Source organism: Solanum stenotomum, chromosome 2 (genome assembly GCF_019186545.1).
Source record: "Solanum stenotomum isolate F172 chromosome 2, ASM1918654v1, whole genome shotgun sequence".
Lineage (NCBI taxonomy): Eukaryota > Viridiplantae > Streptophyta > Magnoliopsida > Solanales > Solanaceae > Solanum > Solanum stenotomum.
Window position 1 is genome coordinate 18,247,426 of NC_064283.1, and position 71,482 is coordinate 18,318,907.

At 34.6% G+C, this 71,482-nt stretch overlaps 5 protein-coding genes and 1 long non-coding RNA gene across 11 annotated transcripts in view; 4 read left to right on the forward strand and 2 right to left on the reverse strand.

Annotated features, from left to right (window-relative positions):
* Positions 1-315, reverse strand: part of LOC125855242 (uncharacterized) — a 10,080-nt gene extending 9,765 nt beyond the window's left edge. The window contains exon 1 of the mRNA XM_049534946.1: positions 1-315. This exon is cut by the window's left edge and continues 56 nt beyond it. Within this exon, the coding sequence (XP_049390903.1) occupies positions 1-160 (160 nt within the window). The 5' untranslated portion in view covers positions 161-315.
* Positions 316-1,636: 1,321 nt separating this feature from the next.
* LOC125855234 (uncharacterized) lies at positions 1,637-5,896 on the forward strand. Of its 4 annotated transcripts, none has more exons than XM_049534937.1 (9): positions 1,637-1,774; positions 1,856-1,943; positions 3,400-3,579; positions 3,663-3,839; positions 4,017-4,190; positions 4,561-4,715; positions 4,892-5,018; positions 5,447-5,517; positions 5,625-5,896. In XM_049534937.1, the coding sequence occupies exons 1-8, from the start codon at positions 1,740-1,742 to the stop codon at positions 5,456-5,458; spliced, it is 948 nt and encodes a 315-aa protein (XP_049390894.1). In that variant the 5' UTR covers positions 1,637-1,739; the 3' UTR covers positions 5,459-5,517; positions 5,625-5,896. The 4 variants fall into 4 exon arrangements, with proteins under 4 accessions (XP_049390894.1, XP_049390893.1, XP_049390891.1 ...); XM_049534936.1 differs by having other exon boundaries at positions 5,628-5,896; XM_049534934.1 differs by having other exon boundaries at positions 5,447-5,508.
* A 7,066-nt stretch (positions 5,897-12,962) lies between these two features.
* LOC125855253 (uncharacterized) lies at positions 12,963-15,132 on the reverse strand. The gene is made up of 2 exons (XR_007445463.1): positions 14,955-15,132; positions 12,963-13,183 (listed from the first exon to the last, which is right to left on the reverse strand). It is a non-coding gene; the product is annotated as an uncharacterized LOC125855253 (long non-coding RNA).
* Positions 15,133-16,476: 1,344 nt separating this feature from the next.
* On the forward strand, positions 16,477-35,950 carry LOC125855216 (MICOS complex subunit MIC60). 2 transcript variants are annotated; one of them, XM_049534909.1, is made up of 12 exons: positions 16,477-16,654; positions 16,994-17,057; positions 18,185-18,904; positions 18,986-19,087; positions 19,227-19,367; positions 19,546-19,623; positions 19,833-19,925; positions 20,003-20,122; positions 29,044-29,121; positions 32,466-32,645; positions 34,927-35,028; positions 35,137-35,950. In XM_049534909.1, the coding sequence occupies exons 1-12, from the start codon at positions 16,644-16,646 to the stop codon at positions 35,365-35,367; spliced, it is 1,920 nt and encodes a 639-aa protein (XP_049390866.1). In that variant the 5' UTR covers positions 16,477-16,643; the 3' UTR covers positions 35,368-35,950. The 2 variants fall into 2 exon arrangements, with proteins under 2 accessions (XP_049390866.1, XP_049390867.1); XM_049534910.1 differs by having other exon boundaries at positions 18,998-19,087.
* Positions 35,951-44,290: 8,340 nt separating this feature from the next.
* LOC125855211 (protein CELLULOSE SYNTHASE INTERACTIVE 1) lies at positions 44,291-54,634 on the forward strand. The gene is made up of 8 exons (XM_049534904.1): positions 44,291-44,441; positions 45,023-45,157; positions 45,799-45,872; positions 46,804-49,852; positions 49,975-52,519; positions 52,985-53,439; positions 53,939-54,055; positions 54,186-54,634. Exons 3-8 carry the CDS (start codon positions 45,829-45,831, stop codon positions 54,336-54,338), a joined length of 6,363 nt encoding a protein of 2,120 aa, XP_049390861.1. The 5' UTR covers positions 44,291-44,441; positions 45,023-45,157; positions 45,799-45,828; the 3' UTR covers positions 54,339-54,634.
* Positions 54,635-63,983: 9,349 nt separating this feature from the next.
* LOC125855221 (aspartic proteinase-like protein 1) overlaps positions 63,984-71,482 on the forward strand; it is a 10,340-nt gene continuing 2,841 nt past the window's right edge. Inside the window, exons 1-5 of one of the 2 annotated variants that reach the window (XM_049534914.1) lie at positions 63,984-64,571; positions 65,741-65,879; positions 70,507-70,748; positions 70,865-71,092; positions 71,273-71,411. In XM_049534914.1, coding sequence (XP_049390871.1) covers positions 64,267-64,571; positions 65,741-65,879; positions 70,507-70,748; positions 70,865-71,092; positions 71,273-71,411 — 1,053 coding nt within the window. In that variant the 5' untranslated portion in view covers positions 63,984-64,266. Of the gene's footprint in view, positions 64,572-65,740; positions 65,880-66,122; positions 66,249-70,472; positions 70,749-70,864; positions 71,093-71,272; positions 71,412-71,482 lie in introns of those variants that run through there. The other variant, XM_049534915.1, reaches the window with a different exon arrangement.

Below are 71,482 nucleotides of genomic sequence, written 5' to 3' on the forward strand. Positions count from 1 at the left end.
ACTGCTGCTGCTGTCTGGATACACCTACTTTTGCATTTTTCGGGAGTTTTATACCCACAAAAGTTGAAGATAATGTTGTCAGTTTTAAAATCCTTTTGGGAGCAGTAAGTGATGGAAATGAAGAATTGAAATTGCAGGCGTTTATGGTAGCGCAACTCATCTCCTCGCCGGCAGTAGTTTCAGCAAGCTATCGGAAAAAAGAGGGGCGGCTCAGCCCTAAAACTGGCGTTGGCCGAGGAACTGATCGGAAAAGAAAAAGAGGATTTAGCCGTAAGATAAAATGCCGTGGTTTTAGGTCCGAAAAAATAAAAGCTCAAATTATTCAATGTTATTTTTTTTATACATATAAATATAAAAAATATTTATTTATTATTGTAAATGTAATAATTGAAATTTTCTTAATAATTTATCATTAATTGTTATACATGAACTTATAAAATTTTCATAATTTTCTAAAAATATATTAAATAAATACTTTTTTCCTATAATCAATTTGATAAGATGAATTAGTAAAAAAAAAATTAATTCAGTACTTTTTTATTGGCAGGTGATCGATAAAATTAAATTTATATAATTAGGAGGTATGTATATACATATATATTGTTGACACTCAATTTTGACCGATTTATTTGATTAAATACGTATTTTTTAAAACATATTACGAGTTTTAAAATCTTAATCGATTTTGTCTAAAGTTATATATTATAGTATCGCTAATTTACAAAATTATCAATTATTATTATTATTATTAAATTATTATATTTATCGATAGTTAAACTCGAAATAACTATTTTATTTAAATGTTTTTAAATTTAGGTGTGTTTAATTTATATGAAAATACTTTAATATATGTAGTATTTTATTAATTGAATAACATTTCCTTGATCTCCCCTTAAATCATTTAAATCATAACCTCTTTGTTCAGTTTGTTTAATTGATAGCCCTCTTCCTATCCAATTCTATTTCATATTCAATTTCATGCCAATTATGGCCATTGCTTACTTCAATTATAGCCTTACACACTTTCCAATTATAGCCTATCTGATTCAATTCAATTCTCAAAAGCCCCGTCCTTTAATCTCAGCCATTCGTTCATCCAAATTAACTAAAAGATCAAATCTTGATCGTCCATATCATTCAAACCAAAGGCTGAGATCAAATTTTCATTCTTTTCTATTTTAAACCAAAAGAACCAAAACCCTAAGCCATCCTTCTTTCTTCATCTTCCTCTCATCTCCTCTATTCTCCTAGCAGCTCAGGCGAAGCAGCGAACGGCGCCGGCCAGCGAGCAGCCGCGAAAACCAGACGGCAACTACTCTATATGTCTATCTCTTTGTTACTTGAAAGGAGTTCAAAATTTGAATAAATAGACACATAAATTAATCAAAGAATTCGACATCTACTCTATATATCTATCTCTTTATATATATATATATATATATTATTTTATTTTTTAATCATATATATAAGTACTATATAATTTTTTGTCAAAAAGATTCGAATAAACCGAACCACATGATAGCTCTCCCTTGCTCTCAAGGTTCAAAGATGGACCTTTGCATATAAGCCCATATAAAACCCAAATCATAACCCGCTCCCCCCTTTTCTATCCTTCTATTTTCTTGCAAAATAAATAAATCAAACCTCCTACAGCTTCTGCCTCAAAGCAGACAGGGAGGAAGCCGCCATTGACAACAACGGAGTATCTTCTTCACTCTCAGCGATATCAGTAGTAAAATATGGCATCACTCGAAACGAGTCAAAGAATAAGCAGGCAAGTTCTTTGCTTTTTTTGGTCTTTTAAGGTTCTGGAACATATTATTATTGATATTTTTGGATGTGAATGAATATGCAGGCAAGCTGCTCAACTAGTTACGGTATTGAAGGAGATGAAAGCAGGATTGGATACAGTGAGCTTTAAAGTACAAGCTTTAACTGCAAAGGTCAGTTTTTTATTTTTTTTAATTCTATGATTGTTCATGGATATAGTTGATTATTAAATATTGATACTCGGTTAATTAGAAGAATAACAATTTATATAGTTTCGAAAGAAATTGTAAGGATACACGTTGTGTTTTTGGGATGTGGTGAAACCTTTCCCATCAATTATTGGTTACCCAATGCCTGTGCTGGTGGAAAATACTTGGTGCAGCACTGGAGGTGCTGGAAAGTTGGCCGGACACCATTATTAGCCGCCCCACAGAAAAAAAAAACCTATATTGGATACCAAATAGTCATGTTTAATTAGCTATTGCCAATTAATACTGGAACATTCTTTTAGCAAAAGGTAAGTTTTATTGATGAAACCAGCAGTAAATTGGTGCTGTAATCCAAAAAGTGCAGGGAACCAATTAAGTCTTCCAATGTCTCAACATCATTTACTAGCTCTAAATTGCACCAAAAGATAATCTGTTGTAGACTATCAGCTTTTATCTGCAAAATATGATTCCATTTGTATTTGAAACACCTTCTTACTACTATCTTTAAAATCAACTGATACACTTTCATTTGGTTTAGTGTTTATCTAGATTCTTTTTATTCTTGATAAGTGTGAAATCAGAAATCTTTTAGTTAGTTTACCTTATTTATTATTTGATTTAAATGGACTTAAAGCATGGAATGGATGCAGAGGATTCATTTAACTGACTATAACTAGCTTAGGATTAAGGCATAGTTAGTTGATTGATCGGTCACTTTCTTCTATCAAAATCTTAACATGTTTTCCTACTAACAAAATAAAGAAGATAAACTTTAATATATATTTGCTACCCATAATCACCCCGGGTTGTCAGTCCCATGCCTCTACCCATCACCTCTATGAGGTTCAAGTTCTTTCTTTGAGAAATTATGAGGTTACATTTTACCATATGTACAATCGAACATTGAAGAAATATTTAGTAAATGGTTTCATTTTTTAAAACAATAGTCTTTTGGGTGCCTGTAATCCAATATTCTCCCATTTAAGCAATTATCTTTGAACTAATATGTTAGATCCTCCAACTATTTTGGTTTTCCACGTGACACATGTTAGGATCAATAATACATGATCTTCTCACTTGGTATCCATGTTGGGTTCATGCTACTTTTCGTTGATATCTAATCATCCCAAACGGCCAGTATGAGAAAGTCCAAGTCTATGCTATATTGAAATACATGCTTGTCTTTAAAGGATATATATCAATGTATGTGTGACCCCCTCACCCCCATGTTAGTAATCCATAAAATTAATGCCTTTAGCCAGGCACTCCGTCACAGAAAATAGTGAGCTGCTGGATCCATTTCAGTTGAATGTGCCTTGGATTTTTTACGTGTCATCTGTGTAGGAAAGAATGAAAATAGCACTATATCAACTTGACATGCCTGTTTCTGCTTCCAAATTCCCATGCAATTTGTCTGCAGGTGAAAGCGGATTACTTTTCAACAGCAGATGGAATAAGTTACCTTGAAACGAAGCATCTGCTACTTCTGAATTATTGTCAATCACTTGTCTATTATTTGCTCCGCAAGGCAAAAGGACTCTCAATTGAAGGGCATCCAGTAGTTCGGAGTTTGGTGGAGATGAGATTGTTTTTGGAGAAGGTATGTTAAAGCTGTCTCTCCAGCTCCTCTTGGGTGATTTTCTGCCCTTAATTGCAGTATCCTTACTGTCATGCTCTGTGCAGATTCGCCCCATTGACAAGAAACTACAGTATCAAATTCAGAAGCTCACAAGAGATAGCGACACAGCTTCTGAGAAGTCAGTTATAAGTGAGAAAGGAACAGATACTCAGAAGGAGGACCTATTGAAGTATCGTCCAAAACCTGATATGCTTGTTCGTAAAACAAGTAACACTGCAGAGGTTGGTGTTTGGTACATGACAATGAAATGACCATTTTAGTTCCTTTCTCCTGTTCAAAAAGTGTTGGCTCGATCTTTAGCAATTTTAAAAGTTGAAGTTATGATTTAACTCACTCAGTCTTCCATATGATTTCTTGAAGTAAAGAGATAGTTGAATGTTTTTTGTCTTGACCTACAGGATGGTGCTAATGTATATCGACCCCCCAAATTTGCACCTGCTTCTATGGGCGAGGAGAAGATGTCGAAGCAGGAGAGAAATGAATTGAGGAGGGAAAAAGAGAGATTGCGAAATGCTAAACAAAGCCCCTATATGATAGATTTGTTGAATGATCTTGAAGGAAGACCCGAAGAGGTAGTTCTCTATCTNGCAATTTTAAAAGTTGAAGTTATGATTTAACTCACTCAGTCTTCCATATGATTTCTTGAAGTAAAGAGATAGTTGAATGTTTTTTGTCTTGACCTACAGGATGGTGCTAATGTATATCGACCCCCCAAATTTGCACCTGCTTCTATGGGCGAGGAGAAGATGTCGAAGCAGGAGAGAAATGAATTGAGGAGGGAAAAAGAGAGATTGCGAAATGCTAAACAAAGCCCCTATATGATAGATTTGTTGAATGATCTTGAAGGAAGACCCGAAGAGGTAGTTCTCTATCTGACTATTTATACTAACTTACTTCACTGAGCCATCCTGTATTGACTATTGATCACGGTGAAAAATACAGGTAAGAGAAGTTGTTGGATCTGAAAGTAGAGAACTGACAAACTACATGGCTAAAGTGGAAGAACGTGCAAAACGAGAAGAGGAGGCGTTTGATCGTGCCCCACTTACAAAATTGGAGAAAAAGAAAATAAAACATCTGAAGAAGTCAAGAAATGGGTAAGTTCAGTAGGAACTGTGTGGTTGATCTTACTTACTATAAAAAGAGTCAATTTATGGTCAGTCTTTTGATCATTTCAGATATGAACTTAATCTATAGTTTGGAAAGTACTGGATTGATTTCTTTTTTAAAATGGACTAACTGGAGGCTAATCTCCTTTCTTTTATTATGCTAGGTTGCTTGGGCTGACAGATAGTTTTTATGATGAGATAAAAAGTTTGCCTTTAGGGGAACCTGTTTCTGAACAATCAGAAAACTTTGAGAATGGCGGCACTGGAATCAAACAACAGAAGAAGCGTAAGGTAATTGTTTAGGGAGATTGCGTTACTCCTCGGTTTGTTTTCTTTCAAAATCGGAAGTGTGGTTCTGCTTTAGAGTATTATATATGAAATCTTGCATTAGCTATGATGTAGTAATTGTCCTAGACATATATATATCTTGTGCATTCCCGTTTAGGTGATAAGCAATCTAGTTTGTTACTGAGCTCAATGATTTAATTGGAAGGAAATTGTTGGCTTATGAGTTATGTGGTTATTTCCAATGCTTCACAACCCTCTGCTTCTTCTGAGTATAGCGTGTATAATGAACACAATCTTAGTCACAATTAGAATGGAGCTTATTCGTAGTAGTGGTTTATCTTTTGATCTATATCCCTTTGTACTTGGACATGAGTTTTATTTTGTGTGGGGAAACTTGCTGAAAATAACTGTTAATGTATGTGGTATTGCAGAGGAGGAATTGATATGACTGCTGGTGTGAGTACATCAAATCCATCAATTTAGAGGCTTTAAGGTTGGAATGGTTAGATGTTCCTTGGTCTCATGTAACATGTACAACTTTGTCATGATATTAATTTTTGGGGCTTTTATCGCTCTCAAATCTTGCATCGTATTCATTATTGTTGTCAGCAGTGATGACTGAACCCTAGATGGATAATTGAAAGTTACTTGCTGCAAGGCTGAAGTGCTATGGTGGCTGTGGTTTGGTTCATATCTTATTTCTTGAAAAGTAAGGGTCAGCTGATATGTAAAATGAAGCCTCTTGTGGTAGTTGTATTATCATCTTCGCAAATCAAAAGGAAATTGTACTTCTTTCTAAACAATTCTTGTCGATAGGGTAACCAGCTCTTTTTGGACGGTCTGAGCATATATTCAGGGTGAGCACCAATTTTGGGCTTCAACTGTGGTGTACGCTGTTAATGATGTGGAAAACTCAGTTTAGTGATGGATGTCATGTCATGTCATGAATTTCTTTCTTTTACAAAAGTGAGATTTAGCTCCATTACAATGAGATTCAATATCTTAGTTCTGTGCATTATCAAGGTCTGAATCATTTTCTTCCCGCGATTATTCTTAGTGGTAATTTGAAGATACTAGTATTTTCTGTGCACGTACAATTACAGGTAAAAGGTTTACTGAAAACATTATAAAAGAAAAGAAAATCCGATGCTGCTTAAATTCAAGAACCAGTTTCCCACAGTAATTTGGTTGGTTTTTAAAAAAATGCTTGGAGATGCAGAAATACGAAAGCTAAGGCATGAACGAATATCAGTATGTCCAGATGGATGTTATTAAGGTTCTATATCTTTGGTCATAATCATTAATCATGTTGGCATTCGAAGTTTTTAATGGCAATCTGTAATCTATGTTCTTTCACAAAACGACTCAAACCTATAGACTAAACTTAACAAGATGCATCAGGTATTCCCTTGTTTGATTGTGTTTTCAATCAATGCATAATTAATACATGTATTAGCTATGCACTTTAACAAGATGCATTGTTTGGTAGGAGCTATTCCCTTGTTTGATCATGTTTTTAGACAATGAATAATTAATGGCCAAAGTCATCTGTAGCCACTCAAAGTTGTCCTCATTATTCATTTAGACACCTCAACTACACCTAGTACCTATTGAACACCTCTACCACCCCAGATTTGAACCATCTAAGCATTTTTTGCCTACATGGCAAATCGTTTGTGATTCACGCAAATCAGGCACGTGAATTGTTTTTTCTCCCATTTTTTACCTTGCATTTAAGACATCCAACGTTAACTTGGATGTTTTAACATTAAAATCTTCTTCTTCCCCCAAATACATTTTAGAACCCTAATCCCCAATTCTCTCTTCTTCCTCTAAATATCTAACGTTTCTCTCTTCTAAATCAATTGTGTTTTATCAAATGTCACAAAGTTCAGTGAATATTGAGGAAGTCGATGTATGTAAGTGTGGTTATTATTGTCGACTGAAAACTTCGAGGACTCCATTGAACCCAGGTCGTCGATTTTTTGGATGCAAAGCATCAAAGGTTTGTAGTTATGTGAACAAAGACTACTGTTATTGTATTATTTGAAAAATCAACATTTTTGTATATTTATTACTGTTATGTGGTTTGTAGGAAAATGATGGATGTGGCTATTTTAGATGGATTGATCCGTCACTTGAAAATGTTGATGAATCATCCTTAATGAATAGATTCATAGATGGTCATAATCCGATTGATCGACTAAAGAGAAAAGTGAAAGAGCTTGAAGAAGAAAGAGATTCTTTGAAATTTCAATTGAATGAAAATGAAGAGAAGATGATGGTATTGAACAAGAAGCTTAAGGAAGTTAAACTCCAAAGGGATTGGGAAAATGTCAAATTTAACCGAGTTGTGATTGTTTTTCTTTGTCTGCTAACTATAAAACGGTTCTTTAATATTGTGTAGTTCAAAATTGTAGTACTTAATTGTTTAGTTTTGCAGTAGTTAGGAGGCTATTTCACGTAATTAGTGTTGTACTTAATTGGTCTGTTAAGTTCATATTTTATATCAAATTGGAAGTTTGAATGTGAATTGATCAGTGTCTCTTTTGTAACTTCTAGTGTGAATTGATCAGTTTCTCTTTTATAACTTGCCTCTGTTTTATAACTTGCCTATAACTTGCCTCTGTTTGTTAACTTGCCCTGTGTTCTAACTTGCCCTGTGTTCTGAAATTAGTTTTGGGATCGACTTGCCCTGTGTAATTGTTGTTCAAAAACTGAGCTAATAACACAAATGCATGGCTGGAAAATACATAACACAAAGTCATGGTTGAAAAATACATAACACAAGTGCATTGAGAGGTAATAAACAACCATTGTCTTGCATGGTTCAAAAATACATAGTCTTGCTAACACAAAGGCATGGTTCAAAAATACATCACACGTGTTCAAAATAAACTAAAGAGTAGCTTGTTGAAGACCCTTTTAACATGGGCCAAAATCATAACAACTTTTCAAATGAACTACTTTTAGTTTTTCCTGTTTGCTTTCATTTGTTGCAACTGTGAGGTGCTGACTGCATCTTTTTCCTTCCATTTTAGGCCACGAGGTTTAAAGCCAATGTCTATATTGGTTGGAGAAGCACTCTTCAATTTTGTTGGCCCATGTAGAATCTTCTCACTTGATGTACCAGGCTGTAATATAAGAAAAAAAGTGTAAGATAAGGTAAGATCATAATATAGCTATCAGAATATACACCAAAACAGAGTAAACATACATTAAATACTTGGGCTCCAGTTGTAGGATTAGAGTAAACACCAAAACCAGTTGCAGGCCTTCTGTTACCTCCAGTAGCAGCAGCAAATGAGGCAGAATTGTACGGTCTTTTCTGACCTGATAAAGGTGGCAGTTGACTAGAAGAACTATCACTTTCAGTAACAATTGGGGTCCCTCTTGCATTAGCTTTTTTTCTTCCCAATCCTCTTCCAGTCCCAACTTGAACCCTATTTTGAGGACATCTTGGCACAGATTCTGTGTCAGCACAAATAGAACTTGGTTGACTTGATTGTGTAGTTGCATATGTGGTTCTGAAAGTAGAATGCGATGGACCTCCCATTGTAGACTATATAGCATAAATAAGGATATATGAATAACTTGTAGATCAATCAGAAAATGTAAATGAATTATTAAATCTAATCTTACTGTTGTTTGAGTAGTTCTTGGCACAGCAGTGGTATCAGCACAAACAGAACTTTGTTGACTTGATTGTGTTCTAACCTATTGAACAAAAATAAGGAGATATGAATAACTTATACAATGAAAATTAATGCAAATGAATATGTAAATCAAATCTTACTCCTGTTTGAGAATAACTTTGTTGGCTTGAATTTCCTTGACTTGTAGGTTGAGAAGTGCTCCCCCTCGTATACTATGTCACCACAAAATAAAATATATGATTATAATATATATAAACTTTTAAGCAATTTACAAATGTGAATATGAAGTATTACTTACTCTTGCACACACAACTTTGTTATGACCAGTTTTCTTGCATATGGTACATGTCATCTTTACTCCTTTTCTTGAAAGTTTCCCCCATTTTTTTGGCTCATCCTTACTCTTTCTTCTCTTCTTGCCAGGTCTGCCTGGCATTTTTCTTGGTTTTGGAGGCTCTATTGATGGATTTGTAGTTTCAGGCCACATCCTCATATTGGGAATAGGTTGGATAAAATGGATGTAAGCCTTGAGAAATGTTTCCTTCTTATACCAGTGCTCTACATGTTGATCAGGATCTTGATTCAAGTAATAATAAGCACAAATAGCATGAGGGCAAGGAATACCTCTCAACATCCACAACCTACAGTCACAATGTTTCTTCTCCAAGTCAACAACAAATGAATATTCCCCCTCACTAATCTCAAAACCATTCAACCCATTCCATTGAACATTACAATTATTTGAATACTCCTTGTTTCTTTCTAGTATTGCCCTTGCCATAGGTGCAATGTCTGATATCCATGTTTCAGCAAATTTGATCATGTCTATATGTCTGTTCATCATTTTATGCCTAATATCCTCTAACATGGTAATAATTGATTTATGTCTAGCAGCTAAGATCCAAGAATTGAAAGTCTCACACATGTTATTTTCTACAACATCACACTTGGAGTGAGTTTGGAAAAAGGCCCTAGACCAATTTCTGGGATCATAATGTAGCAAGTCCTCTGTTATTTCCTTCTTACCTAGCTTGGACATTGCATGAACTTCTTCTCCAAACTTGACTTCAAAGGAGGCCTTTGAGCATCTCCAAAACTGTTTCCTTCTTTCTTCTCCTTTCCAGTTCACATGCCAGTTACTCCATATGTGTCTAGCACACATCCTTTTCTCAGCATTTGGTAACAACTCTGACAAGACAGGAATAAGTCCCTAACAAAAAATATGTACAAAATAAGTAATTGAAGAAGTAAAGATCAAATTAAAACTAAAATATAAAAAATTGTATAATCAATACCTTTTGCATATCTGACATTACAGTCAAACCTTCACCAGTTCCCAAGTTTAGATCAGCAATTAAATACCTTATGAACCAGCTCCAACTATGTTTTGTTTTTGTATCCACAACTGCCCAGGCAATGGGATACATTTGATTGTTCCCATTCTTTCCAACAGCAACTAATAGCTCACCTTTACAAGCTCCCTTAAGAAAACAACCATCAAATCCAATTATATTCCTACACCCCTTCAACCATCCTTGCTTAAATGCATGAAAGCACACATAAAAATACACAAAAAGGTTCTTTCCTGGTTCAGTTTCCTTAACAATTTTTACCCAACAAGAGCTTCCAGGATTGGTTTGTTTGATCATATCTGCATAGTCACATAATCTGGCAAATTCCACTTTCCAATCACCCATGTTTTCCTTCATAATCCTCTGTTTAGCCCTGCAACAAAGAGTATTACCAACATAAAGACCCAATGTCTTTCTAACCAAATCTTGAATTTCCCAAATCCTTATGTATGGTTGAGATACAATTCTGTCCTTAAACTTTCTAACAATTAACTTTGAATTACACAACTTGTTCCTGTTTAATGGAATACACTTGTGAACAGGATGATAGTTCTTCACAATGAAATCACCTGAGTCCCTGTGAATGGAAGCATATAACAACCACTTACAGTTAGCATTTTTGCACTTCACCCTTACTCTATGTTTTTCATTAGGTCTTAACTTTATCTGCCTCCTGTACTCTACAGCATAATCTGCCACTGCTTTCCTGAACTGATTTGCACCCTCAAAGACCATTCCAAGCTCAAATATTGAAACTTCACAATCTTCATCATACCTAACTTTTTTGCTTCTCCTTCTAGTAGATATATCTACTCCCCTAACATCATCCACATCTAGTTGTTCATCACTATCATCACTCCAACAGTCTGAGCTATCAATATAATCCTCATCTCCACCTAATTTTCCTGCATATTTGTCAGTTTTATTTTTTCCAAAATCTTCAAAGCCTCTATCTATACCACCAGCCTCTCCAACTGGTATTTCTTCAAATTCAGTAGCCTTTTTTCTCTGTTTTTTGTTTCTTCTTTCTTGTCTAAAAGCTCTCAACTCCTCATCAATATCTGAACCATCTTCTGAAGGTATATCTAGATCTGAATCACTACTCAAGAAATCAGATTCACTTTCTCCACCTAGGTTATCATCCACACCATCTTTACCTAGGTTATCATCTACACCCTCTTCACCAATGTTAACATCAACACCCTCACCACCAAGGTTAATAGCCTCACCTTCTCCACTTAGGTCAACAGCCTCACCTTCTCCACCTAAGTTAACAGCCTCACCCTCTTCACCAAGGTCAACATCAACACCTTCACCACCAACATTAGTTAGATAGCCTCTAGGTCCCTCAGTGTCAAGTAAGGGTTCATCTAATACATGACAGACAAATACTTCAAAAGTGTCCTCATGTTTTAAGTCTTTAATTAGGTGTAGGAGATGTTGGTTAGTTGTAATTAGGACCCATTTTTTATTCAATAAATCCTTCACATAAAAACCTCCAACAGTTTCATACCCTAATTCTTTAGTATAATACAGTAGTTCCAAAATGGAAAAGTGGTCCTTAATAATATACCTGAGTGCAGACACACAGTTTCCAACATAAGTAGGGACAGATATCTCGGATAAGATTCCACCGTGGTAAATCTTTGTAAATATAAGGCTCTCCTCCATGGTCAATTGTTAGCCCTACAAAATATCAAACAAACCCTTGCTTAAGATAACGGCATATACTCATATAACCCATACAACAACTAAAAAACAAAGTTTTAAAGCATATTTTCTGGGTAATAGTAAAGAAGGGACATAATATTCGCAAAAATCACAAACCCTATATTTTTACAAAACCCTAGCTTTTTGGAATTCATTTAACAAAGCATGTAAAAATCATTAACAATTCTAACTTACACAAGGAAATCTTCAAGATTGTAACACGAACAAGACGAATCCAACTTCAATCTGGAGGAAATCGCGAAGATGGAGAGCTTCAATTTGGAAAAAATCGCGAAGAGAGAGAGAAGTGTTCTGTCAATTTTAACGATTTAGGAATCTTCCCCAATTAAGACATTTACAGTACACGTTAGATACACGTGGTAGTTGTTAAATGGTTATTCTATACACGTCGGATATACGTGGGAGCTTAAATACACGCGCCTTGGCCGTTTATGAAAAGTGATAAAAAAATGCTTAGATGGTTCAAATCTGGGGTGGTAGAGGTGTTCAATAGGTACTAGGTGTAGTTGAGGTGTCTAAATGAATAATGAGGACAACTTTGAGTGGCTACAGATGACTTTGGCCATAATTAATACATGTATTAGCTATGGACTTCAACTCTCTTTTTTAGGTTTTGATTTGGCACGAAGTTTAAGAAAAATTAGGGAAGATTTTTGAATATTGTGATTTTGAAGTAAATGTACTTATCAAAATATTTTTTTAATCTTATGATCTTAAACATGTTACATGAAAAATTAGAATTAAAGAGTTATTGGAAAAAGAGATAGACATTTTTTAACGGACTAAAAAAAAACAAGACAAACAAAATGAAATAAAGTGAGTACTATACCGATTGTATACCACCACTGATAAACACCATTTTTATGCATAACAAACCATAACATTAACAATGTAGGGTACTATTCTTATTCTAGCATACCCTATTAATTCAATACAACAAATTAAACATGATAAAGAAATAAATTCAACATAACTAATCCCAACATTACTAACGCATATCGCCGGATTATCCATGAATCAAGAAAAGAGAATTGAGGATTCTTTTCCTAGCCTATATTAATTTGGTGTAAAGCCAAAAGTTTCTAATTGTTATTGTTCACACTTAAGTTAAAATGCTAAGTGAACTGTTAAATGTTCATCGCGTGGGTGGAGCTATAATAGTATTTACGGTTTCAACCAAACCCAAAAGGTTTTGCTTAAACAAAAAATTCAATAAAATGTACAAGTATTTAGTTGCAAATTCTGTAACTACAACCAACTATGAGTCAAGTGGCAAATTTAGAACCCATAAATTTTGGGTGCTTGAAATATGATATTATGAAAAATCGACTTTCTTACCATTCCGTAGAAAATTAGAATTGTTCAATGTTTACCATGCAGGATGCAGATGTTTGCTTTACATAACTTGCTTCGTCTGGTGAAACATCCACTAAAAGAATATAATAGAACTGTAATTACATAAACTTATTTCACTATTTCATAAGCCTAAAGGCTTTTTTGCAATCAAAATATGACTATATGAAAGTTTAATTACTGAATCTTTTGTCTACCAAAAAAATCGACCAACTGTTTTTGTGCATGCAAACCTCAGAAACATATACACCAAAATTTAATTTTTTTTAACCCATCTAAGACCTGTCATAGCAAATGCCATTCGGTATTGTAAAATCCACTTGTTAAGCTAAGACAATCTTAACATTGCAAGTACCTCTGGAAATCGCGTTGGTCTATGATGACAACCTGTGGAAGGATTAGTCAAGTTACCATGATACTGTCAGATCTATTTAGCGGAAGGCCATACTATATGACCAGGGAAGAATGAATCTTTGTAATGGAGATTATACTCTTCTGGATCCCATGCCTTTCTGAGATCATGACTAACATATATCCAGAATTTTCATAGAAGAACATCAATTGCAATGATTCAAATGAGTCACAATTTTGTGTCTTTCTTCTGAGTCCGTGAAATGTTATACAGGATAAGACCAATGAGAAGGGCAACACTGTCGAGAAGGAAGAAAGGGCTCAAACTTGAATCTTGTGGGAGATATGGCAATGGCATGGAGAGAAGATACATTGACAAAGACACTACATAAGAAAAGAGGAAAAAGAATTTGGTTGGTCATAGGACTACATAAAATTCAAATGTAATCGATACCTCTAATCATTGTGTGCAGAGTGCCTGCAAAAGTGCGAGAAAGAACCTGATGACATCACAATAAGGGATGAAATTACAGCAAATGAAATCTTCATAAGATTGAGAGCTGATATGTTGAAAGCAATATTTGTAAATATGTAAAGAAGGAGTAGCATCGATGCTCCATCACAACCTGACCAATAAAAGGTGCCATAAGGACATGCAGACCCATCAATACATTACCTCAGGAAAAATACTTCTAACTTGATAATCATTTATTGACAAAAAATAAAATAATCATGTCCTTCACATCTATTATGGGAAAAGACAACTAAAATTTTGTTTGGATACTTAACTTCTGTGATGAATATGATGATTACATCTTAACTGTTGAGACTAATATTTGCTTGTGAAATGAACATTATACCAGTAGTATATGGCCCCATTGGAAAAATTGTCAGAAAATTGTGATTTCGTTCTTGTTGAGATTTCCACTTATAAAGTACAACTATGGACCAAATCCTCATAGACACTTACTAATTGAGTTGCAACCAACAGTAAGTTTTTAAAACCAGTTTCTATGCTTGGTTTTTATTATTCTAGTACCCCAAGTTCTATGGACAATATAATACGTAAGTAGAGCAACCTACTTACAATTAACGAGTACATATATTCATACTATCCAAAATATCTCCACCCTTTTTTTCGATGGGCGCAAATATATCCTTGAAACTTTTATGTGAATGACTGAGGAAAGCAGAAACATATTGTAACTTCTAATTTCCTGCCAAAATATTCTAGGTTTAAGTCTTTTCTCCCACCAGTTCCTCCCCAAAAAAATCAAGGTCCTCATCAAACTCGACCTCAACAAGATTGTAGAAGACATATTTGGAAAGAAATGGGGAGCTTCTTATAATTGTGAATAAAAGATGCAGAATTTAAAAGAAAATATGTCAATTCTAGAAGATCATGACCTTCACCAACTCACTTTACAAATGTTGAAATGATGCACATTGACCTTTTATGCAAGCCACACACAAGTCCAAGAGAATAGAAATTGCACCTGAAACATTGTTTCCTATGTTGAAGAAGCAACCAGTACCGCTCTTAAGAAATGAAGGGAGCTCAGAAAATGGTATGCCCTTCAAGTTCGAAAGAAAAGGCAGAAAAAGGAGAACAAACAGAGCCTACAAATAAAACAGACATTACAAATGCAACATTCAGAATACAGTGTTGCTGAACGGTAAACAAGTCAATTCACTTTCTGAAAATGCAATTCCCTATTTTTTTTTATTATACTCCCTTCTGTTTCAATTTATTTGTTCTAATTGTACTTTCCTTTTTTGGTTTGTTCCAAAAAGAATGTCTCTTTTCTAATTTGACAACTTTTTAATTTCAACATTCCACTTGACATGTTTAAAAACATAATATTAAAAGGTATTTTGGTAAACTATACATATTTGAAGTTTAAGACCACAAAATTCAAAAGTTTATTTACCTTCTTAAATTTAATGTCAAATAAAAACTAAGACAAACAAATTGAAACGGAGAAAATATACACATATATGCAGTATAAATGTATATAAATAGCAATTCTCGACTAAACACCCATTGTCTATACGGTGCATATATTGGCTCACTTTGAATTTTCAAACCAATTCAAATTTGGATGATACAGTTTGAATTATACCATTCGAATTTGGTTTGCAAATTCAATTATTAAAATTATTATGATTTTCTTATTTTAATATGGTTGGATATATTTACAAAATTGAATCCATTCAAAATACAAATTGTTTAAATATCACTAACAATAATTCTCTTTGTCTTCCATCATATTGATTTGAAAAAAAATTGCAATTGAATGTCTAAATTTTGTTTTAGATATCGAATTAATATAATCTAATTTAGCTTTTAAAATTAGTCTAATCAATTCTCGAAAAGTAATGGATTATTGGGGGTTGAATGTAGGATTTGTATGTTTGCACCAGTTGTCAAGCTCTCTTGTTTTGCCATTTATATTTTATTACGCTTGCTAGTTTATGATTTCTTTTGGTTAATGTCATGCAATTTTAAGATTTTTGTTAGGTGTACTCTAGAAATTGAAATATAAATAGTTGCTTGTTTTAAGGTAATGAAAAATATTTGTGATAGTCTCAAATTAATAAGAGAAAAAGAATAAATATACTCCTGAACTATCGTAAATAGTATGTAGATATCCCCGTCATACTTTTGGGACATTGGTACCCCTACCGTCCAAAAATTAAAACATATATGCCCTTTATTCTAACGGAAGACTAAATAGGGACACGTGGCGCAATCTTATCCGTCGATCCGATATTTAATAAATGTCGGGTTGGTAGATAAAATTATGACACGTATATGTCCGTTAGTATTAAGGGTATATTTGCTCTATTTTTTAGACGGCAGAGACACCAATGTCCCTAAAGTATGACGAAGGGTACCATTTACGATAGTTCGGGGTATATTTATCCTTTTTCCCAATTAATAATGCAGTAAAAATCGAAATACAAAAGGTCAAATTAGTAATAATTTAATTTAAGAAAAATAAAAGGAAAAAAATAAGAAGTTTGGGATGCAGAAATAAAGAAAATCGGAGTGTAAAGAGAAGCAAATGAAATCGCCGTGCTGAAAGAACAAAAACTCTCCGCCATTGGCGCGAGCTTCATCTCAGACAAGCTACAAATCAACTCAATATCAGTTTTTTTTGGCGGCAACCAATCCTCTCACCATGTTGCGAAGGTAACCCTAAACCAAAATCTCAATTTCTGCAGTTTATCGATATATAAATACTCTCATATTCCGTAGCTTTTGTTCATTCATTAAGTTGTGATACATTGGATAGGTAGTTTGTCAATGTCGATTTTATTGTTGAAGACTTCAAAATAGACGTGACTAATGAAATAAGTAGACTTGAATTAGCTCTTTTAGCTATAGAAGTTCTTGGTGGAATCTCCTTTGATTTTACTCTCTAGTATTAATTTCAATGAAAAGAATTAGGGTTGAAATGAATTTTGTTGAATGAAAATTGGGTGTTTGAACTAATTTGAGATCTTCTACTATATTTTTTTTTCTTTGCAGGTCCATCCTGCGACTTTCGGCTGGTCAATCAATGAAAAGAATTCCAGTAGAGGTCACAACACAGGTACTTTTTAGAATATCGTCAAAATAGATAAACAAAAAACAGTAGGTGGGGAATCTTAGTAGCTTAGTTGGCTACCTAAACTCCCATGGGTGAGGGTTCGATTCCCCATATTGTAATCCCCTCCCCTATTTCCCCTTCCCCAACCTCCAATTTTGAAAAAACAAAATACAAAAAAAGCATTATGTGATTCTTCCCATGTCGTAGTCGTGGGGGACATTTGTTTATTGTGCCTTTTATGACAAGAAGAAGAAAGAACCATTTTTATTAGCTATGACATGGACAAACTTGAATTTCTTGGGGGCGTCATGGTGGAGAAGTAAAAAGTGGAACTTTTCAGAAGTTTGGATGCTTTCGTGATTTTTGTGCTTCTGTTACATCAGTATCTTCATAAAGAAAGAGTAAATATGATTGTTGAAGAGATTAAAACAAGATCGTTTAACCATGAGGTTGTATGTTGCTCAGACTCTTCAAAAATGTCAACGGGTGCTTGTCGGATTCGCCAAAAGTAGTGTCCCGTTTGGAGAATCCAACACGGGTCCAACATCAAAAGTGAAGAATCTGCGCAACTAAGATGAGGTTATGGGTTTTGTCATCAAAAAAAGATGAGGTTATGGGTTTGAGTCCCTAAGGAAGCAAAAGTGGGGAGGGCAGCTGTTTTTTAACAAGGAGATTGTTGTTGCTGCAAGTTTCAACACTCTGAGCGATGTGTTATCTTGGATCACTCGTGGGAAAGGGTTGTGGTAAAGTAGGTTTAGCTTACCATATCAAAAAAGAAAAGAAAGGAAGAGCAAGGATTGGAGAAACTCTTTTGATAAGTGTGATCAAAATGAGTTGGAGCATCGTTGTAAATTATGATGCATCAATGGAGGTAGAACAAATCTAATGCCATTGAACTGGAGAGAAATACGATGACTGGCATAACTGGACCCTTCCTGGCAATGCTCAGAATCTTTATTTTAAATCTTGACTATCATCTGCTTGTTTTTTCCCTTTTTACTTTTACCACAAGAAAAATAAAGGAAAAAAAAAAACTTTCCTCGCATTTTCTTTGAATACTAGTGTTATGTCTTACAGTAACTAGCATTGAATTCTTGTTTACCGATTTGTTTTCCGGTATATGGTTTCAGGTACCTTCCTATCTTTTTTCCAGAAGAGAGTTCTCAGTCTCACCCAAACAAAATGGGCCACCACGGGGGCCAGGTTCAACTGGGAAGCCCGAAGAAACAGTGAGTCTCTTGCCGAGATTCATTATTGGATCTGTTACTTTAAGTGCTGGATTTTTTGCTGCTTATCAAACTGGATATTTAGATAAGTATCTCATTAAAGAGCCCCATTCTAGCCCTGAATTAGCCAGGGAAGGAACTGAAATTCAAGGTGTGAAGGAGCTAAAGGAAAGTAGTGAAGTTTCACAAGATAGTGAAACTTTAGGAAGACCAGATGCTGAGTCTAAATTTGTAGAGTCTGATAGTCTTGAGCAAACTGACGAGAGCATTGGAACTCGACAAGATCTCTCTGGATCAGAAGAGCCAAGAGCAACTGGAACAGAAAGTCAATTTCAGGTAAACGATTCATCAGAGATTACTGGTGGAGAAGCCAACTATACTGAAGTAAAAGAATTATCACCCAGCTCCCATCGGGAAAATGTTTCACCTGATGAAACAAGACTTACTTCTACTCAATCACCTGAGGACACTTTGGACATGAAGAGCCCAGAGGTATCTACTGATGCAGTGCAGTCTAAGGCAATTGAAATCACTCCAACTCCCACACAGGCTGATACCCTTCAGAAGGAAAATGAGGCTAGTGCCATGTCTCCAGAGCATGTAACCAGTCGAGCCAAGATGGAGGTATAAACCAATTTGTGCTGACAACTTTATCTTGCGAGTTACAAATTTTGTCATGGTTCTCTGAACAGCTACTTTTTGAAGGATGCTCCTCAGCATGAGGAAAAACCTAGTTCCCTCCTTGATGAATACTATATAAGAAATGGAGGTGGAGCTACTCCTACAACCTCATCTGACAAGCAAATGGTATGTTCTCCTTCCTTATCCCACCCCCCACCCCCTAAAAAAATGAAAGAATGAAAAGACAGAAGTATATGAGAGAGGGAAGGAAAGAGAGAGAATCTCCTAGTTGGTTTTCCTTAATCTTTGCATTATGAAACTGTAGGTTGTCGAAGATCTGGGTGATTCCTACATATCAAAGGATGGAAAATTGGTGCTTGATGTCTTACAGGTTATTCATGAAGCTGAGAGTAGACAAGCAGAGCTAGATGCTCGCTTATTTGCTGAAGAAAAGAAATATATGAAGGTGTGAGACCTGTAACAATTCTTTACAATTTTGAAAAGAAGATGTTATAGCATTATTGTGATACTTCACTCTTTAAGATTTGTGGTATTTCTTCCACATGATTTGATTTTAATTGTGTTGCTGCTTCTTGTTGTCGTTATTATTATTATTTTAAGATTTTTCTGCTCTCATGATTTAGGAGAGATATGAAAAGGAGCTGAAGGATGCCAGGGCCAGGGAACTTATGTATGCTGAACAAGAGGCCTTACTGGATAAGGTTGTAGCATGTTTGTTATTGGTTGCCTATTTTACCCTCATATAGGCTGCTGCAGTGTGTGATAACTCCAGTTCTTAAACTATTCTTGCCACATTTCACTTCTTTCTTAGGATCACATGCGTGGAGGGTCATCTTAGTTGATGATTTAACGTTGTCTTTCATTATCCTAATCTCTTTGTTGGACTGAATAATGATGAAAATTTCATTAGGAACTGAAAAAAGAAAGAGCAAAAGCCATCGCAGCTTTGAAATCACTTAAAGAAAAATTAGAAGAAGAACACAAGACAGAGCTTGAGGAAAAGGTACTATACTCTCTTAAGACCATAAAAAATATGCTATATTTTCCGTCCAGCAGACTTATGCCGATTCGTAATTGTAGGAAGCTGAAGCAGAACTGAAGTTGAAGAAAGCCCAAGAGTTGGGTAAAGCACAATTGGATGCAGCTATCGCAAGTGAGAAAGCATCTCAAATTGAAAAAATGGCTGAAGCCAATCTCCATGTAAAGCTTCCCAGTTATTAGTTTTTCACGTGTAGAAGTTTCTTTTCTCATTTGATTTTACACCAATCTTTTAAATTATTATGCACATTCCTATTCAACTGTGTTAGAAACTGTCTCTGCCTTGAAACATCTATAGGATGATATTTTGGAACTACAGATAAGGGAATCAGATAATTTGCTATCCTAACTTTTGTTTAGACTACAGTTCCCTTTCTCAAAAATAAAAATCTGTTTAGACCAACACCTGCATCCTATTCTTTAGTAAATGGAAAATACTTACTCCAGCATGACTGCTCCATTAAAGTAATGTTGGCAAGCGAAGGTCTTATTTTGATTCTATTTTGTTTGTGGGATGCAAGTACAATGTTTGTTTGACGTGCATTGGGAAATAACTGATGTAATTGACTGCAGTTTTTTCTTCATTTTTTCATGAGTTTATATTGTTGTATGTATGGCTTCAGTTCTTACTTTGTCTATGGCGTATGATATTAGATTTCACATACCTGTAAGTATAATAATGTCTAAGGAAACAGAAGATGCTTTGTATGAAGGGTGGGAGGACAGCCTTCACAATTTTTGGTGTAAACAAGTAGTTATAGACAGCGCAGAAGATGTTTTGAATGCAATTGATTGGCTGTAATTAGATATATTAGGATTTTGTGAAGAGACAACTTTTGTGATGGGGGGCTACATTTTGTTATAGTATACCTGTGGATATATAGAAGTAAAGTTTACCATTCTCAGAAAAAATGATGGGTGGGAGGACAAATTACACTCTTGTCATGCATTTTAGCATTGGACGTTTATGGATTGCTCAACCGTATGTTTCTTCTTTCTTTTGTCCCAATAAGGAATCTTACTACTTGCCAAGAAGGTATATAACAGGATTGTCCTATTGCCAAATTTCTGCTGAACATTCTATATCTTAATCTTATACAACAATAATAACAGTTACAGCCACAAATATCTCTTCTTTCTCTCCTAGGCACATATCCCTAGGTCTTTCTTAGAGGTCCCTTCTGGGCCTCTTTTACCCTTTTCCGGCTATATCCGATCACCTGAACCCACTTTTCCTACCTTTTTGAACTCTCATGCATCTCTCCAGTTGCTCTGGCTCAATGGATAACAGACTTTATTTTAGATCTGGGGGGAAATCTTGTGACATTTCTATGTATTCATCAGATTCAGAATTAGCATTTAGGTTCAAACGGGTGGAGAATGCCAGGAATTCTATTAGGAGGTTAACTCTGAGTAAAGGAGCCTTACTCTGGCTTTGCAGAAGAATGAGGGATGCATCAGAAAACAGGGGGAAGAACATTAAATTGTGTAGATGCAGAGATCTCTCCACATAAAATAGGAAAGCCTATTCCTTTTAAATCAAATACACTGAAGGATAAAATAGATCCAAAAGAATTGGGCCCAGAACAAAAACAAAAGCTCTTCACAGAGCCTTTTGTCGAGCTCATTAGTATGTCAAATTCAGAAACATGCCGCTGTTCTAACTTCGTCGAATTCGAAGGTGAGGGAGAACTGGATGCGACAGGAGTAACAAGAATGGAAAAAAGGGAGAAAGAGCAGGACAATCAATTACAACCACATGCAAGAATTCAGGAGGAAGGGGGATCAATAAGGGAGAACAATCCAACTCAAATTAATGGAGAAGGAGAGATGGATTTTTCAAATTCTCTCTTGGTTATGTACACAGAACCAGAACCTTTCAGGTTGACAATAGCACACATGAGGAAGACTTAGCTGCAAATGCCATGGAATGGGTCCAAGCGAACATGATAAATTAGGTCAACAATTTGGTGTCGATTTTAAAGGATGCAAAAAGGAAGCGTATACCATGTTAGCTAAGCTAGACCAAAGGAGGGAAAAGGAGACTGGAAAAGGGGAGAAGATGAAGACAATAAAATCTAACAATGATGTCCCAAAAGAGGTGAGAAATCTGTTCTTTGATATGAATTTCAAAGACGGGGAACCAAGATCTAGTGGGAGGGTTTTAGCTCTAACCAATCAATGAGAGTGAAAATAATCTCATGGAATGTGAGGGGGCTGAATGGGAGTGATAAAAGGGACACTGTTAGGAAACTAATACATCTGTGGGAGGCAAATATTTATGTATTAGTTGAGACAAAGCAAAAGGGTAATATTGATGGATTAATACCGAACTTATGGGAAAATAGATGGATGGGAGAAGTTCACAAGGAGGCAATGGGGAGCAGTGGGGGGATTGCAATTTTGTGGGATAAAAGGGTATGGAAGGGGGAACTGGTGGAGATTGGCAGGCAAAGCTTAAAATTCACAGGGGTAAGTGAAGACTTCAGTTGGCACATAACTGCAGCATATGCTGATTGTAGTAGAGAGATCAGAAAGGTGTTGTGGGAGGAATTGAAAGCCATCAGAAGAAGGTTTGTAGGACCATGGATAGTTTGCGGAGATTTTAATGTTACTAGATACCCATCAGAGAGAACAAACTGCCGCAGACTTAGTGGTGCTATTGACAGATTTCTCCTCTTGTATTGAGGAGCTGGAGTTGATTGATCCTCCTTTATTTGGAGGATCTTATACTTGGAGAAGAGGGGACAATCATAGGAATGCTTCAAGAATTGATAGATTTCTTCATTGTGCGCAATGGGGGGAAAGCTTCATTCACATCAAACAAAATGTCCTACCAAAAATAACATCTGATCATAATCTTATTATGCTAACATGTGGTGGTTGGGAATGGAAAAAATCTTATTTTAAATTTGAATCTTGGTGGTTGGAGGTAGAGGGATTCAAAGATCAGGTAAAGGAATGGTGGGATTCTTTCAACATTGAGGGGAGAGCAGGATATATATTAGCTGAGAAAATGAAATTGTTAAAGGTAAAGATGAAAGAAGACATTTTAAGGCAGATAGCAAATTGGGAGATAATACAGGAACACAAAATGCTTACTGATGATGAAATTTTACAGGCAAATCTGGCCATGGAGTTTGATGAGATAACCAAGAAAGAGGAGATAGCATGGAAACAAAGATCTAGGGTCCAATGGTTGAAACATGAGACAAGAATACAAAGTTTTTCCACAGAATCGCCACCTCTCATAAGAGGTTCAATACTATGGAACAACTTGATATAGAAGGTAACATTGTGAAAGATCCAGCTATGATCAAGGAGGCTGTCCAAAATTTTTACATAAATTTATACAAGGAAACTGAACACTGGAGGCCTGATCTGAACATTCAAGATGTTAATATGATAACTGGAGAGGAACAAGTATGGTTGCAATGACCTTTTGAGGAAGAAGAAATCCTAGAAAGTATTAGGATGTGTGCTAAGGAGAAGGCTCCTGGACCGGATGGCTTCCCAATGATTTTCTTAGAGACTTTTTGGGAGGTTTTGAAGAAGGACATAATTAACACTCTTATCACATTTCCACTCCAATCAGAATTTTGAGAAAAGTTTCAATGCAACATTCACTGCTCTAATTCCTAAAAAGGCTGGAGCTTCAGAATTAAAAGATTATAGGCCAATCAGTCTGATAGGAGGGGTCTACAAAATCATTGCTAAATTACTGGCAGAAAGACTTAAGACGGTGGTGAGCAAATTGGTCAATAAAAATCAGATGGCTTTCATAAAACGGAGACAGATCATGGATGCTGCATTGATAGCTAGTGAGTGCATAGATTCAAGGATGAAAGGTGGAGTTGCAGGTTTATTATGCAAGTTAGACATCCAGAAAGCATATGACCATGTAAATTGGGCATTTTTATTGAATGTTTTGAGACAAATGGGCTTTGGCAGTAAGTGGCTAAAATGGATAGAAGTGTGCATTAAAAACAGTTAGGTTCTCAATACTAGTAAATGGTGAACCTGCTGGCTTCTTTGCATCAGAAAGGGGGCTGTGACAAGGTGATCCACTGTCACCTTTTCTTTTTATTCTAGCAATGGAAGGTTTTGACAGTATGATGAGAATAGCTACACAGAACAGGTGGATCAAGGGTTTCCAAATAGGAGACAGAATATGGAATGGGAAGGAGATTAGCCATTTGCTATACGCAGATGATACTATCATCCTTTGTTAGCCAGAAGTTGAACAGCTGAACTACATCAGATTGATTCTGATCTTATTTGAAGCAGTATCAGGGCTAAGGGTTAATTGGGGGAAAAGCAGCTTGATTGTAGTCAAGGAGGTGCCTCAGATTCAAGGATTGGCAAGTATTCTAGGGTGTAAAGTAGAGAAATTGCTGACAACATACTTGGGAATGCCACTAGCGAGCAAACATAAAGCTTTGGGGATATGGGATGGAATTCTGGAAAAAGCAGAATTTTTTTTATCAAGATGGAAGGCTCAATATCTATCCTTGAGGGGTAGAGTGATCTTGATAAACTCTGTTTTAGATTCATTGCCTACTTATGTTATGTCGTTATTTCCAATTCCTCCAATAGTTATCAAAAAGCTGGACAGACTGAGAAGAAACTTCCTCTGGAAAAAAGGCAAAGAGGGAGAGGGCAAAGGTTACTATTTAGTGAAATGGAACACTGTGATGCTAAGCAAAGAAAGGGGGGACTGGGTATTAGAAATTTGAGAATCCAAAACAAGAGCCTTTTGATGAAGTGGTTGTGGAGATATACTAGTGAGGAAGGAACCCTATGGAAGGAGGTGATAGTGGCAAAGTATGGGGAATTGAACCCATGGTGTATAGAGATAGTGCCAGAACCCTATGGATGGGGAGTATGGAGGACAATCAGAGCTTTATGGAACTCTATGGAAGAAAATGTGTTTCTCAAAGTTGGAAATGGCAACAAGATTAAGTTTTGGAGAGATGGATGGATTGATCAAATTACTCTAAGTGAGTCATTCCCAGATCTTTTCTCAATCTGCAACAATCCTGAAGCCAGAGTATGTGAATGCTGGACAACTCAAGGCTGGGACCTGTCTTTTAGAAGGCTATTGAATGATTGGGAAGTAGATAGAGTGGCTTCTTTCCTGGGAAAATTGGGGGGAACCAATCTAGTAACAAATGCACCAGATAGAGTTATTTGGAAGCACAAGGATGGCAAATTCACAGTAAACAGTGCTTACAAGAAAGGCATACAAGTTGGGGTTAGAGGCTACCATCATCACTGGAAGAGCATTTGGAGAGGACTGATCCCCACCAAAGTGAAATGCTTCACTTGGTTAGTAATCAAAAGAGCCTGCTTTACTCAAGAAGTGCTGCAGAAGAAAGGAAAGCAACTAGTCCCTAGGTGTTTCCTATGCAATTTGACTGGGGAAACAAACAAACACCTATTTTTACATTGCAAATTCACTATACAGATCTGGGAGATGTTCCTCAACATCACATGATGTAGCTGGACTATGCCAGAACACACCTCTGATCTTTTTAAATGTTGGATCAGAAGGGGGGGTAGCAAGACTCAAAAGAAGTGGTGGAAGCTAATACCATCATGCATATGGTGGTCAGTGTGGAAGGAAAGAAATGGGAGATGTTTTGAAGATAAATCTAATTCCATTCACAAAGTAAAATGGAATTGTTTGGTATCTTTACTTTTTTGGTGTAAACAGCTCTGTATAGAAGATGTAGATCAAATTATAGAATTAATAGGGAGCATGTAATTTTGGTTAGGGCTGTAAATTTTTGAAAAGGTGGCCAAAATGTCCTTGATGCTAAAGAATACAACTTTACCAATGTTAAAAATAAAATAAAATATTATTGTTCTCAAAAGTTAATAAGTATGGGAGGTTCCTTTCCGTTATTACAGTTAAGGGACACAACAGAGTTGTGATCATCATTCCAGAAAATTTCTTTTAATGAGGGATGGGGCGTTGGTGGCTACAAAGATTGAGAAATTTATTACAGTGAAAACTAGCATCCTGCTGCATTTATTATGAATGGAAGTACAATAAACAACTATTAAAGGACACTGGCAACTTCAAAGATGTTCTTCATAAGAGCAAGTGGACTTTAAAGGAAGCTGAGGTTGCAGTTGTGAAGAACCAACTTTCTTTGAAAACTCAAGAGGGTGATACATATCTTCTGCGGAGATGTCTAGTTGGTCAATTCAATGGTGGGGATGAACTTATGACTCACAATGATGTGAGAAGATGGGCTCAACAAACCGAAAAAAGGGACTCAGAATATTCAAATGTATGACATGAATGGCTTTAGTTACTCTTCGAGTTCCAATCAAGGAAAGCAGCTGAACACATTCTTATGGGCGACTAGAGGAGATATGCGGTCAACTTAACACTCGGTTCGTGGTCTCCGATGAAGGGTTCCTTTCCGATCCAAACCAAGTTTGATTGGTTTTGGATCAGAGTAAATGGTCTTCCTCTACCCCTCTGGTCCATGGGAGTCGTGAAAGAGATAGGTGATAGATGTTGAGTTGGTTGGAAAATGAAGAAGAAATAGAACTTAAGAACCCCCTGCTATGGGCTCGCGTTCGGATTAAGGGTCCGAGGGAGACAATACCGCTGACCAATTGATGTCGATGATGGGAATTTAATCTTCTCTCTGCTGATATGGGTAGACTCGTCGGTGATTTACAAGAAAAAAAAGATAGTTACTAACCCTAGATAGGCGACTATAGCTAGTAAAGGAGAAACAAAAGTAGTTCTGGGTTGTGGGAAGTATGAGAAGACTTTCATGAAAAGATAAAGAGGTTGTAGGTCTTTACGCAGTAGATTTTGTGGGGCCTGACACGCAGCAAGTGGCGCCAGTGCAATGCTGAATGTTTGAATTTGAATTTAAAAGAGTGTGGGCCCAACCCAATTCTTTTAAATTCCTCTTTGCTCGCAGACATGGACCAACCATAAATTCCTTTTTGGCCTATTCATTTAACCCCCTTAGAACCATTTATTGAGCTCCTAAATATAATCCAAGGTCCATCTATTTTACCATTTGAATTCACATGGATCCTGGGAGATTTGGGGACTTTCATGAAGAAGATGGAGGAGACTCCAAAACATGACTTTATCCTCGAAAACGATCAAGTGTTGGGAGATAAATCATTGCAGAATTCTCTTTCTCTATCACCAGGGAGGATAGCGATCATGCTCTGTAATAAGAAAGGATACTGAGGAGATTCTAGAATATTCTCATGATCAACTGAGTTGTTATTCCGAATCAAGGCCTCTGTAAATCGACGACTCAAATTGTGAAGGTCTCATTAGGGAGAATACTACTCTATAGGTAAACTTTAATGTGATCAAACTTAGCCAGAAGTTTGGAGCAGCTATCAAGGGTTGCGAAAATGAGGCCTTCCTTTTCTCGAAGGTAGATCAGAATAGAGCAAAGGGAGCACAGTTGTACCAACACAGTTAATACTCCAAAGGAGCTCAAGAACTTGTTCTTTGACATTGATATGAAGTTCAAAGAAGGTAAACCTAGGAGAAGTGGGAGGATTTTGCCTTTGAATATCCAATGAAAGTCAAGATTGTAGCCTGGAATGCTAGGGGGATTAATGGTATGTGGGAATGAATGATGGGCTTTCTCAGGGTGAAATGGTGGGTCTTTTAACCTTCTCAAAAAAAAAATGGTGGGTCTTTTAACTTGTCTTTCCATGAAGTAGTGGTAAGATCTGCCTTCATTCTACCCTCTCAGACCCCACTTGTGAAATTTCACAGGGTATGTTGTTGTTCTTGATTGGGAGATATGTTGAAAGGATCATTAAATTTCCTAATTTTGCATTTGGCAAGAATATGGGCATTATTTGCTTTGGTCTCTGGTTGATTTTGATTTTTTTTAACTGCCACAACACCATTCATCTTCAAAATATGGTCTTGCCTAACTCTAGAGTTCTTGTCGTTGGTTATTGTGGTCTCCACAGGATTGTCTACACTTTCATACCATCCTCCATCATCAATAACTTCTCGAATGATCACCGATAATTTCATATCACCCACCCATGCCTCAATTTGAACATACCTACCAACCATAACTGTTAAAATTCTGATACACTCGGTATAGGTAGGCCTCTATTTTCCTACCGTATCTCTGGCAAAGATTCCCCTCTTCCGGTGAAGCCTTTTTCAAAGCACTCATGCCCATCACAAGTTGTTTTTGCCAGTTTTGATTTTGCTAATGAGCCTTCTATTGCCCTCGTAAAGTAAGTAAAACCATCTTGCTCTTTCTTTCCTAATGTTAATTAATTTAAAAGACTTATCTCCGGTTGAGACCGGCTGAGAAATAGGCTCTTCCCTCCATAGTGGAGAAGTGAAACTCACCAGAAACAGGACAATTCTAACCAGAAAAGATGTGCTTTTAAAATTGGCTAATTTCCCAAAATTGAGTTCCCAAGAGAAAAAGGAGCTTGTTTGGGATAGGTGGAAGCTCACTGAGGATATCTTATGCAAAAGGGTTTGTAATCTAGAAATATCCTCCTTGTAGACAACGAAATTCATCGTACCAAAAGTCGAGAACTTAAAGTAATGTAGCCTTTTCCTAAATCACTCAGTATTCTCACATAAAATGCACATAAGAATGCAACTTTCAATATTTACCACAACAAACATATAGAAAATCGCACTGCAGCTAAATTCTTAATAGATTTACCACTTTTTAGCAAAGAATTTCTGAGCAACTGACTGAGAAAACAGGCAATAATTTAATATCCAAAACCAAATTTTGCATCCAGGAAAAAACTAACCATCACTTTGGTAGGTATCCTCCTACAATACAATCACTCCAGCAACATTCCTCTTTTCCAAACATTTTTTTTCCCAATTCTGTGTGTTATATCTTCATATATACCATTCTTTTGGAGCATAACCTAGATATCTTTTTGTGCTAGCTAAATTTGCAGTTCATATATTCTTACTTCTACTTATCTTAAAACACTACTCTCTAGAGTGTTTCTTCATAGCTCAGTTGTTTAAGTGTTTGGCATTTTCTATGGTTGATGATTTTATTTGAGTTCTTGTTGTTTTACAGATAAATGCTCTGTGCATGGCATTTTATGCACGATCTGAAGAGGTTCGCCAGACTCATTCTGTTCACAAGCTTGCTCTGGTAACTATGCTTCTGCTGTACTTCTCTTTTTATTTTTCTATTCTCCTTCCTTTTTGAAAGAACTTCTTTATTTCAAGGGTGGGTGTGAGACAATGTATACATAAATTCTTCCATTCTGAAGAATCTCACCATCAGGGATGATACCAATCTTTAGTCCAGAGTATTGTTGAACTACTAACAGAATATTATCACATATGGCTGCTATATTGCCTTCTGCACATTGTTAGTGTGTATGCTTGCTATATTTGCTTCTCCACATATATGATGCTACTGCAAAACGACGTATATATAGTCCTTTCTTTATGTATATGACTGCCCTGCTAGAATTTGGGAACATCTGATATCATGTCCAAAAGGTCTAAACCAGTGTTGTGAAAGGCGCTCGCCTTTTGCCAAAGGCGAGAAGGCGAGGTGAGGCCCCCACGCCTTTTCACAGTGTGGCGAGGCGAAGTTAGATAGGCGACGTAAGGCGCCAATATGGCGATGGCGAGGCGAGGCGGGTTTTTTTTTTTTTTTTTAAAAAAGGTCTGACTTAATAATATTAGTCAAAATTAGGGTTTTTTGCAAGCTTTCATCATATTGCCAGTCGCGTCTTCTTCTCCTCTTCTCCTCTTCTCCTCAAGGTTGATCGCGTCTTCTTCTCCTTCGCGCGAGTCGCGTCACTGCTGTCTTTATTTAAAAATAAAATAAATTAAAGTTCTAGACTTTTAGTATCTACTATTAGTTTTTGAATTGAAATATTTGCTTTAATATGTTATTGCTATTGAGATTTTGGATAATTATATATGCAATTAAATATTTTTAATTTTGGTATTAATTGGCGCCTCAATTCAAAAAGGCGAGTGCCTCGCCTCTCCGCGAGACGAGGCAGGCCCTTGTCACCTTTTGCCGTCCAAAACACTGGTCTAAACCAAACTTTTAAATTCAATTGGAATTTCCAGACAATCAATTTCGGCTCAACTACAAACACCATGAAGAGTTGAAAACCATAAATCAACCATTCTAATTGTTAATAACCTCCATTCCATCCTTTTCTCCGCTGATGTTTAGTTCACTTCTGTTTACTAAACATTGCATGATGGAGGTGGGTGCTACTGAACTCGCTTTAGCCATGCCCTAGTTTATTAAATGCGCTAATATCCGTCTAATGACACCTTCTAGTATAACAACCACTGCTTTTTAACATTTCATCTTCACTCTCTGTTTTCCTTAAATTTGGTGGTGATCTGATTGTTTTTGTTTTCAGTCCTTTGTCTTTTAATGTTCAAAGAAGGCAAAATTGAGGACCTCTGTGTGTGTGCATGTGTGTGTGAGAGAGAGAGAGAGAGGGAGAATCTCCTGCTTGAATGTGATAAGTTATAACTGTAAGCCTTTTTTCCCCTCCTAACACATAAAAGGAAAGTTGCACAATTTGGTAACATGTCTAAATAGATCCCCTTTTCCAACCAAAAATGGTGTTGAATATCATTTTGAAACTCGCAGTTTCCGCAAACTCTGCCAAAATTTTCTCAACAGTAACCATCTTCCCTTCCTAATGACCAGCTAACGGCCACATTAGTTGGTAAACCCAATGTACAACCATCGTTGCCATTTTTCTGTTTTCCTGAAATACCATCAACACATACAAAATAATTTGGCTAACAGCTGCTACTTCTCTGTGAAATATGATCTTGAATTCTGTTTGGAACAATTGCAGCTTTCCTAAATCTATGCTAAATAATTTCTAATGTAACCATCTCACTTGTTTCTGGTAAGACCATCTCCAACCCAACACCAAATTTTACACCAAATCCTAAATTTGGTGTAAAATTTGCTGTTTTAAGCTCCAACCCACACCAATTTTAACACCAAATTTGGTGTGTGAATAGTGTTACACCAAATTTGGTGTAAAGTGATTCATCACACTTATACAAACTTTTAATTAAACATTATATAAATTGTATGTTTTAATTAAATGTCTTGTATATTTAATTATTTTTTTATGTAATATTTTTATAATATTAATTTTAGATATAAAATTAGTTTTTTTATAAATTAATTTTTCTATATATGACTTTTTAAAATATTTAAATTTATGTTAATTCTACTATAAATTATAATTGGATATAACTACAATTAACCTTCAGAAAAATTAAAAATGCAAACATATAAATTTTTAAACAAATAATACAATGTACTTAAAAATAACCGAAAATAATAAACATTCAACAAAGTAGTAATTGACATACATCAAAATTGAAATATAAAATACATATTAATTTTAAAAAGTACAATAAAACATAATAATTTAAAAAAATTACAACAATTACTTAATAATCTGATAGATTCTTTCCGGATCCATCAATACTATTAAAATATGAATTGTATGGGGTATAATAAAGTATACATCAATACTTTATTTAATTGTATTTCATTAATGATTTCACATTTATTTGTATTATCCATTATTATGTATAATGTATAATATTTGCTAGCAATTTATATTATTTAAAAAATTATGGTACAAAATAATTTTATATTAAACGATTATAAAAGGAAATAATATGAATTATATATGGTGAATGTTTTAGAAAGAATTTGTTTAATGAAATAAGAAAATATAAATGAAATAAGAAATAATAATATAATAATGAAGAGAGAGAAAAATATTCCTTTTTGGTGTAAAATTTGGTGCAGTGGGTTGGAGTTGATTACACCAAAAATAGTGTTGTCACCAAATTTGGTGTTTGGGTTGGAGTCTTGGAGATGCCCTAATCACCATTCCAGTAACACCATTTTTCATTTATGCTATTGCTAAATAACTTCTGAAACTCAAGTTTAGAACTCTTCCTATAGCTCAAGTCTTGGCTCTCTCATGTTCTAATCAGGAAAAAATTGCCGTTGGCTTTCATGCTTCATGAAGTCTACATCTTCCCAAAGATTATGTATATTAAGAGAAAAAAACTATAAAAAAAGAAAGAAATTCATACTGTAATTTAACAAGGTGATATCTTAGTCATTCTGAAGTTGGAAGTTAAAAACCATACTGTCAATAAAGGCTATTAACTTTTAGAACATAAATAAATTATCCATTTAAAATAGAAGTAATGTAATGCATCCAACCAAAAGAATAGCACAGTGGTTGTTGCTGAGGAAGAAGTAAGAACAAGAGTGATCTGATACTGATTTGTTCTTTGTTTGTTAAGCTGTAAAACCAGTTATTTTTCCATAATTGTACTCCCATGCAAGGGTATTAGAAGGGAATGATTGGGTACAAACAATGCTAACCTACTGGCTATTAGCTAAAACCTGTGTCAAGTGTTTAAGCTCTACTGATGGGATCCTTTGATTGTTCATTGTTGCAGGGGGTGCTTGCTCTGGAAGATGCATTGTCCAGAGGGTTACCAATTCAAAAAGAAATAGAAGTTCTTCACGCTTCTCTTGAAGGGATAGATAACAACTCACTGCTGGATTTGGTTCTATCTTCTCTTCCAGAAGAAACACAGAGATATGGTGCAGATACTGTATTACAACTGAATCATAAGGCAAGCATCTGAAACACTGTAGAATTATGCTTTGTACTGTAATTTAGGGCTGAACATTTCCTTTGCTTATAGATCAGTTTCTTGCTAGCTGTTTGTGACCTATGTTTTACCCCTATTATAAAGCCTAGATGGGATATCCACTTAGTAACTTCTCTCTCCTTCACAAAAGAAAATGAAAAGGGATATTTATCTCCTTTTTTCTTTAGTCTTTCCATGTGATGCATTGCTGTTTCTACTACAGCTGGAGAAATCTTCATTTCCCCTCTGCATTCATTTGTCTTCTGAATTTCATGATAAGTTCGAAAAAGAAGAACCTGATACTGTAACTCTCTCTCCATATTGGTGAAAAAGAAATCCTTAGAAATGGAATGGTAGAGGAGGTGATACATTGATAAAGCAATGATCCTGATTGCAAAGGAACAGGATAATTTAGTTTACAGTTTTTAAGTAGTGATGCTTTTTCTTCATTTATCTTTATTTGAAGTGCTTGAAGAGCCGTAACTCTGGTTGTTTTTGTTGTCCATCCAAAGATTAGTGTTATCCTGAGAACAACTGTCAGGAAGACCTAATCTAATTTGGGACCTCCAAGTTATATTTATGTTAATTTTCTTCAGTTTCCAAGATTTAGAACTCCATGTAGGACCTGCACTAGTATGAACCTCTAGGAAGTTTCAATATGGAACTCCATGGACGAGACTGTATTGAAGTTTTTGGTTAACTTCAATTCATTTCTAAAATATTTCAAGGATTGGATCTTAGACGTTGAATTTTTTCAATACCAAATATATGGGTGATAGAGCTATGACAAAAATTTGCAACCAGTTTAGATCTGATAATTGTTTTGAAGGTGCCATGATTGGGTGTTGAGAATTATAATGCAAAGAGAACGAGTAAGGGCCACAAAAAAACTAACATTCTGGATAGGGGCCGAGTTTGATGTCACACTGTCCTCGGGGTGCAAGACTGACAAGACAGACTGATGGTTCATAGAGTTGAATCATTTGAGAGGTACATGCCTTGCACAAATTTCTGGTTTGGGTCTATCTTGGTCCATCTTTGTGGTGATCGTGAAAAGTGTGGGTTTGTAATTTGGTGTAGGATCACTAATGTTTAAGCTCTAAGGTTTGGCTTGATCCTTTATTGCCATCTGCAATACACATGCACTTCCTTGAGCTCGCAGAAAGGATAACTGTTACTCTGCTAAGGAATCCCATTGGTTGCCTTGCTAGGTCCTGTTACTCTCATAGTCTGAACAAAAAAAGAACGGTAAGTAATGTCCACCTGGGATCTAAAGCTTTTAAGCAACCCTGTTGGAGCTGATTCCATACATGTTGTGGGTGAAGATTCCTTTAGTTTCTCATGTGATTATCCAGTCTTCAATTTCCTTGGCAACATAGAGAGGAAGGCCTTCTCATTGTCAGTATTTGGAAACATTAAAAGTCTGCCTACTTGCACATCAAGTATGCATTGAGTGTCTATAAAAGCTGAGTTTAACCTTCTGAGGCACAAATGCATGATGTAGACGTAATGATATGCTCAGTCCATTAGGTACCTCATGTCTGGCCTTAGACTGCTTCACTACAGTATATTTATTGTTGTCCATGGTATATCAGAGTTTGAATCAGTTTATGCTTCAAGAATTCAAATCCTTACACTAGAATCATTGGACCATTGTGTAAGATCCATTTCTCTGGAAGAAAGACTATTTGTCACAGTGGGATTCCACATGGTTTGTTATCAAATTTAAATCTAAAAAAATTTCCCCAATTTTTGAGAAAGCAGATGCTCTGCTATAAAAGAATTTCTAGTAATTTTAACTTTTAATTTCAAATTTGCTATGTTCCCTTTTCTACATTTAATACTTTTGGGCAAACTCAATGGCTCTTTTTCTGGTTCCTTATATCCTGACCTGGTTGAATCGTCACTACCAGACAATTTGTAAGACTGATAGAAGAGTTTGGTAAAGTTACCAGATTCAAAAAAAAAAAAAGTTAGAAGATTTGGTCACTGTTTAAATTATCCCAGTATTTAATTTGCTTCTCTTGTGATCAAATCTGTCAACAGTTCTCTTTCCTTATAAATTGCGTGATTTCTGCTGCTAGGTATCTGAATTTGTTTTTTCTTTTATTCCTTCTGCCTAAAGTCTTTAGTCTTGTGTGTCTGTTGAGAGCAGGATTTCTTATTGGAATTTGTAGCTCTTACATTGAAGCCTGCATATCTGATGCTTGTAACTGAGCAAAATCTGGATGGTTCTGTTTCTAATTACTTCTCATTTTAACAGTTTGATACATTAAAGGGGACACTTCGGCACTTTAGCCTGATTCCTCCAGGTGGTGGTGGGATATTGACACATTCTTTGGCTAGTGTTGCATCCTGGTTAAAGGTTTCTTTGCATTTACCCTTCTTTGAGTTAAACTATCTGATTATTGAAGTAAAGTTTACTGAATTCGTATTTCTTCCCCACAAGATAATTTTGTGTACTGATTGTCAGGTTAGGGAGGCTGGCCAGTCTGGTGATGGAATTGAATCCCTCATAAATAAAGTTGAGAGTTTCTTGGCTCAGGGAAAACTATCAGAAGCCGCTGATGCCCTTGAGAAGGGTTTAAAGGACACTCACGCGGCAGCAGTTGTTGATGATTGGGTTAAGCGTGCTAGGAACAGAGCTATAACCGAGCAAGCACTAACCTTGCTGCAATCTTATGCCACCACTATTAGCACTTGAAACAGTGATCCATTATAGCAATCAAACGTCCAGTTTATCTGCTGCCTACAAAAATCACTCAAGAATGGCTTTTTGGTGATTTAACATGACATTTTCAGTGCTTGCAACACTATCCCTTTTTTCATCTTGTTGCAATCCAAGTAGTTATGCCTTTCTTGATCCGGGAATAATTTCTATTGATAGATACATCACTATCGAGCAGGTTTGTTGTACAACGGGTTACTTCTGTTATTATTTCTTTCAGGTCAACCATGAAAAGGACTCCAAGCTGGAGTACCCATTGCATTTTCTACTTTGCATGAACTAATCGTATTTGCTGTTGTTACCCTGTTTAGCATGCATAATAAAGGCAGCTCAGATGACTGGATAACTTCTTTGGTTAGTTTCCTAAACGAATTAAATTTGAAAGAGCTCAGCCAAGCATTGATAGGTTTTCGTCTGATCGAGGGGATAATTCACCTTGAAACAGTTGAGGTTGAAATTTCTGTGGATACTTTGATTTATTGTATATCTTAACAATTATAGTTGAATTCTTTATGGTATATGATCAAGAAATTGAAGTTTCTTTGGATACAGACGAGTTTAAAACGATCGAGTTAAAAAGCAAAATGCTTCTTGTGCAAGTGGCCAGTGTTTGTTCTTTACTACTGGTCAGCCAAAATTTAGAAAAGAGACCAAGCTATTCTCCTACGTGTAATTTTTATCAATAGAGTGCAATAACACAAAATTAAAACCCCAAAATTAATTATAAGAGTGATACCATATGATTTGTGATCAAGACATATTACTAATCTAGGGTTCATTCACCAAACTCCAATAAAGTCATACAGTTATATATATATATATATAGAGAGAGAGAGAGAGAGAGAGAATGTTTACACTTTTTCAAGTGATAACTACACTATGAAAGCATAATTAGTAAAAATGAGCAAAAGTCATGGTCGATATGTCTCTCTCAATATGTATGGTGTTAGTTTGTGCATCGTGATCATGAAAAAAATAAAAGAAAAAGCACTTGTTGTAAAATATTACAGCTAGTGTGTATATTCACTACTCCAGTAATTAACTCTAACACCTCTACAACCTTTCCCACGATCTTTCTCCATAACTGATTACCTGAACTTTTACCTTAGCGGTGAGACTTTGATTTTCTCCACCTAGTAATTCCCTCTCGTGTTTCTCCTTCCCTGGCTCCTATTTTTTAAAAAAAAAATTGAACATTTGACGTAAACATTCGATGTGCTTCAATATTTATCTAGAGAAATTATCCAAATGGATTTATTAATTAATCCCTTCCTAACTCANAGGGGCCGCAGATGACTTAAGCCTATAAAATATTACAGCTAGTGTGGATATTCACTACTCCAGTAATTAACTCTAACACCTCTACAACCTTTCCCTCGATCTTTCTGCATAACTGATTACCTGAACTTTTACCTTAACGGTGAGACTTTGATTTTCTCCACCTAGTAATCCCCTCTCGTGTTTCTCCTTCCCCGGCTCCTATTTTTTAAAAAAAAAATTGAACATTTGACGTAAACATTCGATGTGCTTCAATATTTATCTATAGAGAAATTATCCAAATGGATTTATTAATTAATCCCTTCCTAACTCAATTTCGTGCACCCAAAAAACAAAATAACCTTTCATTAATTTGTCATCTATCCCTCTTAAGATTATTATACTTTGTAATTGATTATTGTCCCTTTTTTCCCAACTAATTTCCTAACATTAAATACAATTTGGTTAAGACCTTTACAAGCCAACGACTTTTAACCTTTCTTTTTTTCCACCCGATATCAGATATCAACATTTAAATTGGATTAGACGCAAATTCGCGTATTGTAGGCACCTATATTGGGGTTCGGTTAAGATGTGGGTTTGCGTATTGCAAGACCATTTTTAGAGGCGGCTTTTCATTCTTAGAAGTGCGAACCCAAGATCTCTAGTTAAGATTTGGGGAATTTCAACCATCCCACCACAACTCATATTGGTTAACTTTTGCATATATTAATACATATATTAGTTAAGTCCTTCGGTTGTTAGCTTTGATTATCGATTAGGTTAAGTTGGATACTCGTTTCAAGCCACTAAGACAAGCTAACCAATTTTTTTTTCTTCTTATATATAAAAATAAATATAAGTTAGTTTGACGTCTATATTATTTTTCTAACTACTTGAAATATTTAAAAGAAAGAAAACAGATTATGTTTTATCACTGTTTAGTTATCCAATATGATAGTTAGTAACAAACTTTCCCTTTAAACTAATAAAATCCATTTTTAACGAGGAGTTATCTTTCATTGTCTATGCCTTTTTTTTTTGGTTTCTAACTCCGCGCTTGGAGCCCATATTAGAGTCTCGATTAAATTCGGATCATGCACTACAAGACCCATTTCAATTTTTTATTCAATTCAAAATGAAATATGATACTTTTGTGATATCTGATAATTCTATATCGAAAACATAAGTCACGCTTCATAATTAGAAAAACAAGCACCATCCTTTATTTTTAATAGATGATGAAAAAAGAGTCAATGCAGAATGACTTTTTTTCTCTTTTCCTTCCTTATGATAAGATATTAGTTGGAAGTACCTACGCTCTTAGTTTACATGGCGAGGTTAAAAATCCCTCGTTAGTAACGGTGAGCAAGAACAGATTGGGGGTTTGAAGAAAAACAAACACAACTTCTTAGCGAATCACAAAAAGTGCTCATTTTATGAGGACAAAAGTAAAATTTTATGACAAACTTTTTATGAATTTTATTTCCATCCGTTATATTTTTGTTTTAAAAATATCTTTATTATTACGTTTTTTACTTAAAAATACTCTTTTGCTAACAAAATAACTCAAAAATATCCAATGAGAATCAGCCCCCTTTGGTCATGATTCTCACGTGTAATGTAGTCAATCTTGGACTTGATTTTCAACCCTTTTAATCATGCAAATCAACCTTTTCACATGTAAATATGTGTAGTACTTAGCTTACTCGTCGACACAATTTTCTCGTTTATTTTTAGATTTTTCTTTCACGATAAATGTTTTTTTAATTTTTCATTGAAGTCCAATAACGATAAATATGTGTAGCACTTAGCTTACTCATCCACGATAAGAAGATAATGCCAACACTTAAAGGTAACTTTTCATAGTGATTGTTAGAGTGTCTATATTGTATGAAATGGAGTGTTAGCAATCAAGAACTCATATGCTTAGAAGCAGAGGTGAACCCAGGGTGTGAAGATGATGGGTGCACCATTAATTAAGATTAATACATCTTAGTTAAAGCATGTCACTCAGTGCCGAATCTTGTGATAATTTTACAAAACATAGAAATATAAAATTAATGTACTAACATATAAATATTAATTAAATGACTTTCTACATAAAGTTTGCTTTGGAGAGTGCATGAAGTCGCAAGTTCGAACTAGATAGCCTCCTTGTTTTATTCAATATTTTTAAATTTTTAGATAAAAATGAAAAAAGAGAAACAACAAATGGGATTCAAAAACGAGGTCCCTCAGCTCGAAACGGAGATGTGCGCAACATTTAGAGCAGTGCACCCAATCAATTTTAGTGATTTAATTAATTCGCTTGATAAAATAAATGTCATATTTCAAGGTATATATATATAAACATAATATTTTTCAAAGTTAACGGGTGCACGTGCACCCACGCATGAACACATGGATCCGCCTCTATTTAGAAGATGAAAGTTGCGGAGATGAGGATGCTGAGATAGAGGTGCAGGCATACTATGAGAGATAAGATTAGGAATAAAGATATTTGCAACAAGATAGGAGAGGTCTCCATGCTGGACAAGATTAGGTAAGCGAAGTTGAGATGGTTTGAACATGTGATAATAGGAAAGGTAGAGTCATGCTGAAGAAGTCTTGGGGAGGTGATTAGACATGACATGACGCATATTGAACTTACCGAGAGCATAACTTTAAATAAGAGAGTTTGAACGTTGTGAATTAGGATAAAATGTTAGTTGGTAGTTGAATGTTATCTCGATTTTTTGCGGGATACACTTGGTGGTCGTACTTGAACCTTCTTTCTTACCAGTGGTACTAGCAATATTCACATAGTTTCTTGTTCTTCGGTTTGAATTATCACCTATATTTTTTGTGCTTTAGTTATCACATTATTTTGTTGTCATTGTTGTTCTTTCCTCTATATATTGTGTATTGCTCTCCATGTCACATTATTTTGTTATCGTTATTGATCTCATTTTTGTATTTTTCTCAGACTGTTTGGAATTGCTAATTAACTATATCTCTATCTCTACGAGGTAGGAATAAGTCCTACATATACTCTACATATCCTTTGCAGATTGTATTTATGGAATTACACATATGTTTTATTTTCTGTTGATCTAATCTAATTTCTAAAAAGATTGTTCTATTTTCCAAAAACAAATTTGCAATTTCCAGTAGACAATATCTTTTTTTTAATTAAGTTTTATTTTATTTGGCAATGATTGCATTGAATCATTTTAAATGAATTGAAAATTTAATGAACGTAAACAGTAACTTAACGAATAAAATTGATATTAAACAACTTTTAATGCGTAATTTCAGTTTTCTCTTCTCCATAAAAATTGTTGTGGCTAAAGGAATTTAAGTTACTTCTGGATTCTTTGGATGAAATTCATTAAAAATTGCAAATTAAGCAAGAAAAATGTAGATTAAAAACCCAAATCACTAATTATTATGTTTATTTCCTATTTGATGTCTGATAACTATATTGAACTCTGACTATGTCTGAATTTGTGACACTTAAAGCCTCACTCGATTTTTTTCATATTCAGTTCCAAAGTTCAAATATGAGATCTCTAATTAAGAAAGAAACAATCTCGTTAAATTATACCACGTCTTTTGATATATCAAATCACTATTACTACATTCCAATTGACCAGAAAGTGATGTGGTGATTGAAATCTCAAACTATACGTGACACATAACTAATCAACTTCTTTTTTTTAATTTTGGAACAAATGAATTTTCATATCTACTAGAAAAAGAAAAGAAAAAAGACCCCACCAGAGAGAAGTGAGAACCCACAGAAATTGTGCTTTCACATTACTACTCAGCTAATGATTTCAACAGCTTATTTATTTGGTATAGATTTTCAGACATTCAAATTAGAGGGGTTAAAAAATGGGACCTGTCGGTTATTTTATAAAAATAATATTTTTGGATTATAATAAATTTTTATTATTTTATTTGATATAAATAAAATTAGATTTTTTAAAATTTTATTAGTCGAAAAAGTATAAATTTATATAAGAATCTATAATTCTATTAAAATAAATCTAATAATCAATTCGATACAATTTAATTCGGTCATTTTTGAAAAGGCATTGACATGCCTAGCTCGAATGATTGTGTTCCAATTGAGCATCAAAAAACATAATAAAGTATTTTTATTAGACAATTTCAATAAAAATCAATTATGCGAATTTCTCAAGCATTCGGTACTTAAAACCTTGCTATATATATCAGACTCGTTGATTCTTTTATCTATTGGCAAGAAATGTTAAATTAATTTAACCACTGAAAAAACATTTATCCTAATAGAACTTATGTACAAAAATTATTCCCCAAATTGCATGTGGAGTGTTTTATTGATTAAGTTGCTATTCTAATTATAATTATTAACCATGTGGGCATTCTAGAGTACACTTTTTTTTTATTATTTCTTATTCGGTGTTCGAAGTTCACATTGGAGCCCTGATTAAATTTGAATTGCACATTATAGGGTCTATTTGGGAGTGACGTTCCCAACAAAATTTTCTTCATACCTAAAATTTGAATTCGAAACTTTTGATTAAGAATGAAGCAGTCCACCGCCGCATCAGAACTCATGTTGATTAGAGTATAGTTACATGCATGAGAGAACATGCAATTCAATTAAATTATATTAAATATAGAAGTATCCTTATTAGGTGTACCTTTCTGTCTTTTTTTGTGCTAATTAAAAAAACACAAAAGATATGTAGTGGATTATATTATTTTGTGCCAACCCATAGAAATCAGAAAGTAACAAAAATAAAATAGAGAGGCTTGAGCCAGCTTGTAATTCAGCTGCCTTTGGCTGAAGCTGTATAATTACCTCTCTTGCTTTCTTATTTTGTATTACTAAAAAAATATTGTACTCATTGTTCATAAACTGTTGTTGTCACATTAAAAAATACAGACTAAATTACTTCTGTTTTGTGGGAATTTCAAAAGTGTCCAATGATATTAAATTTTATGTTGCAATGTTAACTTACATTTTTTCTAAAATAACATATTCGAGAATTTCAGTGAGAATCATGAAATTTCAAAATAAATTTTTAATAAAAAGCAACATATCAGGTAATTTCTTTTCATATTTGATCCTTAGCTCCATCTATATATATATATATATAACTAAAATGATGTGGCATCTTTCTATGGTCAAAAGAAAGTATTTCTCTTTTTTTCTTTCTTTCTAATTTCTTTCAATTATTTTATTATAATAAAATTATCTCATTGATTCATTCAATTACACATATTCTACTCTTAACTAACACAGATCCATTCCTGTTTGCCATCATTTTAGGTTTTCACGCTCCTTGAGAAACTAGATAAGTTTTTATCATTGTACTCTAATTTAATATTCTCTTAAAGTCAAGTTTTCAATAAATCAACATTAATTATTTACTTTGATTAACTAATTTACCAATAAACATGAAATAATCACTTAATTTTTATGTTGGCAAATTTATATTTTCAAGACTAATAACTTTCAAAGGATAAAGTAGGAAGAATAATGTCATTTATGCATTGATTTTGTGAAATGATAAATACAAGACTATTATTTTTTAGTAAGGATGACATATAAATGAAAACGGAAGGAGTATTAATAATGTTCACTACTCCCTCATTTCTTTTTCTTTTTTTGACTTTTTTGATTTTTTCTCTCATTTTTTTCAGTTATCCCCCCTCCCCCTCCCCCCGCATTTCATCATAATCCTCAATTATTTGATGTACAAATTTATGACATTTAAAAATCACACTAATAAAAAAATATTTTGACTATATATGACTATAATTCTATTTTTATTTCTCTTTATAATTCCTTTAATCTTTTTGGATAAATTTTTTATTTGATGTTGCAAATTATCATAAAGATATTTATAATGAAAATTGTTAGATATATTTGCATATTTTGATTTTATAAGGTAAAATAATTTGATATACCTGATATGATTATAATTTTTTTATGTTGCAACATATATTTAATGTTATTTGTTTGGGTTCATCGTGATATGAATCATGACTTTTTTTAAAAAAAAGATTTATTGTTTTCTCTTTGCTTCATTGTGTAGTTTAGAGAGAATTTGATTACAGAAAAAAAGGTGGAAAGTAAGGAAGAAACAGATGTAAAAATAGAAATTGCTTTCGAAATGAAGGGGTATGATGATAATAGAAATTTGATAATATATTTGAGGCCTTTTTTTTTTAATTAATGTTTTAATTAGTAACATGGCCGAATCATAATTGACCACATATGAAAAATAATTCCGTAGAATCAAAACTTTTTTTCAGTTAACAAATAATGATAGGGATGAGTCTTTTCTCAAATGAAAATGACATAGATGACCAATGAGCCAAACTTTTAACGAATTACATAGGTAAACCTTTTTCATAAAGTTTGATAACATATATAAGCCTTTTTCCATTTCTAATAATCAAAATATAGTTTAATTCATAAAGAAATAGTGTATTAATATATAACTTTGTCGTCTTCAAGTTTTTAATTCTTTGCTATTGTTAGAAGTTCTCAAGTTTTTTTTCCAAATTTTAAAAACTATTACTACGGTTTATTGGGTTTGAAGTACTCTTCAAGCTTAATACTTAAAAAATTAAAAATATTCGCTTTGGACAAAAATAAATTTAATAAAATTATTTGTCTCTCAAAATCTACTTTCTCTACCAACAGAGAAATTAATGATCTTCTTTGAATCTTGATTCATTATTTACTTTTAAGAAAAGAGAAATTAATGATCTTCTTTGAATCTTGATTCATTATTTACTTTTAAGAAATGAATATTTAGTGTTTGTATTGAATTTTTTCCTTGATAAAATCATATCAAGTAATATGAACAAAAAATAATAATCTTGATTTAAAACATGACAGTAGCGTGTGTGTATATAAAGAGCATGGTAGGAGAACTTCATCGAAATACAAATTAATTTTAAAGATATTTCATCTGATTTGTAAAAATTAAGGAGAGTTGATTTAATTACTCTACTAAGAATATCAATTTGTGGAGAGTATAATATGAAAAAGTAAAATAAGTGTGTAAACGATTTATAACTCATGGTATATTTTGTTAAATATTTAAATATCTAAATTATATTTTAAATATGAATTATATAGGTATAATTTAAGACAATATATGATTAAATTCTATAAAAACAGAAAAAATATGATATTTGATTGAAAAACAATTGATTTTAATAAATATAAAGCTAAATTTAGACAAGACGACATGAAACAAATAAGAAGTATTCCAAATGAATATAGCAAGATAAAAATTATAAGATATTTTAAGAACATGGTCATTTGATCTCACTATAAAAAGATTTTCTAGAGGATTTAAACTAATTCAAAGAATTGTATATAAATATTTAAGGATTTCTTTTTTTAAAATAAAAAATTAAAACTTAGAAAAACAAGGAAGCTTAATTTCAATTTGACATAAAAGGGAAAATTTCACCTGATAAAAAAGAAGCATAACCAAATGAAGGTAGCTTTTACCCAAAATTCAAGTTTAAGAAAGTGAGAAAATAGAGTGTGAAGAGAAAAAAAATAAAGAAAGCCAGCTTATAGCTAAGCTCATCACTCTCACAGTCTTTCTCAGCTGTCTGTCGGTGACCCTTCTTCTTCTTCTTGCTAGCTCACACTCACACTTTCTCTCTCTAATTCACTTTTTTGTGTGTCTATTTATCTTCTTTCTTCTCTTTCTCTTCGCTTCTTTACTAAGAAACCTCTTTAATCAAATGCAATAACAAAGAGAACACAAGTATCTTCTCTTTTCCAGGTTTAACTCTTCTCTTTTTCAAGATTTTACTGATTTGTTTATAGTGTAAAGGTTCAATTTTTACCCATTTGTTAGATCTTTTAGTTGATTTTTTTTTGTGGAAGACTATGAATCTTGGTGAAATGTGAATGTGGGGTTTGGTTTTAGTGGAAAATTTCATCTGGGGTTTTGTTTTTTGAGGTAAAGATGTGAGCTTTGATGGTGTGTGATCTGGATCTTGTGTTTTCCTGGATTGGTGTTGTGGGGTTTATGGTGAATTTTGATCTGGATTGTGGGAATCTTAATAGGGAAATGATGTTTGATTCTGTATTGACTTGAATTTATTGCTGAATCTGGTCTTAGATTTATGTGATTTCCACATGTGAATTTTGGTTAGTGTTGCTTTGGACTAGTTAAGATATTCACTGCTGAAAAATAAGGTGGTTTAGTAATTCTAGTGGTACTATCATTCTTGGAAACTATGCTATTGTACAATATGATCTGTATCTTTTGTTAATGTATGATAAAGGTACTTCATTTTGTTAGTTTTGTGTTTTTTCTAGAAGTTCTGGAATAAGTGTCTTTTTACTGGTGCTTTGCAGGAGGCTGTGGGCTTTCTTCTGTGACTTGGGAGGTAGATCTGCCCTGAAGATCTCGAGATCACAACAAAGCTGGCGGCCACACTGGCTTGGAGGTTCCCTGCTGCCAATGGCAGCAGTCTTGCCACTAGTGATACGGTAAAGTTCCCTTTTTTAAAGAAAAAGAAACTGATTTGATTAATTTCCTCATATTTTATTTGATATGTGAGCTGTTGAACTATTTTACTCAAAGATCTGGAGATTCCCTTGCTGCATTTCACTCTACTTTGGTGTGTCTTAACTAGTAGTGTTCCATGTGCTATCTTAGTATTGGTGTACTTTGTTTTTCTTTGAAACTGTAATGCAGTTTATTCTCGAGTTTACGTGTTATAATTATTATTCTGTAGCTAAATCCAGGTGATTGCCATTGTTCCAATTCTTTTTTCCTTTGAAAATAGTAAACCTCGTGGAATGGGAGAGGAATGGGTTATTTTGCATTTCTTTTTGTCGGAGAAGCTTGCCGTATCATGTCAGCATTTTAAATTAAAAAAAGTTGCATCACTCACTCAATGCTGCAGCTCTAATGTATATTGCCGTGCTTCCATGGCTGAGAAAAAAATATAGATTTATTTACATACTTTGTTTTTTGATGATGTCAAAACTGGCTTGTGCTGTTGATGGTTAATTTCAACATCATATTCGTGCTATTTTCCTTCTTGAATGACATCAATGGATGCTGTGATTTTGCTAGACTGTTGCTCATTCCTCACCAATATCTATCAATTCTTTTCTTGTAACAGGATAGAAATGGGGATGCTAAACCTCATGAGATGGAGCCTCCAACTCCGCATTCATTTATGAAAACATCTTCAAGGTTAGTCTAAATAGGAGCTCATAATGATCTGATCTATGGTTTGTGTTTTACTCGATGAGAAGCATTTTAGTCTATAGTCAGGCGACACGGTTGTTTTTTTTGTGCTATAAGCATGGCTGCATGAGGATAATGAAAACAGACTTTTCCTTGCAAAACTCTTAACTGTTGCTCTCCTCTCTTCTCAGGGAATCTGTATCTGCAAATGCTGATACAGTTTCTTATACTTCACGAGTCCTCAATTAAACTCATCTTAGAGATTCTTTCTTTTTGTTTGAAAGAGTCCAATATTTTATCTCAATATAGAATCCATTTTTTGCAACTCCTACATGCATCAGTTGCACAAAACAGAAATCATGCATGAGCTTCTGTTTTATTCACCTTTTGTCCAGAGATAGCGTAGATTCTCCAAGATGCAAACTAGATTCACATAACAATCAGTATGGGGAATGTGGATTACGTTCTGCTTTGGACATTGCTGGTCTTTGCTGCTATGTTTTAAAACTGAAAATATTCAAACTGCAGTTGACCATATCCTGTCCTTTGTTTTCTGTTGTAAGATACTAATTTGTTGGAAGTTGTTACCAGTAAGAAAAGCAGCAATAGAACAAAATTTGTAACACTCCCTCTATCCCAAAATAAATCTCACTTTAGCAAAAGTATTTTTGCCCAAAAATAAGCGTCATTTTAGGAATTCAAGACGAAAATAGTAAGTTTTTCCAACTATACCCTTATACTTCATCTTGATCTAGTCTTAATGGACGTGTTTATTGCTAAAGTGACACTTATTTTGGGATAGAGAGAGTATCATTTAAAATGATGCAGTCTTTTCTAACTTCATGTGGCCTGCATTAGCATTTTACGTCATGATATTCATGGCTGGTTTAGACTACAAACAAATCCTGAAAGGACGTTTTGCTATTAAATTGTGCAGAGATCGTAGTAGCATGGAGGATCCAGATGGGACATTAGCAAGTGTTGCACAATGCATTGAGCAATTACGGCAGAATTCCTCATCCATGCAAGAAAAAGAAAATTCACTTAAGCAATTGCTGGAGCTTATTGATACACGAGAAAACGCATTTAGTGCTGTTGGCTCACATTCACAAGCTGTTCCAGTACTTGTTTCTTTACTTCGTTCTGGATCACTTGGGGTAAAGATGCAGGCTGCTACAGTTTTGGGTTCTCTGTGTAAAGAGAATGAACTGCGAGTGAAAGTGCTACTAGGAGGCTGCATACCGCCTCTCCTTGGTCTTCTCAAGTCAAGCTCAGCCGAAAGTCAGATTGCATCAGCAAAAACTATATATGCTGTGTCTCAAGGTGGTGCAAAAGATCATGTTGGCTCAAAAATATTTTCAACTGAAGGAGTTGTGCCAGTATTATGGGAGCAATTAAAAAAGGGACTAAAAGCTGGAAATATAGTTGACGACTTACTAACAGGAGCTTTAAAAAACCTCTCAACCAGCACTGAGGGCTTCTGGTCTGCAACAGTACAAGCTGGAGGAGTGGATATACTTGTTAAACTACTGAATAATGGACAGCCAAGTACTCAGGCAAATGTCTGCTTTCTCCTTGCTTGTATGATGATGGAGGATTCTTCTGTTTGTTCAAGAGTCTTAGCTGCAGAGGCCACCAAGCAACTTCTTAAACTACTTGGACCTGGCAATGAAGCCTCAGTTAGAGCAGAAGCTGCAGGCGCTCTTAAATCTCTTTCTGCCCAAAGCAAAGATTCCAGGAAGGAAATAGCAAATTGTAATGGTATTCCTGCTTTGATAAATGCTACCATAGCTCCTTCAAAAGAATTCATGCAGGGTGAGTACGCCCAAGCTTTGCAGGAGCATGCAATGTGTGCGCTTGCAAATATTTCTGGAGGTTTGTCATATGTCATTTCAAGTCTTGGTCAAAGCCTTGAATCTTGCACCTCACCTGCACAAGTAGCTGATACATTGGGGGCTTTAGCTTCAGCTCTCATGATATATGATAGCAAAGCAGAAAATTCAAGAGCATCAGATCCTTTGGAAGTGGAAGAAACACTGGTTAAGCAATTTAAGGCCCGCTTACCCTTTCTAGTGCAGGAGCGTACTATTGAAGCACTTGCCAGTTTGTATGGGAATTCTGTACTGTCTAGCAAACTTGTGAATTCTGATGCAAAACGCCTATTGGTTGGTTTGATCACAATGGCCACAAATGAAGTTCAGGATGAGTTGATAAGGTCACTTCTCTTTCTATGCAAAAATGAAGGTAGCTTATGGCATGCACTACAAGGTCGTGAGGGAATTCAGCTATTAATCTCTCTTCTTGGACTCTCATCAGAGCAGCAACAGGAGTGTGCTGTTGCTCTTCTTTGTCTTCTATCCAATGAAAATGATGAAAGTAAGTGGGCCATTACAGCAGCTGGTGGCATACCTCCACTTGTTCAAATTCTGGAAACTGGGTCTGCCAAAGCTAAGGAAGATGCAGCAACTATCCTTGGAAACCTCTGTAATCACAGTGAAGATATCCGTGCTTGTGTTGAAAGTGCTGATGCTGTTCCTGCTTTATTGTGGCTTCTGAAGAATGGTAGCTCCAACGGGAAGGAAATTGCTGCCAAGACACTGAACCATTTGATTCACAAATCAGATACTGCAACAATTAGTCAACTCACTGCACTATTAACTAGTGATCTTCCGGAGTCCAAAATTTATGTCTTGGATGCATTGAAAAGTTTGCTCTCTGTGGCCTCTCTGAGCGATATGTTGCGTGAAGGCAGTGCAGCAAATGATGCAGTTGAGACGATGATAAAGATATTAAGCTCTACCAAGGAAGAGACTCAGGCTAAGTCTTCTTCAGCTCTTGCTGCAATTTTCCATCTCAGGAAGGACCTGCGAGAAAGTACCCTTGCTGTGAAGACTTTGTGGTCACTTGTGAAGCTTCTGAATGCTGAACCTGAATCCATCTTAGTGGACACGTCACGCTGCCTTGCTGCAATATTTCTCTCTATTAGAGAAAGCCGTGACATTGCAGCAATTGCTAGAGATGCATTGCCTTCATTAATGGTGCTTGCAAAGTCCTCAGTTTTACAAGTTGCAGAGCAAGCAGTATGTGCTTTGGCCAATCTTCTTTTGGATCCCGAGGTGTCTGAGAAAGCAGTTCCTGAAGAAATTATCTTGCCTGCTACTAGAGTTCTTCGTGAAGGCACAACTGGTGGAAGGACCCATGCCGCAGCAGCAATTGCTCGTCTTCTTCAATTTAGTGAGGTTAATCCTGCCTTGACTGATTGCGTTAACCGTTGTGGAACAGTTCTTGCATTAATTTCTTTCCTGGAATCAACTGGAAGCGACTCTGTTGCTATATCAGAAGCTTTAGATGCACTTTGTTTCCTCTCAAGGCTGGAAGGAGCTAGTGGTATCAAACCTGCATGGGCAGTTCTAGCTGAATATCCAAATAGCATAAGTCCTGTGGTTTCATGCATTGCTGATGCCTCATCGGTGTTGCAAGACAAAGCTATTGAAATATTGTCTAGACTCTGCCAAGCTCAGCCCACTGTTCTTGGCGATGCTATCGCTTGTGCCTATGGATGCATTTCTTCAGTTGCAAGAAGGGTAATCTGTTCCTCCAATGCTATGGTTAAAATAGGAGGAAGTGCACTTCTTGTTTGCGCTGCAAAAGTGAATCATCAGAGAGTGGTGGAAGATCTAAATGAATCAAAGTCTTGTGTTCCACTCATTCAATCTTTTGTTGGGATGCTAAATGCTTCAGAGTCTCTACATTTGGAAGACCAGGGGGATAAGATTGCAATAAGCATCTCCAGGAATGCCGAAGAAGCATCAAGAAAGGATGAGGTGAAGAAAAGTACTTTGGTTGTTTCGGGGGTCAATATAGCTATATGGCTACTTTCTGCTCTTGCAAGTCATGATGATACAAGTAAAGCTGAGATTATGGAGGCTGGTGCAATTGAAGTTCTTACTGAGAGAATCTCACAATCTTTTACACAGTTTACACAGGTAAGCACTTTTAAGTGTTCCCTTTCTGTGATAGAACCACATCTAACCCAAGACTCTTGATTTTGTTCTATTATATATCTTGTGCCGAAGTAGTATATGACCTTTCTTATTAACGTTTACAGATTGATTTCAAGGAGGATAGCAGCATATGGATTTGTGGATTGCTTCTGGCTATCTTATTTCAAGATAGAGACATCATACGTGCAAACGGAACAATGAAAGCCATACCTGTGTTAGCTAATCTGCTGAAGTCAGAAGAGTCAGCAAACAGGTATTTTGCTGCACAAGCTGTAGCAAGCCTTGTCTGTAATGGTAGCAGGGGAACTCTGCTGTCTGTTGCAAATTCAGGAGCGCCATCCGGACTCATAACATTGCTTGGTTGTGCTGATGAGGATATAAAGGACCTTGTGGCACTATCAGAGGAATTTGCGTTGGTCCGTAACCCAGATGAAGTTGCACTTGAGAGATTGTTTAGGGTGGATGATATTAGGGTTGGTGCAACTTCTAGGAAAGCTATACCAGCCCTTGTTGACTTGCTAAAACCTATCCCTGATCGTCCCGGTGCACCTTTTCTAGCTCTTGGACTTCTGATTCAGCTTGCCAGAGATTGTCCTTCAAATAAGATTGTTATGGTTGAATCTGGGGCTCTGGAAGCACTGACTAAATACCTTTCACTTGGTCCACAAGATGCAACTGAGGAGGCTGCCACTGATTTGTTAGGTATCCTATTTACTACTGCTGAAATATGCAGACACGAATCTGCTTTTGGTGCTGTTGGTCAGCTAATTGCAGTTTTACGTCTTGGTGGAAGAGGGGCAAGGTATAGTGCTGCCAAAGCCTTGGAAAACCTGTTCTCAGCAGATCACATAAGGAATGCAGAATCAGCTAGACAGTCTGTTCAGCCTTTGGTTGAGATTCTGAATACTGGTCTGGAGAGGGAGCAGCATGCAGCCATTGCTGCATTAGTTAGGCTTCTCAGTGAGAATCCTTCAAAAGCTCTTGCGGTTGCAGATGTCGAGATGAATGCAGTGGATGTTCTTTGCCGAATTCTTGCATCAAGCTGCTCAATGGAGCTGAAGGGTGATGCTGCCGAGTTGTGTTCTGTTTTGTTTGGAAATACAAGAATAAGGTCTACAATGGCTGCAGCTAGATGTGTGGAGCCTTTGGTTTCTCTTCTTGTTACTGAATTTAGTCCTGCTCATCATTCTGTTGTTCGTGCATTAGATAAACTAGTGGACGACGAACAGCTGGCTGAACTAGTTGCAGCACATGGTGCAGTCATTCCCCTTGTTGGCCTTCTTTATGGACGAAATTATTTACTTCATGAAGCTATTTCTAGAGCTCTTGTGAAGTTGGGGAAAGACAGGCCTTCCTGTAAGATGGAAATGGTCAAGGCTGGAGTTATTGAGAGTGTGCTTGACATTCTGCATGAAGCACCAGATTTCCTTTGTGCTGCATTTGCTGAATTGCTCAGAATACTGACAAATAATGCTACCATTGCTAAGGGACCATCTGCTGCAAAGGTGGTAGAGCCACTTTTTGTATTGCTGATGAGACCAGAGTTTGGACCTGATGGGCAACACAGCACGCTTCAGGTCCTTGTGAATATCCTAGAGCATCCGCAGTGCCGATCTGATTATACCTTGACATCACACCAAGCTATAGAACCTCTTATTCCCTTACTTGATTCTCCCGCTTCTGCCGTGCAACAACTGGCTGCTGAGCTTCTGTCTCACCTGCTTTTAGAAGAGCACCTGCAGAAGGACCCAGTTATCCAGCAAGTGATTGGTCCCCTGGTACGGGTTCTTGGTTCTGGTATACCCATTTTGCAGCAGAGAGCTGTGAAGGCCTTAGTCTGTATTGCACTTACTTGGCCAAATGAAATTGCAAAAGAAGGTGGCGTTAATGAACTGTCTAAAGTAATAATGAATGCTGACCCTTCACTCCCTCATGCCTTGTGGGAGTCAGCTGCTGTAGTATTATCCAGTATTCTACAATTTAGCTCTGAGTTTTTTCTGGAAGTACCTGTTGTAGTGTTGGTAAGATTGCTTCGCTCTGGCTCTGAAGGCACAGTTCTTGGTGCATTAAATGCTCTTCTTGTGTTGGAGACTGATGACTCCACCAGTGCTGGAGCTATGGCTGAAAGTGGGGCGATCGAGTCTCTCTTAGAACTTCTCAGATGCCACCTTTGTGAGGAAACTGCTGCAAGACTCCTTGAGGTCTTACTGAACAATGTGAAGATTAGAGAAACAAAAGCCACCAAGTCAGCAATTGTGCCCTTGTCACAGTATCTTTTGGATCCGCAGACACAAGGGCAACAAGCAAGATTACTGGCAACTCTTGCTCTTGGCGACCTATTCCAGAATGAGGCTCTTGCTCGAAGCAGTGATGCTGTTTCAGCTTGCCGGGCATTGGTGAATCTGCTTGAAGATCAACCTACTGAAGAAATGAAAGTTGTCGCTATATGTGCCTTACAGAACCTTGTTATGTATAGCAGATCAAATAAGAGAGCAGTTGCGGAAGCTGGTGGTGTCCAGGTTGTGTTAGATCTGATTGGTTCAAGTGAGACAGATACATCAGTACAGGCAGCAATGTTCGTCAAGCTTCTCTTTTCCAATAACACCATTCAAGAGTATGCTTCAAGTGAAACTGTCAGGGCTATCACTGGTAAACTTTCCTTTCCCTGTTATCTATTGTTACAGAGTTATCTGTATTGAAACTACAGAAGACAAATGAGATAAAAACTGACTGAAAAAAGATAAACTGGCTAGTTCTCATTATTTAACTAAGAAATCCAATTGTTGGATTAAATAAAACAAAAGAAATCATTTCTAATTTACAAGATACGATCTGTCTAGAATTTGTACGAGTGTAATATGCGGCTAACTATATTTTCTTTTACATTTCATATATTAAAATTAGTGTCTCCAAAATAGAAGATTTCATAAAATGATGGTGGATTCTCCCCATTATTCTTGATCCAGGTTGGTTAATATTAAAGAACAGTTTAGATGATGTGTTATTGTGTCCAAAAAGTTAATTAACTTTACTATTAAAAGTTTATGTGCAAATGGAGTCAATTCTTGTTAGTGCTAATAGCTTATAAATTTAATTGATTTCCTGTCTTTGTAGCTGCAATTGAGAAAGATTTATGGGCCTCGGGAACTGTAAATGAGGAGTACCTCAAGGCTCTGAATGCACTATTTGGAAACTTCCCCCGTCTAAGGGCTACTGAACCTGCAACCCTGAGTATTCCACATTTAGTGACATCCCTGAAGACTGGTTCCGAGGCAACTCAAGAAGCTGCTTTGGATGCTCTGTTTTTTCTCCGCCAAGCTTGGTCAGCATGTCCTGCTGAAGTTTCTCGGGCACAATCAATTGCTGCTGCAGATGCCATTCCATTGTTGCAGTATCTGATACAATCTGGCCCCCCTCGGTTTCAGGAGAAGTCAGAATTTTTACTGCAATGTTTGCCTGGGACTCTGGTGGTAATAATAAAGCGAGGGAACAACATGAGACAATCGGTTGGAAATCCAAGCGTTTTTTGCAAGCTTACCCTTGGAAATACTCCACCTCGCCAAACAAAGGTACTTTCCATTTTCATTTCAAGTACAGTACTATTTCTCATTGTTATGTGGGGTTGGAACCCGTTTTGTGCAGTGTTGACCAAACACTAATTTATAAAGAACTTTTACTTTGTGTGCTGGGGCGGGGAGGAGGGAGTGAGGCACTCTAAATTGCAAACTTGTAAATTAAGTAGAACAAGATGGCTCTAGAAAACAAAGTAGGGATCTGTTTACTAAAGGAAGAGATTGGGGTTCGAGTTACCAAGAGAGCAAAGTGGGAAAGGGCCATTCTTGGCGCCTGGGAAGCGGGGGGTTGAGTTTACCTTGTCTACTTCAATTAATGCATTGGAAAAATTGGTTATGTTTGATTCAACAGTGATTGGTAATCAAAACTTGTACTTCTCCAACAACAAAATAATTAAGTTGAACTTCTTTGGTACACTCAATATGCATAGATCTTTTCTTGCTACTCCCTTCACACCCTCATATGGTTCACAATTCCTTGTTTTTCTCCTGTCAGGTTGTTTCAACTGGTCCTAATCCAGAGTTCGATGAGAGCTTTTCATGGTCCTTTGAAAGTCCTCCTAAAGGCCAGAAGCTCCATATTTCATGCAAGAATAAGAGCAAAATGGGGAAGGTAAGAGGATACAAGCTATTCTCCTGTTACTATTACAATTAACGGGACACACTGAACATTTTACTAAAATATGCTTCTTAACTTCCCTCATTTCTTGACTTCTGCTAAATTCATTCCAATTTAATGACAGAGTTCATTCGGGAAGGTCACGATCCAGATTGACCGCGTAGTTATGCTGGGTGCAGTCGCTGGGGAGTACACCTTGTTGCCTGAGAGCAAAAGCGGACCCTCAAGGAATTTGGAAATAGAATTCCAATGGTCCAATAAGCAGCAAATGGAATAAGGTTGTTCCTCAAACTGCATTTTAGGGGTATAGGAACAAATGTTTGGAACTTTTTTCGGTTTTCTGTTTCCTTTCTTCCTATTTAATTATAAGGTGAATGTATATAGTGTCTGGTATAGGTGTTACTACTCTTTGATCATATTTAGTTGTTGTAACGGCTGTGGTCAATGTATTCTTTTGTAACTTGAGTCACTTTAGTATCATTAAGGAAGGGACATGGATTCATGGTTTGCTTCCTTTGTATTTTTTGTATTCATATGTTGTTTGATGAAAGAAAACAGTGTTTTTGGTTTGGACTGCCTTAGTAGAGGATATGTATTGTGATTAATAACTTCCCATTGTTACTTATTGTTATGTGAGAATTCAGTCTGTCGTATGCACTTTGTTTTGAATATCAATCACCTCTTCTTCCTTAAAAGATAACTGTATATTGCTGTTTATTTTACCAATTTTTAGAATGAAATTAGGACTATAGTTGTTGAAATCAGTTCAGAAATAATTTGATCAAGAAACAGCAGATGCTATAAAATCAAGGACACTAATTTAGACTGCAAAATTTGAGATAAATAAGTGGCTTCATTTACCAATGAGGGTTGTGGTAGACTGGTAAATATTCTACTGAGTTAGAGGTCTTGTGTTTGAGTCCTCGGCTACAGAGTCGTCTTTGTAAGGAGCGCTTAACCTCCAATGTGGGACTTTTTTATGCAAATCTAGATTTAGTTATGCTTCAATGTGTGCTTGTATACCAGTAGGCTATTACTACGCACCGGAGACCTTCGGCCTCACGTATCACTTGAATCGGCGAACAATTGAACCCTTGGGACCTTCTTCAACCCCAGGATGTGATGAGTCGACATTGAGGTGCCAAACAACTCTGTCGATAAGAGCTTTTGGGAGTCAGCAGCCTGTTATCCCCGGCATACCTTTGATCCGTTGAGTGGCTTCATTTAATTGCCCTCTTAACTAATAAATAAAATAAAATTAGAGTAAACTCCTTTGCATGTGAAAATGTTCCTTTGATGCTTCATATTGGTCAGTGGCATAGTGAAGGAAGGAGTAAAAGAAATTCAATAAGTTTATCATAGAATTTGAGAGAACCCAACAAAAGACTAGACTTGGATTTTTGTAGATACAATTTTTATATGAGATATACACATTATATACATTTTATCAGTACCTAGTGTATCCACTGTAATTCTTCACGGCCATTTTTAAAAATATATATAAGGATAAATCACATAAATATGCTATATTAAAAAAATATTTACCATCTATAGCAATATAATTTTTCTAACTAAATATAATAGTTTTTTGAAATTAAAAAATTGTACAGTCTATATTCGCTTTGCCTCTTTCTCTGCACTTTTTTTTCTCTTCTTCCTCTGCTTCTTTTTATTTTCTTCTTCGTCTCTTTTTGTGTCATTATATATCTTCCTCCTCTTCTTCTTCTTTCAAATTTCCATCTAAAGAACTCCTCTAATCAGTTTTACCCATAATTTGCAATTTTCACCCAAAAATACGATGATAAAAGGAATAAAAAGACCGAAAATTTGTACAAAATTAAGTTTTCAAGCAGAAATTTCAAATATCTAAAATTAAAACAACAAAAGTTCACCATTGATGGTTATTATAAAGCTTCAAATTTTGAATTCATTATTTGAATTTTATGAATTTGTGATTAGTTTCCATTCATAATTAATTCAACTTTAATATGTGTGTAATACTTTTTAATTCAAGTTTAATTCATTTGGTAGTTTATTATGTTTCTTCATTTCTTACGATTAAATTACTTGTCTAATTAATTATTGATACAAGTTTTATTTAGTCTACGAATCATTGACTGCTCTTTTGTTTGTATTAGATATGTTTCATAATTGTACTAAAATCATGAACAATACATTTAAAATACAAATTGCGAATTTCACTCCCCTTTTAATGATATCAACTAAAATAATTTAGGTGACACACTTATATTACATTTTTAATACATATTGCAAACATCACTCATGTTCTTAGTGACACAAACCAAAAATAATTTACAAGACACATAAAATACTTGTTTTATTCATGAATAATACAAGTTTAATTCAATCTATAGATTATTGTCTTGTCTTTCGTTACTTACACTTTTCATTCATTCTTAATTCTCTCTTCTAATTCAATTTTAATTTTGTATAATACATTTTTAATGTAAATTTAATTGTATAATACTTTCATTAGTTACGTTTTTTTATTCATGCTTAATTCTCTCTTCTAATTCAACTTTAATATTTGTGTAATACACTTTCAATACAAGTTTAATTCATTTTCAGTTTATTGATTTATTTGTTACGATTGGATTACTTGTTTAATTCATTATTGATACAAATTTTATTCAATTTATAGATAATAAAATGTTCTTTCGTTTGCTACATCATTGATCAGCCAAGGATTGGAGAGATCGAAAAAGAGCTCATAAAAAAGTTTGTAGAGAGAAGGAAAGGAAGAAAGAGTGCGAGAGAGAGAGAAAAAGAGCGAGAGAAACACAATTTAATAAAATACATTGTATTGTTATATATTGCTATAAATAGTAATAATTAAAGAGTACATTTAAAATAAGTAATTATTTTTTAAAAGGGATCCACTCAAGTAATTAACCCTATATAGATAATTTGTATGATAAACCTATGAGCAATATACAAAGTATATAATGTATACGCATATTATACAGTTATTGTACAAATGAAGGAGCACTGAACAACTGACAAACTTGGCCAGAATATATATCTTCTTTGACGGTAACCATTGTTTTCTACATCTTACATCCTCTCTAAATTTTATGGATTTCGATATAATAACTAGTTACCGTTCCATTTTATGTGAAGTAGTTTGACTCGGCACGAAGTTTGAGAAAGAAACTAAGACTGTTAAAACTTGTGGTCTAAAATGAATGATAGAAATTTGTGTGAATAAATTATTTCATTAAGGGTAAAATGGACATTTTAAAGTTAAATTATTTGGGACTGACTAGAAAAAAATTAGGTCATATAAATTGAGACAGATGAGTAATATTTTGTGCTAAGAGTGTATTCGAGTCAAATGCTATAAAGTTCAGCTATTAAAAATTGTGGCAACTAATGTTATTTTCCCAAAAAATAGACCCCCAAAAAGTCTTAATTGAAATATATTTAGGGTCAAATCCATAGAAATAAAATTCACATTGGCATGGACCTTGTGAAAAAGGAGACAAGTGAGTCCCTCTAACATGGCTTACTTTTGTTCCAGTGACATCATGATACCCTTTGATTTCAAACATGACAACATTATTATCAAGAAAGCTAAACAAAGTGAGAAAACGATCATGTTTGTGGTGGAGTGATAAATATTCCTTCATCCTTAACTAGAGGTCTCGGGTTTGAGCATACTTTAGTACTGAGTCGCCTTTGTTAGAGAGCGCTTTACCCAATGAGAGACTTTCCGGCGCAAATCTGAATTTAGTCAGACTTTAATGTGGATACCTAACATCGACTGAGAAAAAAAAAGTGACAAAACGAACAAGCAAATCATCTCACATGGCCAACAACACAAAAATTCCCAAATTGGCAATTCAGTACACTTGATCTTAGGCAAGTTGCTGATATATCATAAGCAATGTATGGTCCTATGGTGTTCCATCACTCACATAAAATATTACTAGCCTTTTGGCCTATGTGATATTTTTTCTTCATACAATAGAACAAAAAAGATTTGTATTGTTACTGCTTTTGCTTTAGACCAATATATTTGATGAGAATCTATGCCAATAGAAAATGTAGAGAACTTATAACGCTGAATATTGAACTGAGACAGATTTTAATAAAGGTAACATATAGTAAAAATCCATATAATCGATCCAAATTTGTTCAAACAGAGTTGTATACCAAAACCCTAACCACATGATATGAACAAAGATATTCTCTTAGTTTCCTTTTTTTTAGGGGGATCCAAATACTGAATATTGAATTGGGACAAACTTAAATAAAGTAACAGATAGTGAAAATTCATATAATTGATCCGAACTTGTTCAAATGGAGTTGTATATCAAAACCCTAACCACATGATATGAACAAAGATATTCCCCCCCCCCCCCCCCCCCCCCCCCCCCCCCCCCTTTTTGTGTGTGTGTGGGAGGACCCAAAAATTAATAGCAATTTTCTTAGAGGTTTTAAGTAGCCACATGGAAAATCTATCATAATTATTGAAAAAAAAAAGGTTGGTGTCACATCCTCCAGCTACAAAACCAACAGAAGTGATTTAGGACACTTGAGCTACCAAAGGCCTTAAAATCTTGAAACTTTTGTCCTTTTAAGAAATACAAAGTGAAAGAGCCTTCAATTATTGTTTTTGTTGATTCATTCCTTTTAATTTTTTTCTTTCACTTTTCTCTATCATTCATTCTACTTGTCACTTAAGCAAAGTTTGATGTGTTCCTTGCCATTATTAGTCCAAATGAGAAGTGAAAGGCCTATTAATTTACAGCATATCTTTTAATTTAAGCTCCTTGATTTATGATAGTTGCAATAAATTACTTGTACAAGTTATTATGAGTAGGTGTATTGCATTATTTAGAAGCTTTAATTTATCCTTTCTTCTTGCTTTAATCAAGAGAATAGAAACAATATAATATAAAAAGTGTTATATCTATAATTGTTCATAGTTGACTTTTGTTAGCAGTTTGGTGCGCAAAACATTCTGTATTTATGCAAGATATGCTAAGGGCCACACTTTCTTGGATGTGATGTAGACAGTCTATCCTAATACAAGCATGACTACTTTCACGACTCGAATCCATGACATATAAATTGTAACGAAACAACTTTACTGTTAATCCAAATCCTAAATTGTCAAAATTATGGAATTTAATTTGGCTATCAGAATAGTTAATGTGTGTAATCTTTTCGAACAAGGACTTAAATCATTTTAGCAGAGTTATTGTATACTATTTTAATAAGTACCTATTATCTATTTAATAATTTGACTAATCAAAGATCAAATATTACTCTTAAAATTAGTTTATTCTATAGAAAGTGAAATTAGACGAAGGGGGAGACTTAGAACACCGGTAAAATTATTTCTTTGAATTGTATCCTCTTAAATGTGAACCTTCTCTAAACCACGCATTAATGTAAAATAATAATGATTTTTTTTTTGGACTTAAATTACTTGATCGAACCACTTACTTCTATTATGTCAATATTAATCAACACTGTTGAGATTATGGTTCTTATTTATAGTGATAAACTGATAATTTAATGGCTCAAGATCAAGGCTATAATGATCTCTTACCTTCTAGCATAATTCGAACTCTCAACGTATCGTTTAATGATGGAGATGCTCGAGCAAGCCTCCTACGCAAGTTTTTTCTTAATTCTTCTTCTTTTTTAACAAAAAAGTGGAGCTAGGCCATTTAAAGTGGTACAATTGGAGTAACTTTCTGTGGTATATGGGAAATTATGTACTCATTAATCATTTTATGTGTCAAACCTCATCCTCAAATTAATCTCCTAACCAGTAATATTCTTCTTTGGTGATGTTAACATTAACCTCTAGTCAATATTAAAGACTAATTAAATAGAGTCTATCAAAGAATATAATGTCAAATCTCTCAAGCTTTTTAAGACTAATTATCATTTTAATTAAGTGGGAGCACATGATTTTGCTTAAAGTAAAGTACCAAGTTAATTCTTCAAATAACAATGAAAACAACTTCTCTTTTCTTGTTGATTGTAACTTAATTCTCTTTTGATTGGTATATTTAGGTAAGCTATCACCATGTAACTTTCTTTTGTAAGAGTACAGTTATATATGGGAAACTTGTTGTTTATGTTTATTATCCTTTTTTTTGTTTTCCATTTGATGTTCGGTGCCTATATTAGAGTCTCGATTAAATTCAAATCACGCATTACAGGGCCCATTCGAAGGTAGCGCTCCCAACAAGATTTTCTCCATACCCAATATTTGAATCCGAGATCTCTGAATATGGTTCAAACCATAAGTATTATCCTATTCTAACTCAAATTATAACCGTGAGACTTTATTATGTGATTACATCTTTAAAAAGGAAAAATAATAATCAAAATTGCCATAATCGAAAAATGAGGGAACTACAATTCAATTTTCAACTCTAGAAAAATTGACGTAATAGTTGTCAATCAAAATAATAGTCAAAAATATTTTTTTTTGTATATTAATATATAATATACATAAAATATATTAATAGATTTGCTATCGGAAACAACCTATCAATCTTCAAGATTGAGATAGATTTGTATAGTGTGTGTACACTTTACGCTTCTCAAACCTTACTTAATGAAACTATACTGCATATGTTGTTGTTGACTAGCGAATAGAATTTTTTTTAATCGACTAGTTAAATATGTAACTTGCCTAGTAAAATAAGGTTTGGAACAATGAAGATCAAAATAAAATCGTATTATCTTCATTAGAATACATATAACTCAATCCAAAACTTAAGTATACTACTAATTATAACCTCCCAAACTTTGTTATTTCTTTAGTAATTACTACTAAGAGTAATTAGTTGGAAGATTTGATGACAAAACCATCACTACAATATCCATTTATACCAGTAAAGAAACATATGGAAAGAAATCAAAACGACAGTGAGATGGCAAAAAAATGTTCAAAACTATTTCCTTCGTTTCAAAATACTTATCGTTCTTTATTATTTAAAATATTTGTCTCAATAGACTTGTCATTTTAAAAGTTCAAAACAAAATTAATTTGTTTTTCTCATTTTACTCTTAGTAGTAATTGTTCCTGAAGACTACAAACTGCAAACACATCAACTATGACACATAAATTTCATGCTTATACATGATATATATATATATGATATATATAAAATGTTGCTGGTGGGTAGAAGGTGTTAGATATCTCGTGGAATTAGTCGAGGTGTGCGAAAACTGATCTGAATACTATGGTCATCAAAAAAGAAAAAGAGTCTGGGGGTATACAGTCTTACTCCAATTCTTGTGAAGATAGAAATATTACTTTCGATAAATTTGAAATACAATAAAAAAAGAAGGATAAATTCAAGTTAAAGGAGTGGAGATCATACTAAATACTGTTAAGGACAAAATTAAATTTTAAAAAGGAAAAAATGTCTGAAATATATTCAAACTTTGATCGAAATTGCTGTAACAATACCGATCTTTAGAAATGACCTTTTACCCCTGCACTATTTAATAGTGTATTTTAAAGGTATATATGTGTCAACGTGGACATCATAAATATTGCATCATTATAAATAGTAATATGTCCACATGGGCACATATATACCTTTAAAATACACTATTAAATAGTGCAGGGGTAAAAGGTCCTCCATAAAGTTTGGTATCGTAACATCAATTTCGGCCAAAATTAAATTATTTTTCAGATCCTTTTCCCTTTAAAAAATAAGGTAACAATTCGATATCACCATTAATAGTTTATGATGAGGGTTTATTATTATTACATAACAATAGAATTAGCAATACAATATAATAAATTTTTATGTAACGAACTAAACGAATATCATATTTAAAATAATAATCCAATATAATACTCCATGATTTTATTTTTTTTAACAATACTTATGTACTCCATATAATTAAACATATATTTATAGCTTCAAATATAGTCCTTTCTATCCATTTCTTTTGATTTCTATACTAAAATATAAATATTTTTATTTTATTTATTTATTTTGAAAAATCAAGAAAGTTTTATTATTAAATTTTTTATGCTATCTTTACTAGTATTAAATAATTACATATAACAGTAATATAATAGTCATACTTAAAATTTTAAATCAGTAATATTAATTTAACAAAATACATTTTAATTATTTTCTTAAAGAAGAATATCAGATTAACGGGGGCTTAATTAGTAGTAAGAAATAAAAAATACCATTCAAAGTTTACCGTTTTGGAAAGGGAATATGCATAAGTACCCCCAGCCTATGCCCAAAATCCTTGAGACACACCTAACCTTTACTAAGGTCCTATTACCCCCCTGAACTTATTTTTNGCAAAACAATGCCAATTATTTTTTGTGCTCGATGTCTCATTTGCCACTGTTATTTTTTACTTGTTTATATTTGTAATTATTCATCAATGTTTTGCGAAGAAAGAAATATTGAAAATACTCTTAAATTTTGTGTAAATTATTATTTTCTCTGTTTACTTTTATTTGTCACTTATTTTTAAAACAAATTTTCATTTTTGCTTGTCATTTTTTTTCATATTTTACCTGTAGCATTAATTACTTATTCTTCAAATTATTTTCCAAGACCTAATATTAAACATCAGTTAATAGGGATAGTTTGATAAAATGCCTTTATCGATAATTGTTTTCTTAATGAGTGTGTCAAATCAAATAGTGACAAGTAAAATGAACCGAGAGTTTTATTTTCAAACTATTGACAATTTTGAAATTATCCATTTACTTGACTAACTGAACTTAGATATACTCCAGATCTTGCAAAAGTTTGAGATCATTTACTATGTCATGTTGCACTTTGGGGTATATTTAAGTTTCGTTTGTCAAATAAAAATGATATTTTTAAGACTATCAATAGTTTAAAAATGAAATGGAGAAATATTTTCAATATATACTTCTCTTTTTTTACAAAATCATATTTAAGTTAATGTGTACTTTATCATTGAATTTGGAATGTTGAATGTTATAAAAAGGAGTTAGTCGTAAAATCAGTTAAATAGTTATGTCAAAATATTTGAATCTCTTAAATAGATAAAACATGAGAGACCGTTGGCTACACATATTAGTACTACTAATAACTACTCTCTCCCTTCCAACTAAATAATAAATAAATAAATTACTTTCTCCATCTCAAATATCTTCTTAACTTTTTTTTATGCTCTTTTAAAAAATATTTAATTGGAGGAGTTTTTAAACTATTTTATTTTGTTTTAAATTTTAAATTGTATGCTAGATAATTTAAAATGGGGAGTGATAGATCGGTTAAGAAATAAACGATTTTTGTGCTGGACAAAATGAGAAAAATTAGGTTGACACTATTTGAACATGTGAAAAGGAGATCGACAGATGCCATCAATTTAGAAGGTGCGAGAGGTTGGATATAGTAGATACACATAAATGTAGAGGTAATTAGAAAGGGTATATAAGACACATATTAAGATAGAATGTCACTGTTATACTAGCTTTATTATCACAATTTTGAATTGTGATATTTATCATCATCTATTGTTTGTTATAGTATATTTTAATTATCTATTGTTCTTGGTTTGTTTTTATAGGATTTATCCTGCACCCTATTTAGTTGCTATATTTTTTGCACTTTTTTTTTACTTGAATTTACTACATTTAGATTGAGAATCTTATGAGTATCTTAACAAGATAATAATTACATCCAAAGTAATGATTCTGCTTACACTTTATCTTCGACTCTTCGAGTGACTTTATTATATAAAATAATAATGAAATTACTTCACATTTAACTAGAGATTTCGAGTTTAAACATCATTCCTAAATAGGCCCACAATGAAATTGGAATTTCAATACGGATTTCGAAATTGGATGAAAAAGAAGAAGTGTGTATGTGCATTCTATAGATTCCCACCACAATGCTTGGTGACACGCGTGATCTCCATCTTCGTCTTCTTTTTTACTCCTCACCCTTTCTACTTTTCTCTCTTCACTTCCCCCAAAATTCTTCTTTTATATCACACATACACCTATACATATAGAGTATAATATACACAGAATCACCGACCTACCCCATAACCATTAATTTTATCCCATCTTACAATATCCCTTCACTCTGTTAATAGAGAGACCTATTTGCAGTATCTTATGATGAGTAACACTTTGTTAAACTAGATCTTGAGTAAGTGGGTGTGTGTTTTGTGGAGTTATTGTAATTCAAATGGAGATTTGGAAAGTGGGTCTTGTAGCGATGGTGTTGGGTTTATCTATACTGGTTGAATGTGGGGTATCCGATATGTATTCGTCAAAATTAGTTCATAGATTCTCTGATGAAGTGAGGAAAGTTAGGGTTTCAAGGAATGGGGAAGTGGGTGTTGTGTGGCCGCAACATAGGAGCTTCGAGTATTATGGGAAGTTGATGAACAGTGATTTGCAGCGGCAAAAAATGAAGCTTGGTCCTCAGTTTCAGCTACTTTTTCCTTCTCAGGGTAGCAAAACGATGCCGTTGGGAAATGACTTTGGATGGTTCGTTACACTCTTTCTCCTTTGTTTATCCTTCTAAATAAGTATTCTTTTTGAGCAAAGTTTGATGTACAAAGATATTACCACTATCTTAGAGGTAGAGACACTGTTTTCGATAGACAGACGTTGGTTCAAGAAAAAACAGTCCAAAATAGTATAGAGAAAAAAATAACGGAAATGAAAACAGCCTTAAGGAAATACTGTTTGAGGGGTTAGTGAGTCCATCTTTCTGAAAAAAAAGTTGTGATTGTTGTTAGGAGTGACTTTTAATCAGTGTGTGTATAGTTAAGGATTTCTTGTTTATATATCCAACATGTTTATTTAAAATATGTTACTAATTGGGAATTTTAAAATATGGGTTTTGGAAGCATTAATGAAAAAGTGAATGGGTCATTAAATAATAGGGACAAATTTATCTTCTAATTGTATGGTCTAAATTTGGTGTTTTTGTCAAAGTATCTATTTTTGGGATGCTGATGTGACATTTTTCTTGTTTGGAAGCTTTGGGATATTTTTTAGTTTCAAGTGGATGCAAGTTCAATTAGGACTTCATTGATTTTTGGCTTTTGCCTGTCTGAGCAATTTATAGTTTGTTGTTAAATATAAACAAAAAATTGAGTTCTGAAAGCATTTATGAAAAGTCAATGGTTGTTGCTAAGTACTAAGACAATGGTATGTTGTAAATTATCCCACATTTGTTGTATAACTACAAGCTACTCCGAAATCAAGTTTGCGTTGTAATCTATCTATAGGATACACTAGATTAGCATATGCTAAAAATGGAACATAGTGGAATAATCAGAGTGGAGTGATATGGAGCACTGATGCATGTACCATTGAACAGAAGGATGTTGGGATTTGATTAATGTATTATTGTTCTCCTTGGGGGATGAACTATAAAATGCTACTGAAAACCTGGGTGAAATGTGAAGTGTTACTGAAAACCTTTCTGAAATTAGTGGTTTCAGCTTGAACTAAATTTAAAAACATGGTTATGGGTTTATGAAATGAAGGTTAATGTTGTATGTGGATTACATTTCTTGATCTGTAAGGTTTGATGCAAGTTCGGAATGGGGGCTTGATTTTTTTTTCTTTTTCGTGTTTTATATTGTAAGAGTTGGCATTCCAGGTTATAGGATGATACTAATCCAATATTATGCACTTTTTCTCAGGTTACATTACATGTGGGTTGATATAGGAACGCCAAATGTTTCTTTTCTAGTTGCACTAGATGCTGGAAGTGACTTGCTGTGGGTTCCATGTGAATGTGTACAATGCGCTCCTCTTTCAGCCAGTTATTATAGCAGCCTGGTATGCAATATTAATCAAGAATGTTATATGACTATTCTAAATGTTTGTTGCTAGCTTCTTGCTGGTAGTGACTACAAATAGGTTAGGCTCGTAGATGATATCTGCCTTTGTTGGTTTCAGTTGAGCAGTTTGACACCCAAATCACGCTGTAAAATTATTTATCAATTAAATACAGCACACTATCTTTATCCTTATTACCTCTGTAGTTTTCTTCTAAAAAAAGGTTATCTTTATAGTTAACACTTAGGCTGCTATAGAACGCCAAATGTTTCTTTTCTCGTTGCACTGGATGCTGGAAGTGACTTGCTGTGGGTTCCATGTGAATGTGTACAATGCGCTCCTCTTTCAGCCAGTTATTATAGTTGCCTGGTATGCAATATTAATCAAGAATGCTATATGACTATTCTAAATGTTTGTTGTAGCTTCTTGCTGGTAGTGACTGCAAATAGGTTAGGCTCGTAGATGATATCTGCCTTTGTTGGTTTCAGTTGAGCAGTTTGACATCCACATCATGCTGTAAAATTATTTCAAATAAATACAGCACACTATCTTTATCTTTACCTCTATAGTTTTCTTCTAAAAACAGGTTATCTTTATAGTTAACACTTAGGCTGCTATAGAAGGATAGATATGGTAGTTAGTAGTGAGTTGTGACCAGACTTTGGAGCCAAACACCGTATCTTTCTATTCGCTCATTTAGATTTTATCAGAGGTGAATCATTTGGAAGGTTAAAGTATTTTCATCGGAACATATATAAGCCAATTCTTGACCTTCAGTTGAGAGAGATCACATTCACAAGGTGCGTTGTTGACTTCTGATTTTTTTAATGCTTTAGGAATTATATTAACTACAGACTTCTAACAAGCAATTAATTTTTTTTTTCAAGGCTTAGGGGTCGTTTGGTGGGAGGGATACAAATAAATAGTGATGGTATGAAAATTTTGTTTCTTGTTTGGTTGCCATGTTTGGGATAACTTATCCCACCATTTATACCATAGTGATGGGATAAGTTATCCCAGGATAGCTAATCCCATGATAACTTATCCTGGGATAACTTGTTCCCAACCAAACGACCCCTTAATGTCAATTGCATCTCACTTACTTCATAAAGAAAAAGTCTTAATGTCAATTAAATGGAAAGGCAAGAAGAAGCCTTGATGTCAATTATGTTTATGCTTAGAAGAGTCACTAGAACTTGTAACACTTCAATTATCAGGTAGACAAGGTCACGTACTGCATTCAGAATGTTTCTTGTTTATTCAAAACTAGTAAAATCACCCTCGCCTCGCATGAGAATTTAATATCACGGAATTTATAAAATAATACTTAAAACCTATACACTATATTATCTTACATACAAGATTACATAGTAACAAACATTAATAATGTAAAGGAAGATGATTAGTATACCATCTTATAATTTATCCTTCAATCAATCATCTTTAATTTGATTTTATAATTTATCCTTTTGCTTCCAGGAAATGTTATTATTTGATATTTTTGGGGAATCAAATGAACATCAATCGGAGATATTAAATTTTCTAATAAATAAGTAATCATTGGTGAAAGGATAAATAAATTTTGAAAGGGTGAAAAAAGTGAACAAATATTCTAATTCTAACGTGTAGAAAGTTCAACCCTACATTTTGCTTTACATCTATCATTTTAAAGTTCCCAATTTAAATGTATAATAAGTAATTATTAAAATGAAAAATTAAAGAGAGAATGTATCGTATTGGACAACAATTCAACTTATTATATTTACTTGAAAGGGAAAAATATTACACAAAACTGTTTAGTTTGTTTGTTTTTTTTAAAAAAATCAACATACCAGAATGATAAAGTCCAATTTGAAACTACAATTCTATTCCAATCGCAATGTCGAGAAACACATCTATTACTTCAAGAAAAGTATTTACAACTTGTAGTAAACTTGAGAATCTGTCCACACTGCAATTAATTTATTATGTAGTTGTCTATGTCTTTGGGATTAAAAGACGCTCTAGTCTAGTCATATTCCTCTATAGGTCATCCGGCTCATCCTTGAACACATGTCAAAGTTTATTAATTCTTGTCTTCTTTTCCTGGTTCACTTTGCACATCAAGGTGCCAAAACATTTTTAAGGTCTTTATGTCCTTACAATGGCATACCAAATTTAAATTTTGTCTTCAAGAGATGGTAGTATAGATCTTTAAGGAATTTTTTTACTATACCTTCAACAATTTCAGTAGATAAAACTTGCGTGAATACTCAATTAATGTGTGTTATTTGATAACAAATACTTATAACAATAACTTTGCAGAAACATAAACAACAAAGTTTAAAACATGTATCCAAAAACAATAATTAATAACATAAGTATAAATTAATAATTGTAAAAAAAACATATCAGGATCTATAACAATAAAATGAAACAGAAAGGAAAAAATCGAGCCCACTGAATGCACAATGGTCCTTTAAGGAAATTATTCCCCTCTAGTACTCGAGGTTTAAATGATTAGATCCTCTCACTAGTGTATTGATACAAAAACAATGGTGTATTGAGCCACTCAACAGGAGCAAAATACTCAAATATTTAATTGTGTTTAAGAAGAAAAAGTTCAGAATTTTCGTTGTTTTAAAATGTGAGGAAATCCCTCTATTTATAGACAACAAAAGGTAGTGTGAACAAATGTTTATTGTGCCTTGTTGAAAATGTCACAACTTTTTGGAAAAGTTTCAACCCTTTGGAAAGGTCACAACCTTTCATAAAGGTCACAACCTTTCATAAAAGTCACCACTGTTCATGAAAGTCGCAACTCTTCGTAAAAGTCACAACTCTTCGTAAAAGTCTCAACTTTTTATAAAAGTCACAACTTTTCATAAAATGTCACAACTTTTTGGAAAAGTTTCAACCCTTTGGAAAGGTCACAACTTTTCATAAAAGTCGCAACTTTTCATGAAAGGGGAAGACTAGTTTTGGAAATAAATAAATTAAAAGGGAATCCTGGTTTGTGGTGGCGCTACGTAGGCATGCGCATTGTTCTCTTATATATAAATATATAAATATATGATATATGATGATATATGATATCTAACTTTATAGTGGAGTTGGGGTAACTAAAACTGGGCCTTTACTGGTTAAGAGCCCGTTTGGATTGGCTTATTGCTTGTCTTATAAGCCAAAAGCCATAAGTTGGGATTTCTAACTTATGGATTTTGGCTTATTTTTCTTATTTTGGCTTCAAAGTAAGTGATTATAAGCACCTTTAATCTTATCCAAACACTTTTTTTTTTTTTTTTTGATTTGCACCGGGTGTCCGAGTCTCTTTGAGCCCCGACTAATCCCGGGGGTGCACAGGCCCTCGGCAAGGAGTTTCCCGCAAGTGCACCACGGTTAATTCAGGTTTTACCCAGTCCGATGGCCCTCAGAAATTGTTTGCACCTAGTGGGTTTCGAACTTGAGACCTTGAAAGGGAGCAAACCCCAAGGCTCAAGTCAATTGCCAGCAGGCCAACCCCTGAGGGTTTCTTATCCAAACACTTCAAAAGTGCTTAAAAGCTATTTTAGCTTAAAAACACCTAAAATAAGTCAATCCAAATAGGCTCTAAGTACCCCAGCCTATAATCGACACTTTGTGAACTTGTTCAAGTCTTGTCCTATTCTTTATTTGGTTTCTATTTCTACCATTTGTCTTTTAATATCTTCTTCTTTTAGTTTTTGTTGATAACTGATCATGATTCCTCGGACCGTTTTATGTCACTAAACAAGTAGTGTGATACCACTTTGAGTTTGAACCATCTAAAACTAACTTCCTTGAAAAAACTGAAGTTTTACTTTTGAGTCTAGAATAACAGAAGGGTCCAAGGCTATTTCAGATACATTCAGTATCGCCAATTCCATTGGATATGATCCTTATGTTAGTTATAATTTATGCCTACAGTAGACAGAGACCATTGGGGAGCTGATTATACTAAGATTATTAACTGGGAGGTTTGGGCAACTTGAAGGGGTTGAAGTGGGGTGAGTGAACCAATGAGCCATGACCCAACCCACAATGCTGTTTTGGTCAAAGATAGGTTGGATCAGTTTGAGTGAAACAATTGGTCAGGACCCCACGTGTCTAGATTGACCTATCAATAGTTTATTCTCAATTGGCCAGGTTATGTTAGTATTGGCCTAATTGGACACACCTATAATACATTAAGGCACCGGAGAAACAGGTTAATTTAAAAACTGAAAATAAAAAGGAAGAAGGTTCCAACAGAATAAGCGTTAGGTAAACAAACCTGTGACTATTTATGTCTTCATGGATTTTTACGTCATCTCATCTTTCTACATTGTATATATTTGGGTTCTATTCATCTAAAAACAACACACAGTTCATATATTATATTGGGAACTTCAGAAATTTCTACATTTTATTCAATATCATTGTGAGCTGTCGTGTCACATCATGGTAACTGAGAATAGTTTTCTTGGAGTTGGTGTCTCTCCTAATAAAATACCGTTCTCATTTCCTTTATATAAATATTAGTACTCGATGTAGATGCGGAGTCTTTGCTAATACTGCCTATAGGTTTAGCACTTATATCAGATGATTGATTGGCAGGTGCTCCCTGGTATTTGGGGCATCTATTATGCAGGATAAAGATCTAAATGAGTACAATCCATCTGGTTCAAGCACAAGTAAGTTCCTGTCGTGCAGCCATCAGTTGTGTGAACTGGGTTCAAATTGCAAAAACCCTAAGCAGCCCTGTCCGTACACTGTGAATTATGTATCAGAAGATACATCCACATCTGGAGTGCTTGTGGAAGATATCTTGCACCTTGCATCTGGCAGCCATATGGCGGCCAACGGCTCTGCCAGGGCTCCAGTCACTTTTGGGTGTGTGTCATCTGCTTGTATCTCAAGTTCAAATAAGACTTTCATGCATGGGACCATTTTCATGGTTCTGTATGCCAAGACTATATTAAACAGGTCTTAATTCTTTTTCATGTCAGATGTGGTAGTAAGCAAACTGGTGGTTACCTAAATGGAGTTGCACCTGATGGCCTTATGGGTTTGGGACCTGGAGAGATCTCAGTTCCCAGTCGTCTTGCCAAAGCTGGATTGGTCCGAAACTCCTTTTCTCTTTGTTTTAAGGAAGATGATTCAGGAAGGATTTTCTTTGGAGACCAAGGGCCTGCTGGCCAGCAGACAACTTCTTTTCTGCCTTCAGAAGGACAATTGTATGTCAACTTATGAATTTTAGAGACTTCATCTTACCTTATAAAAAAAAAAACACTTGTGAATTTTAGAGAATTGATTAGTTTGAGTGCTGTATTTGTCTGTTTACCTCTGCTGTTCTCTTGCATGTATGAGTTGTTAAACTCTCTGTTTGCTCACATTATGAGTGGTTCATGGTCCAGTGTTACTTATGTTGTTGGCGTGGAATCATGTTGTTTTGGGAGCTCTTGTATTGAGCAGACAAGCTTCAAAGCCATTGTGGATAGTGGGTCATCATTTACATTTCTCCCAGATCAAATTTACGATAGAGTTGTTAAAGAGGTAAGCTTACACCTACTTGTTGCCTTGTTGTACTTTAAAGTGCAGTATTTTACATGTCCTTTTCCTGTTAC

Excerpts from the sequence above, each read along its gene's own strand:
- LOC125855211 (XM_049534904.1), top strand. The coding sequence starts at position 45,829 with ATGGAGCCTCCAACTCCGCATTCATTTATGAAAACATCTTCAAG. Across the intron at positions 45,873-46,803 it reads TTTATGAAAACATCTTCAAG|AGATCGTAGTAGCATGGAGG; the intron begins GTTAGTCTAAAT and ends TAAATTGTGCAG. Across the intron at positions 54,056-54,185 it reads ATAAGAGCAAAATGGGGAAG|AGTTCATTCGGGAAGGTCAC; the intron begins GTAAGAGGATAC and ends ATTTAATGACAG.
- LOC125855234 (XM_049534937.1), top strand. The coding sequence starts at position 1,740 with ATGGCATCACTCGAAACGAGTCAAAGAATAAGCAG. Across the intron at positions 1,775-1,855 it reads ACGAGTCAAAGAATAAGCAG|GCAAGCTGCTCAACTAGTTA; the intron begins GCAAGTTCTTTG and ends ATGAATATGCAG. Across the intron at positions 3,840-4,016 it reads AAACAAGTAACACTGCAGAG|GATGGTGCTAATGTATATCG; the intron begins GTTGGTGTTTGG and ends CTTGACCTACAG.
- LOC125855216 (XM_049534909.1), top strand. Across the intron at positions 17,058-18,184 it reads CAGTAGAGGTCACAACACAG|GTACCTTCCTATCTTTTTTC; the intron begins GTACTTTTTAGA and ends ATATGGTTTCAG. Across the intron at positions 18,905-18,985 it reads CCAGTCGAGCCAAGATGGAG|GATGCTCCTCAGCATGAGGA; the intron begins GTATAAACCAAT and ends TACTTTTTGAAG.